Genomic DNA, 72,089 nt, shown 5'->3' on the forward strand with positions numbered 1-72,089 from the left:
TATGACCACTCATCCATCTCAACATCTTCATCTCTGCCACACTCAGCTTATGTTCGTGCTCCCCTTTAGCCGCCCAACACTCCGTACCATACAACATAGCCGGTCTTATAACGGTGCGATAGAATTTACCTTTAAGTTTTAAAGGCACTTTTTTGTCGCATATAAAACCAGATGCACTCCGCCATTTTGACCAACCTGCTTGGATCCTATGATTTACATCCTGTTCAATCTCTCCATTATCCTGTATGATGCATCCAAGATACTTAAAACTTTTAACTTTTCGTAGGATGTTTTCTCCAATCTTCACCTCTATATTGGGGTTTTCCCTTCTCAGACTGAACTTACATTCCATATATTCCGTCTTGCTACGGCTTATGCGCAGAACATACACTTCTAGAGCTTCTCTCCATAACTCCAACTTCTTATTTAGGTCTTCCCTTGACTCTTCCATAAGGACGATATCATCGGCAAAAAGCATGCACCATGGCACAGGCTCTTGGATGTGCTCTGTGAGTACTTCCAAGACTAATGTGAAAAGGTATGGACTTAAGGATGATCCCTGGTGTAATCCTATACCAATAGGAAATTCTTCTGTCACACCACCTTGAGTCTTCACACTAGTTGTGGCCCCATCATACATGTCTTTAATTGCTCGAATATATGCGACCCTTACTCTCCTTTTTTCTAAAACCTTCCATAAGACCTCCCTTGGTACCTTATCATACGCTTTTTCCAAATCAATAAACACCATATGTAGATCCCTTTTATTACTACGATACCTCTCCATCATCCTTCTTAATAGATATATCGCTTCAGTGGTAGATCTTCCTGGCATAAATCCAAATTGGTTCTCTGTTACTTGTGTCTCTTTTCTCAACCTCCGTTCTATCACCCTTTCCCATAACTTCATAGTATGACTCATAAGCTTAATCCCTCTATAGTTTCCGCAACTTTGTATATCCCCCTTATTCTTGTAGATAGGTACCAAGGTGCTCTTTCTCCACTCATTAGGCATCTTCTTTGACCTTAAAATCTCATTAAAAAGCTTGGTTAACCAGTTGATGCCTTTTTCTCTAAAACCCTTCCAAACCTCAATCGGGATATTATCAGGTCCTACTGCCCTGCCATTTTTCATCTGCTTTAGAGCCTCTTTTACCTCGAAATCTCGAATCCTTCGATAATAGTCAAAATTTTGATCTTCTTCCCTTGTGCATAATCGACCAAGGCTCGGAAGAGTCTTCTATCCCTCATTAAATAACTCGTAGAAGTAGCTCTTCCACCTTTCATTAATCTTCTCCTCTTGAGCCAACACCTCTCCATCCTTATCCTTTATGCACTTAACCTGATCCAAATCTCTCGTTCTTCTTTCCCGGCTCTTTGCGATTCTATAAATACCTTTTTCTCCTTCTTTCGTGCCCAAAGACTGGTAAAGACCCTCATATGCTCTTGTTCTTGCTTCACTTACAGCCACTTTTGTCTCTTTCTTAGCCGCCTTATATTTTTCCCAGTTATCTGCATTGCGACATAAAGACCACTCTTTAAAGCATTCCCTTTTTATCTTTATCTTTTCTTGTATACTCGCATTCCACCACCAGGACTCCTTGTCTCTTGGTCCTCTTCCTTTAGATTCACCAAAACTTTCTTTTACTGTTCTTCTAATAACTTCTACCATCTCCCTCCATATCTCTTCCGCGCTTCCATTCCCATCCCACTTTGCCTCTTCTCCTACCCGTCTTAGGAAGCTTCTTTGTTCCTCACCTTTCATCCGCCACCACCTCATCCTTGGATTCTTCGTATGATGTCTTTTCCTCAACTTTTGCTCAACACGAAAATCCATGACGAGCACCCTATGTTGTGTTGTCAAACTCTCTCCCGGGATAATTTTACAGTTAATGCAAAATTTCCGGTCGACTCTCCTCAACAAGAAGAAGTCGATTTGAGAGCTTGTCATGCCACTCTTATAGGTTATAAGATGTTCGTCTCTCTTTTTAAAATATATATTTGCGATGAGAAGATCAAAGGTTGAGGAAAAGTCCAAAATAGTTTTACCCTCGGCATTGATCACTCCAAAACTATGGCCTCCGTGAATACTCCCATATCCAGTCACTTCGCTCCCAACATGGCCATTTAAATCTCCTCCTAAGAAAATCTTAATCCTAAAGGTATGCCTTGAACCAAACTCTCTAGATCCTCCCAAAACCTTATCTTGTGTTGTTCGTCCGAACCCACTTGCGGTGCATAGGCGCTAATCACATGGAAAACACCTCCCTCCACCCTAAGTTTGATAGAGATGATCCAATCTCCCACCCTCTTGACATCCACTACGTCCTTCTTCCACTACTTATCCACAATTATTCCAACCCCATTCCTATTTTTCACCTTTCCTGTATACCAAAGTTTGAAACCAGAAGTATCCAACTCCCTAGCCTTTGCACCAACCCATTTCGTTTCCTGTAGGCACATAATGTTAATCTTCCTCCTTGTCATGGTGTCCACCACCTCCATGGACTTTTCTGTTAGAGTGCCTATGTTCCATGTCCCAAATCTCAACCTTCTGTAGCTTCGACATTCACCTTTTACTTTGTGAACTAGCTTATTTACCCTCGTCCGTTCACGAAAACGCGAGAACCCTTGCTCATTTCACACTACATCTGGGCACCGATGCAGCGGCTCTTACTTTGACACCGTACTCGAGCCATATGGCGCGTTGCTTCCGGGCAACGACATAGCTTTAGCGCAATAATGTCTTTGATTCATGTCATGGGGGTTCGGCTATATTTTTATGTTGGTTGCCGAAGACCTAACACAACCCTCCTCCTTTATCCGGGCTTGGGACCGCTATGTACCGCAAGTGTAACATAGGCGGAGTTACACTTAATATTACAAATTTAAATTATTTTATATCTGAAAAAATAAATTGATGGGTAAACGGCATTAGCGAAACTATTAATAAAATTTATATAATTATCCAAATATCAATAAAGTGTATTTCTTACTAAGAGTTGCATAGTCAACACAAAAAAAGTACATATTTAAAAAAAACTTCCATAATTATAAGATCTACTTTTCAATCTGTCCCTCCAATGAATTCATCCATGCGGTGGCGTCTGGTGGCAACTTCCGACCTTGCCCTTGAATTAGACATTTCAGGACACTCTCCACTGCCTGCATTTTTATCTTTCTGGCTGCTACTTCATCCTCCACGGCCTTCCTTTTCAATTTCTCGGCCGCCAACTCTGCTTGTAGTTCAAGTAGCACCCTTTGGGTGTCTTTCCTTTGAGCTCCATTACTTGGCTGATGGGAATTTATACTGAAGACTTGACTAGAAGTTGGTCCTAAACCCATGCCACGCACTCTACCCGAGTGCTCCTTTTCGAGAGCTTGAGCAAGCGAATCATTCTGAGACAACAGTCTAGAGGATTCATCATGTTGTTCAATACCCGTAATTGTTTCCTACACACATAGATAAGCAAATATAAACATTTATTAGCTGGTTGCTAACTGCATAGACTTCTAATACAATTTTAAAAAATAAAACCTATGAGAAAAAACTTAGCGATTATCAACACATTACTTATACCAATAACCCGAGCTGCATCATGGATATAGGAGCCATTAGGTTATTTGCGCATTAAGGTCCACAGCTTTTCTCTACCAACTCTCCTCCTTTGTCGTTCCGACTGTAACAATATAGTTTAAAAAGTGAATGTGTAGACGAAGAGATGGTTCAAAAACAGAGTCAAAAATAAATTACCTCTTCTTCTCCGAACCTTGCCAACTTTTTCGATCCGCCAGTGTGAGTGTATAGCTGCTTTGATCAATTCTAAGCATTTTTCCTACACTTCTCCTGTCATGCCATCAAAAGTAAGAGTTACTAGACACTATTTCTGACTAGCTTAATGTATGTAACATAAATAGAATTTTTCTGTTAAGAAATAAAAATATATTACCTTTGTCTCTTCACTGTTGCGATAATCAAGGTACCATCTCCAATGATCCACAGTAATTCCGATAGGTGGCCTTCAATATTTTGTTTAAGAGTCAGTTGTGAGTCATAATAACTATGGTACAACATGTTCCTCATTTCCTTGCAAGCCCTCCCTAGCATTTTTAAAATTGTACGCTTGATCTTTCCTCCACTATCTTCATCAAAATGGAAAATTTCCTACAACAGTAAAATTAAGTTGTTAGTATGTGTCAAATTAAGATTATCGAATTCTATACAAACATGAGTTTTTACCTTTACATATTTATTATAGATCTTATCCTTGGAGCGAACCTTTCTCCAGTCTTTCTCGCAGATTGAAAATTTGTTGTAGTTAGATCCTAGCAATCTGAGAACACCGCTCAGTATACCAGCTTCCGCTTCAACTGGTTGCAGGGTCTCATTGAACCTGAGTACGATCTTTCTACCGTTAGGTGGCTTCATATCTTCCTTCACACTCAATTTGACTTGTTTCATTATGCTATCGGATTTTGTAAATCATAGTCTGCGTGAGTAACCATTCTGGCCAAGCTGTGATAAAATCATAGAAAAATAGAGCATGGAAATAATTTATGAAATAAATTCTTGTATACCAATTGTTTTAACATCCCAAAATTCAATGGTCTTGCGTCGCTTGTGCTTTTGAGCCTCTGTTGCAGCAAACCGGTTGTCAACGTGTTGCTCAAAAGAATCTATCTCATCTGCCTCTGAGTCTAAGCCTTCGTCGTTCAGTTTTGAGTTTTGAACATCATTCGTGCAAGTCTGTGGAGCAAGCGGTGGTTTGCTACGGGGCAGACAAAAGGGGCGTAAAGATGAGGCTGCGAGGGCACCACCGCCACTGGATGGGGTAATTGGGCAATCCACTTGATGGGGAGTTGTAGCCGCAGCAGATCCCTCTTGAGGCTGATGACATGCTGTGTCTAACCGGGATTTCTTCTTGTAACGACCTATCCTAAGCATCTTTCTTGACTGTATTCGGATCAAAAGATACAAATAATAATTAATATATAGTTATTAATATAGATTATATACACTGAGTCGAAAGTAAAAACCAGTTAATATATATTAAACTCTTACATATATATTAAACTCTTACTTTTATGGCATATTGATAATAATTAATTTATAATATGAGAACAGAGATTGAAGTTAAGGGTGACAGCAGAAGAATAGAGAGCATGATGCGAGCAGAAATTGGTGAATTAAAAATTATTAAAATATATACATTGCAAGTATAGTTCTTAACTCACCAGAAATCCACTTATCAATTTAGAAAGGTGTCACAGGAATTTAAAATTAAAATATTGGGAGTATGAATCCCAGGTCGTCTCCCAACGAGTTGCAGAAAAGCGTGCTATTTTATTAATAAGATGTTTTCAAAAAGGTTTGAGTTGAGTAAATAGGAAATAAAATTGGAGAATTTGAATAATGTAAATAAAAGCCTTGACTGGGAGTTGATTAGTTGGAAGCCCCACTTTTGTTGGATTACTCTCTAGATTAATTGATAATTAAAGGTTATCCTGTTTAGTTATTTCTTACTAGGTAAGGGAAAGTCAAACAAGTTGGGATGCTATGCCCATTCACGAGTTGTAACCCACTTAATTAAAAGGGGTTGGTGTTAGTGACTAGAGGACAAGCCAACAATAACCCAATTATAATCTTTCTTTCAAGCCTTCCAACTCAAGGGTTCCTTTCAATCAACTCCCCATCAAGTTAGGGAACTACTCGCTCATTGTGAATGTAAAATTCATAACATATGAAAAGGAATTAAGGAAAGACATTGTAAATAAAAATAAAAAATAATTAATTAAAAATAAAAGTAATCCTTGTATTAAATAATCCTAAAAATATTCCAACGGTAAAATTAACAAAGCAAAGGACATGGAAGAGTAAAGCCAAGTAAAGAAAACGAACTAGAATGACGAAGTCTTGATGATGTAATAACTCTTCTCAGTATCCCAATGCAAAAAGTGGTAGAAAAAAAATAAAATCCTAAGAACTATGAATGTGTAGAGAGAAAAACCTAGAGGAGGAGTAAAAACTAGATCTAAAACTAAAACTGTGTAGAATGAATTGTTGTTCTGGTTTCTGCATGTTCTCTGGCTCTAGTCTGCTATTCTAGGCCGAAAACTGGGTCAAAATAAGGTCCAAAATGGCCCCCAGCAAAATCTACAGATTATGCAGATCGCGCTCGTCACGCGATCGCGTCATCCATGCGGACGCGTCATTTGCATTTTTCCTTGCTGCGCGTTCGCGTCGTCGACGCTTCCACGTCACTTGTGCTTTTCAATTCCGCGCAGTTGCGTGAGCCATGTGGCCGCGTCACTGCGATTTCTCCTTTTTCGTGCGAACGCGTTAGCCATGCAGCCGCGTCACTTCTCGCTGGTCATCTCCTCAATTTCTCGTGTTCCTTCCATTTTTGCTAGCTTCCTTTTCAATCCCTAACTCATTCATACCCTATAAAGCCTGAAGCACTTAACACACAGATTACGATATCGAATGGAATAACGGAGAATTAAAATGCATAATTAAAAGTCTCTAGGAAGCAGTTTTCAATCATGTAATAATTTCAGGAAGGAAATATAAATGCATGCTAAATTAATGAATAGGTGGGTAAGGATTATGATAAAACCACACAATTAAACACAATATAAACCATAAAATAGTGGTTTATCAACCTCCCCACACTTAAACATTAGCATGTCCTCATGCTTAATTGAAGGAGATAAGATAAGTAAGTATGAACATATAGAAACTCATGCAATGCAATGCAACCTATATATATGAATGCAACTATATTATTCTTGCCCACTTGATTAAAAGTAAATAAGCTCTTCAAAATAATTACAAATCAAATTCCACTAATTCTATCATTATACAGTAAAACAGATAAAAGTGCAAGAAGATAGCTCATGAAAGCAGGGAACATGGAAATTCAAGCATTGAACCCTCACTGATGATGTATGTATGCTCTAATCTTTCTAGTGTATAGGGTAATCACTCTATCATTCTCTAATCATGCTCTCTAACTTTTGTTTTTCTCCTAACCAATCAACAATAGTTAATATGCCAATGCAAACATCATGAGGTCTTTTCAAGGTTGTAATGGGGCCAAGGTAAGGATAGGGATACATATATGGTTAAGTGAGCTTATAAATTGAATATTTAATTAACCCAGCTTTAACCCAACCTATATATTTTATATAACTTTAGAATTCATACCTAGCTACCCAGAATTTCCTTTTACATTCCATACTCATGTATTAATTTTATCATATGTGCATTGATCTTTGAATTTTTAATTCAGCATTGGGGTAATTTTGTCCCCTTATTTATTTATTGACTTTTTTTTTTAAATAAACATAGCTTATCAATGCACATAGATTTTTAATTCTTATAGTTTCACATGAGTAGGTATCCAAATTCCCATTGTATTATCATGACACATTCCCTTAATAACTTTTGTTCCCACAAATTTCCATACTTAACTAGCATACACAATTCTATCTTAAGCTAACCAAAGATTCAATTTGGGATATACAATTGTTTTTCTGCTTAAGGTTAGTAATGTGGTAAAATATAGAACAAATGGGATTTAAAGGCTCAAAGTGGTTAACAAAGGTAATTAAAAAGGGTAGGCTTAATTTGGATAAGTGATTTTAAATAAATAATGGCCTCAATCACATGCAAGCATATAAACATAATAAATATTGGACATATAGGATGAAACAAAATATAGATTAAAATCATAGAGAAGTAAACACACAAGAATAAAATAATTATGGTTAAATAATGTAACCATGCATAAAGGCTCAAATCTTCACAGGTTGTGTGTTCTTTAGCTCAAACATCATGTTCCAAATACAACTTCAAGCAGATTTATCAAACAAAATTTTTAATTAAAATTAGTGAAATTTTGTTCCAAAGATAGAGTCTTAGAAGAAACTTATTGTCTTTTCAATCAAGTAGAACATGCATGCAACTAACCTATTACTATGCAATTTATCCTATTCTATAAAAAAAAGAAAATCTAACTAAAATATCCTAATTTATTGGTGCTAGGAAAGAGAAATTACCTCCGGAAGTCAGATACTGACCGACCTCCCCACACTTAAGGCTTTGCACCGTCCTCGGTGCCATCTGTCAGGAACAGGGGTGGGCTGGTAGCAGTATCTCCACAGTCGGGACCATCATGGCTCCCTGTGCTGGTAAAAGAAGTGGATTTCGGGGTGTCTGAGTCTCTGCAATCTCTGCTAAGTAGCTCCCTGAGGTGTTTAAATTGGCGGTTGTTACGGTGCTCTCTTAACTTCGCTTTCTGTTCTTGCTGATCCAACCTTTCGATTATCAACCTTTATGATCCTCTTAACTCTTTTTGTTGAGGGCTTGACTGCAGTTGAAGAAGGTTCTACCACTAATGTTCTTTTAGTTCCTCTTCTTGCTGGGGGTTTGGGAGTAGCTTTCTCCTTACCTTTCTTGGTGGCCATCCTAAAAAAGGGAAGAGAAAGTAATTTAAATTCAAACAGATATAGCGAGGAGGGGAACGGAAAAGGTGGTGATGGATTCACATTAGATGTAACTGACATTAACACATGCTCATGAGTACATGTGAAAAATCATCGATGGAAAATAGCTAGTGTATATAATGACAAGTGAATGCAAGGTGTTTATTGGCATGTCGGAAAAGAGCGTGAGTAGCATAGACCAAGCATTACTTGTAATGAATCACCATGTTGTATTGACAATTAAATTCAATTAATACAATAGTAAAGGAAGTTTATGAAAAGCAAGCATTGAATAGTAGAAAGTATGATAGAGAAGTGCATAATGCCATATGGACTTTTTCACAAACACATAGCATGCATGGAAAATAAGGTAGAGAAAGTATTAAAGTAAACATGCAAGCAACCCTGTAAAGAAAATAATATATAATTGCCAAACAATTTGCAACAATCCACAAGCATATAATGAGGAATAATGACTCAAATAAATTTCTAACACCATGTTAAAAGGAAAGAAGAAGAAAGAAAATATGGATAGTGAAAAGAAAAAGAAAATAACATATAAAATAAGAAAAATGATAGAAAAGGAAGGAGGGAAGAAGAAAATAAAACCTTGTTAATGGAGGTGAGAAAGAGAGACTGAAATGTGAGATAGAAGGAAGAAGGGAGAAGGAAGAAATAAGGAGGGAAAAGAAAAATTAGGATTTGGAGAAGAGAAAGATAAGATATTTTGGCAATTTAGGTTGAGTTGTACGGCGCAAGCGACGCGGCCGCGTGGAGCACGCGTTCGCGTGATTGTGCTTTAATTCAGTTGACGCGGTCGCGTCGGTCACGCGGTCGTGTGACCCATGTTATGCTTCTGGTGCGAGTGCAGCCTCGCGCCTGCACAACTCTCTGTTCGAATTTATATATTTGCCAAATTTGGGGTGACGCGATCGCGTGGGTCATGCGATCGCGTGAGTGGGCTTCAGAAAGGAATGACGCGGACGCATTGGCGACGCGGTCGCATGATAGGGATTGTGCGTCCAGCACCAATCCAGCACCACTCTTGCACAATAATTCGTTGTGCACCCTTTTTTACGTCAAAAACAGGGCACGCGGCCGCGTGGGGTGATGAGCGGATAATTTGTACGCTTTTTGGCATTATTTTTAGTATGTTTTTGATATGATATAGTTAGTTTTTAGTATATTTTTATTAGTTTTTAGTTAAAATTCACTTTTCTGGACTTTACTATGAGTTTATGTGTTTTTCTGTGATTTCAGGTATTTTCTGGCTGAAATTGAAGGTTCTGAGCAAAAATCTGATCCAGAGACTGAAAAGGACTGCAGATGCTGTTGGATTCTGACCTCCCTGCACTCGAAGTGGATTTTCTGGAGCTACAGAAGCCCAATTGGCGCGCTCTCAACGGCGTTGGAAAGTAGACATCCTGGGCTTTCCAGCAATATATGATAGTCCATACTTTGCCCAAGATTTGATGGCCCAAACCGGCGTTCAAAGTCACCTCAAGAAATCCCAGCGTTAAACGCTGGAACTGGCACCCAAATGGGAGTTAAACGCCCAAACTGGCATAAAAGCTGGCGTTTAACTCCAAGAAGAGTCTCTACACGAAATTGCTTCATTGCTCAGCCCAAGCACACACCAAGTGGGCCCGGAAGTGGATTTTTATGTCATTTACTCATTTCTGTAAACCTTAGGCTACTAGTTATCTATAAGTAGGACCTTTTACTATTGTATTAGAGGACTTTGGTAGCTATCTTCGTTTTATGCTATCTTAGATCATTGGGAGGCTGGCCATTCGGCCATGCCTAGACCTTATGCTTATGTATTTTCAACGGTGGAGTTTCTACACACCATAGATTAAGGTGTGGAGCTCTGCTGTACCTCGAGTATTAATGCAATTACTATTGTTCTTCCATTCAATTCCGCTTGTTCTTTGTCCAAGATATTCATTTGCACCCAAGAACATGATGAATGTGATGATTATGTGACGCTCATCATCATTCTCACTCATGAACAAAGTGACTGACAACCACTCTTGTTCTACAAGCAAACGAGGCTCTAATGTTTATCTCTTGGATTCTTTAACCGGAATCTTCGTGGTATAGGCGAGAACTGATGGCGGCATTCAAGAGAATCCGGAAGGTCTAACCTTGTCTGTGGTATTCTGAGTAGGATTCAATGATTGAATGACTGTGACGTGCTTCAAACTCCTAGCAGGCGGGGCGTTAGTGACAGACGCAAAAGTATCAATGGATATTATTCCGGCCTGACCGAGAACCGACAGCTGAATTCCGCTATGCCGTGACAGGGCATATGCCAATCGCTTTCACTGAGAGGATGGGAGGTAGCCACTGACAATGGTGAAACCCTACACGAGCTTGCCATGGAAAGGAGTAAGAAGGATTGGATGAAGACTGTAGGAAAGCAGAGAGACGGAAGGGAAGGCATCTTCATGCGCTTATCTGAAGTTCCTACCAATGAATTACATAAGTATCTCTATCTTTATCTTTGTGTTATTTTCGTTCATCACCATCATACATTTGAGTTTGCCTGACTAAGATTTACAAGATGACTATAGCTTGCTTCATAGAAACAATCTCCGTGGGATCGACCCTTACTCACGTAAGGTATTACTTGGACGACCCAGTGCACTTGCTGGTTAGTTGTGCGAAGTTGTGTAATGCCATGGAATTGAACCACCAAGTTCTTGGAGTTCATGACCGGGGATTATGAGAGTTGTGAAAAGTATTATTCACAATTTCGCGCGCACCATGGGGCACGCGGTCGCGTGGGAGGCCATTAATCCCATGTGACGCGGGCGCGTGGGACGATTTGTGCCACTGGCACACCTCCAGCCACGCACCAGCGTGACTCTCTGTTCGTTTTTTTCGCTCTCCTTGCGAAGCAGACGCGTCGCGTGGCTTTTTTTTTGTATGCAAATGCAGATGCACAAAATGTGCTGATAAAGAGAAGAGTTATTAGATAGAAAAACTAAAAAGAAAAGAACGATCATACCATGGTGGGTTGTCTCCCACTTAGCACTTTGCTTTAACGTCCGTAAGTTGGACGCTCCACTAGCTCAATCTTCTGCCATGTGGGGATCTTTCAAGAGGAAGATCTCAAGCTCCTTGTTTTTCTGCATCTTCTCGCCATGGTACAGCTTCAGACGTTGTCCATTAACTTTGATAAGTTCAGAGCTTGAAGGATGGCTTAGGTGATAAACTCCGTATGGTTCGGCCTTCTCTACTCTGTATGGACCTTCCCATCTTGATCTCAACTTGCCTGGCATGAGCCTCAGTCGAGATTTGTAAAGGAGGACTAAATCCCCAAGTTGGAACTCTTTTCTCTTGATGTGCTGATCATGTACAGCCTTCATCTTCTCCTTGTATATTCTTGAGTTCTCATAAGCTTCTAGGCGAAGGCTCTCCAGTTCTTGTAGTTGCAACTTCCTTTCAGCTCCAACTTTCTCAATTCCCATGTTGCACTCCTTGACTGCCCAAAAGGCTCTGTGCTCGACTTCAACTGGGAGATGACAAGCTTTTCCATAAACTAAGCGGAAAGGACTCATCCCAATGGGTGTTTTATATGCTGTCCTATATGCCCATAGTGCATCTTGTAGCCTGGTGCTCCAGTCTTTTCTATGAGGTTTGACTATCTTTTGCAAGATACGCTTTATCTCTCTGTTTGACACCTCGGCTTGCCAATTGGTCTGAGGATGGTATGCTGTTGCAACCTTATGAATTATCCCATGCTTCTTCATCAATCCTGTTAGTCTCCTGGTGCACGAATTTGTGATCCGCACAACTAACCAGCAAGTGCACTGGGTCGTCCAAGTAATACCTTACGTGAGTAAGGGTCGATCCCACGGAGATTATTGGTTTGAATCAAGCTATGTTTATCTTATTATTCTTAGTCAGGATATTAATTAAAATTATCAGTTGGAATTATTAGATTGGAAAAATAAAAGAGAATAAAAGTGTTACTTGTTGTGTAGTAATGAGAAATATGTTGGAGTTTTGGAGATGCTTTGTCCTATGAACTTCAACTCTTCCTTGAAATCCTTTTCCACACGCAAGGTCCCTTCCATGGCAAGCTCTATGTAGGGTCTCACCGTTGTCAATGGCTACTTCCCATCCTCTCAGTGAAAACGTTCCTATGCTCTGTCACAGCACGGCTAATCATCTGTCGGTTCTCAATCAGATTGGAATAGAATCCATTGATTCTTTTGCGTCTGTCACTAACGCCCAGCCTTCAGGAGTTTGAAGCTCGTCACAGTCATTCAATCCCAGAATCCTACTCAGAATACCACAGACAAGGTTTAGACTTTCCGGATTCTTATGAATGCCGCCATCAATCCAGCTTATACCACGAAGATTCTGAGTAATGAATCTAAGAGATACTCATTCAATCTGATGTAGAACGGAGGTGGTTGTCAGGCACACGTTCATGGATTGAGGAAGGTGATGAGTGTCACGGATCATCACCTTCTCCATAATTAAGCGCGAATGAACATCTTAGATAAGAACAAGCGTGTTTGAATGGAAAATAAAGGAATTGTATTAATTCATCGAGACGCTGCAGAGCTCCTCACCCCCAACAATGGAGTTTAGAGACTCATGCCGTCAAAAAGTATGTAATTCAGATCTGAAAATGTCATGAGGTACAAAATAATTCTCTAAAAGTTGTTTAAATAGTAAACTAGTAACCTAAGTTTGCAAAATATGAGTAAACTAAGATAATTGGTGCAGAAATCCACTTCTGGGGCCCACTTGGTGTGTGCTGGGGCTGGAACTAGAGCTATCCACGAATTAAGGCCTTTCTTGGAGTTGAACTCCAAGTTATAACGTGTTTTGGGCGTTCAACTCCGGATCATGACGTGTTTCTGGCGTTTAACTCCAGACAGCAGCATGTACTTGGCGTTCAACGCCAAGTTATGTCGTCTTTCTTCGCGCAAAGTATGGACTATTATATATTGCTGGAAAGCCCTGGATGTCTACTTTCCAACTCCGTTGAGAGCGCGCCAATTGGACTCCTTTAGCTCCAGAAAATCCATTTCGAGTGCAGGGAGGTCAGGATCCAACAGCATCAGCAGTCCTTTTTCAGCCTAACTCAGATTTTTGCTCAACTCCCTCAATTTCAGCCAGAAAATACCTGAAATCACAGAAAAACACACAAACTCATAGTAAAGTCCAGAAATATGATTTTTGCCTAAAAACTAATATTATTCTACTAAAAACCAATTAAAACATGCTAAAATCTACATGAAATTACCCCCAAAAAGTGTATAAAATATCCGCTCATCACAACACCAAACTTAAACTGTTACTTGTCCTCAAGCAACTAGATAAATAAAATAGGATGAAAAGAAATTAAGAAACAATAATATCTCAGAGTTTCAAGTAAAGCTTAGATTCTAATTAGATGAGCGGGACTAGTAGCTTTTTGCTTCTGAACAGTTTTGGCATCTCACTTTATCCTTTGAAATTCAGAATGGTTGGCATCCATAGGAACTCAGAATTCAGATAGTATTATTGATTCTCCTAGTTTAGTATGTTGATTCTTGAACACAGCTACTTTATGAGTCTTGGCCGTGGCCCTAAGCACTTTGTTTTCCAGTATTACCACTGGATACATAAATGCCACAGACACATAATTGGGTGAACCTTTTCAGATTGTGACTCAGCTTTGCTAGAGTCCCCAGTTAGAGGTGTCCAGAGTTCTTAAGCACACTCTTTTGCTTTAGATCACGACTTTAACCACTCAGTCTCAAGCTTTTCACTTGGACCTGCATGCCACAAGCACATGGTTAGGGACAGCTTGATTTAGCCGCTTAGGCCTGGATTTATTTCCTTGGGCCCTCCTATCCATTGATGCTCAAAGCCTTGGATCCTTTTTACCCTTGCCTTTTGGTTTTAAGGGCTATTGGCTTTTTCTTTCTCTCTTTTTTTTTCGCAAAATTTTTTTTTCACTGCTTTTTCTTGCTTCAAGAATCAATTTCATGATTTTTCAGATCATCAATAACATTTCTCTTGTTTATCATTCTTTCAGGAGCCAACAATTTTAACATTCATAAAATTCAATATCAAAAATATGCACTGTTCAAGCATTCATTCAGAAGACAAAAAGTATTGCCACCACATATAAATAATTAGAATTTTCCTTATTAAGAACTCGAAAAGATTAAATTGCCTCTTTATTAAAAAATCTACTATTTTATTCATATTTGATGATGATGAGAAAAATAAATTATAACTTAATTGAAAATAAAATTAAAATAGATATGCTAATTACTACTACTCCTATATAACTTCTAAGGTAGCATCCTATAATAATACTATCACAGAGTTAAAGCTAGAATTAGAACTTAACAACCTGTATTTTGGGAAGTGGATGTTCCTCTAGTCTGTGGGGTGCCTTCAAGAATTAATTTCTGACGCTTCAGCTCCCTTAAGTTCACATCCTTGCTCTTCCTGTTCCCTTAGGTGCCATGATCTTGATGAGTTTTAGCTCAGTGATCATGGCAAATCACACCAAACTTAGAGGTTTGCTTGTCCTCAAGCAAAATAAAGGATAGAAGAGGAATAGAGGGAGAGGCAATTTCGAAATCCAAAAGATATGATGAGTTGAAAAAGATTTGAAAAAGATTTGGATTGGAAAAAGATTTGTGTTTATGAATTAAGATACATTTGATATTTTTGAGAAAGGGATTTTAGAAATTAGGGTTTTTAGAAATTAGGATTAAAATTTTTGGAATTGAAGGATGATATTTTGAAACATGTTTATGCAAGAAATCATGAATTGAAACATAAAAAATTAGAAAAATTGTAAAGAAAAACGAATTTTACCTCCTCTCCACCATCCTGGCGTTAAACGCCCAACTGCTGCATGTTTTGGGCGTTTAACGCCCAGTTGATGCTTCTCCTGGGCGTTCAACGCCCAGCTGTTGCTTCTTTCTGGCGTTGAACGCCAGGAAGTCCTTTGTCACTGGGCGTTTTTCTAAACGCCCAGGATGCTGTCAATCTGGCGTTAAACGCCCAGAAGGTGCTTCCTTCTGGCGTTCAACGCCCAGAAGATGCTCCTTTCTGGCGTTTAACGCCCAGATGGCTACCCTTACTGGCGTTGAATGCCCAGTGGGTGCTTCTTTTGGGCGTTCAACGCCCAAAACATTTCTTACTGGCTTTTTCACGCCAGTGAGCTTCCAAATTCCCCTGTAACTCTGTGAATTCAATCAATTGCTTTTTTTACCTTGAAAATACTTTGACATATACCTGTAAAAATCAACAAAAACAAATAAAATTAAATTTTGTGATTTGCTGGGTTGCCTCCCAGCAAGCGCTTCTTTATTGTCCTTAGCTGGACAGTGAGCTCTCATGGAGTCTCACAGATAATCAGAGCAAGGTAGGGACCTCCCAACATCAAATTTAGAGTTTGAATGTGGGGGTTCAACGCCAAACTTAGAGTTTGGTTGTGTCCTCCTAACACCAAACTTAGAGTTGGACTGTGGGGGCTTTGGTTGACTCTGCAGTGAGAGAAGCTTTTCATGCTTCCTCTCCATTGTTACAAAAGGAGAACCTTGTGTCTTATAGTTTGCAATGTCTGCAAACCACAGAGCTTCCTAAACAGCAAATAATTGCTCATCCGGAAAGGTTTCAGAGATCTTAGTAGGAGGGAGGGATGCTCATGCTACTGGTTCTATCCGGGACACGTGATCAGCTACTTGATTCTCTATCCTTTTCTGTCTCTTATTTCTATATCAAACTCTTGCAGAAGCAACACCCATCTTGTGAGCCTGGGCTTTGAATCTTGCTTTGTGAGTAGATATTTAAGAGCAGCATGGTCAGTGTACACAATCACTTTTGATCCTATTAAGTAGGATCTAAACTTGTCAATGGCATAAACCACTGCAAGTAATTCTTTTTCTATGGTTGTGTAATTTTTCTGGGCATCATTTAAAACACTGCTAGCATAATAAATGACATGCAGAAGCTTGTTATGCCTCTGTCCTAATACTGCACCAATGGTATGGTCACTGGCATCACACATTAGTTCAAAGGGTAATGTCCAGTCTGGTGCAGAAATAACTGGTGCTGTGACCAGCTTAGCTTTCAGGGTCTTAAACGCCTGCAGACACTTTGTGTCAAACACAAATGGCGTGTTAGCAGCTAGCAGATTGCTCAGAGGTTTTGTAATTTTTGAAAAATCCTTTATAAACCTCCTATAGAATCCTGCATGCCCCAGAAAGCTTCTGATTGCCTTAACATTGGCAGGTGGTGGTAATTTTTCAATTACTTCAACTTTAGCTTGATCCACCTCTACTCCCTTGTTTGAAATTTTATGCCCAAGGACAATCCCTCAGTCACCATAAAGTGACATTTTTCCCAGTTTAAAACTAGGTTGGTCTCTTGGCATCTTTTCAGAACAAGTGCTAAATGGTTAAGGCAGAAGCTGAATGAGTCTCCAAATACTGAAAAGTCATCCATGAAGACTTCCAGAAACTTCTCTACCATATCAGAGAAGATAGAGAGCATGCACCTTTGAAAGGTTGCAGGTGCATTGCACAAGCCAAATGGCATCCTTCTGTATGCAAATACTCCAGATGGGCATGTGAATGCCGTTTTCTCTTGATCCTGGGAATCTACTGCAATTTGATTATAACCTGAATATCCATCCAGGAAGCAGTAGTATTCATGACCTGCTAGTCTTTCTAGCATCTGGTCTATGAATGGTAAAGGAAAATGATCCTTTCTGGTGGCTGTATTGAGCCTTCTATAATCAATACACATACGCCACCCTGTAACTGTTCTTATAGGAACCAGTTCATTTTTTTTATTATGAACCACTGTCACGCCTCCCTTCTTAGGGACGACTTGGGCAGGGCTTACCCAGGGGCTGTCAGAAATAGAATAAATAATCCCAGCCTCTAGTAATTTAGTGACCTCCTTCTGCACAACTTCCTTCATGGCTGGATTCAGCCGCCTTTGTGGTTGGACCACTGGCTTGGCGTCACCCTCTAATAGGATCTTGTGCATGTATCTGGCTGGGCTAATGCTCTTAAGATCACTGATGGACCACCCAAGAGCTGTCTTGTGTGTCCTTAGCACTTGAATTAGTGCTTCCTCTTCCTGTGGCTCTAAGGTAGAGCTTATGATTACAGGAAAGGTATCACCTTCTCCTAGAAATGCATATTTCAGGGATGGTAGTAATGGTTTGAGCTCAGGTTTGGGAGGTTTCTCCTCTTCTTAAGGGATTTTCAGAGGTTCTATTATTCTCTCTGATTCCTCCAAATCAGGCTGAACATCTTTAAAGATGTCTTTTAGCTCTGATTCGAGACTCTCAGCCATATTGACCTCTCTTACCAGAGAGTCAATGATATCAATACTCATGCAGTCATCTGGGGTGTCTGGATATTGCATGGCTTTGGCAACATTCAACTTGAACTCCTCCTCATTGACTCTCAGGGTTACTTCCCCTTTTTGGACGTCAATGAGGGTTCGGCCAGTTGCTAGGAAAGGTCTTCCTAGAATGAGAGTTGCACTCTTGTGCTCCTCCATTTCCAGCACCACAAAGTCAGTAGGAAAGGCAAATGGCCCAACGTTGACAATCATGTCCTCAATCACGCCTGATGGGTATTTAATGGAGCCATCAGCAAGTTGAAGACATATCCTGGTTGGTTTGATCTCTTCAGTTAAACCAAGCTTTCTGATAGTAGATGCAGGTATTAGGTTGATACTTGCACCAAGATCACATAAAGCTTGCTTGGTACAAGTACCCTCTAATGTGCATGGTATCATAAAGCTCCCAGGATCTTTAAGCTTCTCAGGTAGGCTTTTCAAAATGACTGCACTGCATTCTTTAGTGAGGTAAACTTTTTCAGTCTCCCTCCAATCCTTCTTATGACTTAAGATCTCTTTCATGAACTTAGCATAGGAGGGTATTTGCTCAAGTGCTTCTGCAAACGGAATCTTTATTTCAAGAGTCCTGAGATAGTCTACAAAGCGGGCAAATTGCTTATCCTGTTCCGCTTGGCGGAGTTTTTGAGGATAAGGCATTTTGGCTTTGTATTCCTCAACCTTAGTTGCTGCAGGTTTATTACCTACAGAAGTGGGTTGGGAAGCCTTTTTAGAAGGGTTATTATCAGCACTTGTATGTGATTGATCCCCCACTGGCATTTGAATGCCAGGGGTGGAAGCTGGAGTGGCGTTAGACGCCAACTCCTTATCTGTTACTGTCGTCTGAACGCCAGAACTGTGCTTCCTTTGGGCGTTCAACGCCGGATTCATGCTTGTTTCTGGCGTTGAACGCCAGGAATGAGCATGGTCTGGGCGTTCAGCGCCAGCATTATTCCTCTCTGGGCTCTGATTGTCCTCAGAGGGATTTTGAGCAGCCATTTGTTCATTTCTTGGCTTCCTGCTGCCTTGAAGTGAGGTATTTAATGTTTTCCCACTTCTTAATTGAACTGCTTGGCATTCTTCTGTTATTTGTTTTGATAGTTACTTTTCTGTTTGCTTTAAATGTACTTCCATATTCCTGTTAGCCATTCTTGTTTTCTGGAGTATTTCCTTGAATTCGGCTAGCTGCTGGGTTAGAAAGTCCAGCTGCTGATTGAATTCATTAGCTTGATCTACCGGATTGAGTTCAACAGTTACTGTTTTAGCTTCCTCTTTCATGGAAGATTCACTGTTTAGGTACAAATGCTGATTTCTGGCAACTGTATCAATAAGCTCTTGAGCTTCTTCAATTGTTTTTTTCATATGTATAGATCCACCAGCTGAGTGGTCTAGAGAAATCTGCGCTTTTTCTGTAAGCCCATAGTAGAAGATGTCTAATTGCACCCACTCTGAAAACATTTCAGAGGGGCATTTTCTTAACATCTCTCTGTATCTCTCCCAGGCATCATAAAGGGATTCATTATCTCCTTGTTTGAAGCCTTGGATGCTTAGCCGTAGCTGTGTCATCCATTTTGGAGGGAAATAGTGATTCAGAAATTTTTCTGACAGCTGTTTCCATGTTTTTATGCTGTTCTTAGGCTGGTTATTTAACCATCTCTTAGCTTGATCTTTTACAGCAAATGGAAATAGTAGTAATCTGTAGACATCCTGATCTACTTTCTTATCATGTACTGTGTCAGCAATTTGTAAAAATTGTGCCAGAAACTCTGTAGGTTCTTCCTGTGGAAGACTGGAATACTGGCAGTTTTGCTGCACCATGATAATGAGCTGAGGATTCAACTCAAAGCTACTAACTCCAATGGAGGGTATACAGATACTACTCCCATATGAAGTAGTAGTGGGGTTAGCATATGACCCCAGAGTCCTCCTGGACTGTTCATTTCCGCTTATGTCCATATTGGAGTAAAGGGGTAATGTGGATTTAAATTTTTAGTTTATAAATAAAAAAATTTGAAATAAAATAAAACCAAAATAAAAATAAGATAAAATAAGAAAATTAAAATAAAAAAAGTAATAAGAATTTGAAAATATTTTATGAAGATTTTTGAAAAAGTGAGGAGAGAGAAAGTGGTTAGGCTATTTTTGAAAAAGATAAAATTTTTTTTTTAAAAAAAACTTAAAAAGATAAGAATTGAAAAATTTTAAAATTGAAATCTGAATTTTTATAAAAAATTTTCGAAAAAATAGTTCAAAATTAGTTAGAAAAGATATTTTTTTGAATTTTGAATTTTATGATGAAAGAGAAAAACACATAAAAGACACAAGACTTAAAATTTTTAGATCTAATGCTCCTTATTTTCGAAAATTTTGGAGGAAAAACACCAAGGAACACCAAACTTAAAAATTTTAAGATCAATACACAAGAAAAACTCAAGAACACCTTGAAGATTCACAAGAACACCAAGAACAAAAGGAAGAACACCAAACTTAAAATTTTTAAAAAACTTTAATAAAATTTTCGAAAATTATGAAAAGATTAACAAGAAAACACCAAACTTAAAGGTTGGCACAAGATTAAATCAAGAAAAATTATTTTTGAAAAAGGATTTTAAAAAGAAGGTGCCCAATTGCTAGGAACATAAACCCACGCTATAATCAACTGAGCTAAAAATGTAACGTATTTTAAAGATGTATTATTTTTATGGATAAAAGTATAATTTTTGAAAGTTAATGTTTTGAAAAAGCACAAGAAAAACAAGAAAAGACACAAAACAAGAAAAACTCAAGATCAAACAAGAAAAGTAAACAAGAACAACTTGAAGATCAATGAAGAACAAAGAACACAAGTTCGAAAATTTTAAAGAAAAATATAAAATATGCAATTGACACCAAACTTAGAACAAGACACTAAACTCACGAAAAAAATTAAAATTTGATAAAGAAAAATAATATTTTTGAAATTTTTTTTTTAAAAAGAGATAATAAAAGATGCAATTCTAGTAAAAAAAAGGATAAATTCTTCCTAATCTAAGCAACAAAATAAACCTTTAGTTGTTCAAACTCGATTAATCCCCGGCAACGGCGCCAAAAACTTGGTGCACGAATTTGTAATCCGCACAACTAACCAGCAAGTGCACTGGGTCGTCCAAGTGATACCTTACGTGAGTAAGGGTCGATCCCACGGAGATTATTGGTTTGAATCAAGCTATGTTTATCTTATTATTCTTAGTCAGGATATTAATTAAAATTATCAGTTGGAATTATTAGATTGGAAAAATAAAAGAGAATAAAAGCGTTACTTGTTGTGCAGTAATGAGAAATATGTTGGAGTTTTGGAAATGCTTTGTCCTCTGAACTTCAACTCTTCCTTGAAATCCTTTTCCACACGCAAGGTCCCTTCCATGGCAAGCTCTATGTAGGGTGTCACCGTTGTCAATGGCTATTTCCCATCCTCTCAGTGAAAACGTTCCTATGCTCTGTCACAGCACGGCTAATCATCTGTCGGTTCTCAATCAGGTTGGAATAGAATCCATTGATTCTTTTGCGTCTATCACTAACGCCCAGCCTTCAGGAGTTTGAAGCTCGTCACAGTCATTCAATCCCAGAATCCTACTCAGAATACCACAGACAAGGTTTAGACTTTCCGGATTCTCATGAATGCCGCCATCAATCCAGCTTATACCACGAAGATTCTGAGTAATGAATCTAAGAGATACTCATTCAATCTGATGTAGAACGGAGGTGGTTGTCAGGCACACGTTCATGGATTGAGGAAGGTGATGAGTGTCACAGATCATCACCTTCTCCATAATTAAGCGCGAATGAACATCTTAGATAAGAACAAGCGTGTTTGAATGGAAAATAAAGGAATTGTATTAATTCATCGAGACGCTGCAGAGCTCCTCACCCCCAACAATGGAGTTTAGAGACTCATGCCGTCAAAAAGTATGTAATTCAGATCTGAAAATGTCATGAGATACAAAATAATTCTCTAAAAGTTGTTTAAATAGTAAACTAGTAACCTAGGTTTGCAAAATATGAGTAAACTAAGATAATTGGTGCAGAAATCCACTTCTGGGGCCCACTTGGTGTGTGCTGGGGCTGGGACTAGAGCTATCCACGAATTAAGGCCTTTCTTGGAGTTGAACTCCAAGTTATAACGTGTTTTGGGCGTTCAACTCCGGATCATGACGTGTTTCTGGCGTTTAACTCCAGACAGCAGCATGTACTTGGCGTTCAATGCCAAGTTACGTCATCTTTCTTCACGCAAAGTATGGACTATTATATATTGCTGGAAAGCCCTGGATGTCTACTTTCCAACGCCGTTGAGAGCACACCAATTGGACTCCTGTAGCTCCAAAAAATCCATTTCGAGTGCAGGGAGGTCAGGATCCAATAGCATCAGCAGTCCTTTTTCAGCCTAACTCAGATTTTTGCTCAGCTCCCTTAATTTCAGCCAGAAAATACCTGAAATCACAGAAAAACACACAAACTCATAGTAAAGTCCAGAAATATGATTTTTGCCTAAAAACTAATATTATTCTACTAAAAACCAATTAAAACATGCTAAAATCTACATGAAATTACCCCCAAAAAGCGTATAAAATATCCGCTCATCATCTCCTGTTACAAAAATGGGTGCCTTGATCGCTCACGATTGCTCGTGGTGATCTAAAGCGGCAAATAATATGGTTTCTCACAAAGGAAACAACAGTGTTAGCATCATCAGTGCGGGTAGGAATTGCTTCCACCCATTTGGAAACGTAATCCACAACTAACAATATATAAAAATAACCATTAGAATTTGGAAATGGACCCATGAAGTCAATGCCCCAAACATCAAAAATTTCACAGAAAAGCATACTTTGTTGAGACATCTCATCCCTCCTGGATATATTACCAAATTTTTGGCATGGGAGACAAGATTTACAAAACTCAGCAGCGTCTCTAAAAAGAGTAGGCCACCAGAATCCACAGTCTAAGATCTTTCTAGCTGTTCTTTGAGGGCCAAAATGTCCTCCACTCTCAGATGAGTGATAGACATCTAAAATGGATTGGAATTCTGATTGAGGCACACAACGTCTAATTACCTGATCAGCGCCACATCTCCATAAATACCCATATATAATATTTAGACTCGCTTTTCAGCTTGTCTCTTTGATGCTTAGAAAAGTGTGGAGGAAATGTGCGACTAACTAGATAATTAGCTACAGGTGCGTACCAAGGGACTACTTCAGATACTGCTTGCAGGTTATCAAATGAAAAATTATCATCTATAGGAGTAGAATCATCCTTAATGTGCTCAAGGCGACTCAAGTGGTCCGCCACTAGATTCTGGTTACCACTCCTATCCTTTATTTCTAAATCAAATTCTTGTAATAGCAGTATCCAACGTATGAGCCTTGGTTTGGACTCCTTTTTAGCTAATAAATACTTTAAAGCTGCATGGTCCGAGTACACTACTACTCTAGTACCAAGTAAATAAGCTCGGAATTTATCCAGAGCAAAAACAATAGCAAGAAACTCTTTTTCAGTAGTAGTATAATTGGACTGGGTAGCGTCTAAAGTCTTAGACGCATAAGCAATAACAAAAGGATCCTTACCTTCACGCTGAGCCAGCGCTGCTCCTACTGCATGGTTGAAAGCATCGCACATGATTTCAAACGGCTGGCTCCAGTCTGGTCCTCTCACAATTGGAGCTTGAGTCAGGTCGGTCTTCAGCTTATCAAACGCTTGTTTGCAATCCTCACTGAACTCGAACTCAATATCCTTCTGCAGTAATCTAGAAAAGGAAAGTGCTACCTTACTAAATTCCTTAATAAATCTCCTGTAAAAACCTGCATGGCCAAGGAACGAACGGACTTCCCTCATAAAGGAGGGGTAAGGTAAACTAGAAATAACATTCACCTTTGCTGGGTCTACAGAAATGCCAGTATTAGATACAATATGTCCTAGTACAATCCCTTGTTTTACCATAAAGTGACATTTTTCAAAATTTAATACAAGGTTTGTTTTGACACATCTATCTAATACTCTAGATAATCCATCTAAGCAAAGGCTAAATGAATCACCATAAAAGCTAAAATCATCCATAAAAATCTCCATACAGTCCTCAATAAGATCAGAGAAAAGACTCATCATGCACCTCTGGAAAGTAGCTGGTGCATTGCACAAGCCAAAGGGCATTCTCTTGTAAGCATAAGTCCCAAAAGGACATGTAAAGGTAGTCTTTTTCTGATCCTTAGGAGCTATATGAATCTGGAAATAGCCTGTGTAACCATCTAAAAAGCAATAATGTGATTTACCTGACAGGCGATCTAACATTTGATCAATGAATGAAAATGGGTAGTGATCCTTACGAGTAGCTTGGTTGAGACGCCTGTAATCAATGCAGACTCTCCAAGCACTCTGTACTCTGGTTGCTATGAGCTTTCCATGCTCATTCTTCACTGTAGTTACTCCAGATTTCTTGGGCACCACTTGTACTGGGCTAACCCATTCACTGTCTGAAATGGGATAGATAATACCTGCCTCTAATAGTCTGGTCACTTCCTTCTTGACAACCTCTAAAATGGTGGGGTTCAATCTTCTTTGGGGTTGACGAACAGGTCTTGCTCCTTCTTCTAAAAATATCCTGTGCTCACAAACTTAAGGATTGATGCCTAATATGTCTGCTAAACTCCACCCAATTGCTTTCTTATGTTTCCTCAGCACACTAAGTAACTGCTCTTCCTGTTCAGGAGTGAGGTCCTGTGCAATGATAATTGGAAACTTCCGCTGGTCCTTAAGGTAAGCATATTTGAGGTATGGAGGGAGTGGTTTCAATTCCAACTTCTGGTCATGGTCTGGCTCTGGATTATCTGGAACTGGTGGCAGTGGTAGAGTACCTGCATTGTCCTCGGAATTCCCCATACTTGGACCTTGTCCTATGTACTTATCCTCAAACTCTTCCTGGTAAACTTCAGCTACGGTTTCATATATGATGTCACACTGGAAGATAGAATGATCTTCTGGAGGGTTGTTTATGGCTCCATTCAGATTGAAGATTACCATTTGGCCATCTATTTCAAAAGAGTATGTTCTTGAAAAAGCATCCAATTTGAATTTTGATGTCTTCAGGAATGGTTGTCCAAGTAGGATTGATGATGGCTTATCTGAGTCATTATGGGGCATCTCCAAGATATAAAAATCAGTAGGGAATGTGAGCCCTTTAATGTTCACTAAAACGTCTTCAGCAACTCTAGCCACTGTAATAATGCTTTTATCTGCTAACACAAAACGAGCTGCCGACCTTTTTAAGGGAAGGAGCCTCAAAACATCATATACAGATAAACGCATTATACTAACACATGCTCCTAAATCACACATGCAATCATAAATTACTACACCACCAATAGTACAACTAACTATACAAGGACTTGGGTCACTACACTTTTCAGGTAAATTTCCCATTAAAGCAGATATAGAACTTCCTAAAGGAATAGTTTCTAATTCAATGATTTGTCTTTATGTATGCACAAATCTTTTAGAAACTTTGCATATTTAGGTACCTGTTGAATTACATCAAAAAGGGAAACAGTTACCTCAACATTTTTGAAGATTTCTACCATTTTGGGATCGAGTTCCAGCTGCTTCCTGGGCTTCCTTGCAAGTTGTGAAAATGGAATGGGAGTGGTGTTTTCTACAGTGTTTGTGCCTTTTGGTGCTTCCTCCTGTGGTTGAGCTTCTTCTTCTTCAGCTATGTCCTGTATGTCCTCTTCCTCTTCAACATCTTCTATTTCTACTACCTCTTCAGCTGAGGCGTGTTCTGGTGGGTTTGGCTCCTCCTGATTCCTCTTCTGCAGTGTGGTTCCAGACCTTAGGGTGATGGCATTAATACCCCCCTTTGGATTGGGTAATGGTTGAGAGGGGATTCCAGTGGAGCTTGAAGGTTGGTTACTGGAATTTTACATTGATCCAATCTGTGAAACAAGAGCTTGCAGAGTAGAGGTTAGACCATTCAGACTGGCATTAATGCTATTCATAATGTTATTTTCCATGGTCTGTTGTCTCCACTCAAAAGATTGTAGTAACTCTTCATTAGGAGATGAAGAAGGATGAGTAAATTGAGAGGTCTACTGTTGGGTATTCTGTAGTCCTTGGAATTGCCTCAGGTGAGGTACTGTGTAAGGTTGATTCTGCTGCCTGTTGTTATTATTATTCCACCTCTGATTTCCCTGATTATCTCTGCCTCTTCTATTATTGTCGTCCCTCCAATTCTGGTTAGAATTATCCTGCCATCCATGGTTATGATTTCCACCTTGATTGTGCCCTTGGTTGGGGCGGTCATAGAACTTATGAGTGAATGCCACCATGTTGTCTTCTTGTTGGAGCTGCGGGCATTCATCGGTATAATGGCTATAATCAGCACAGATTCCGCAAACTCTCTGTGGGACTAACTGTTGGCTTTGCTGTGGTGGAGGAGGTTGAGCTTGCTGAACTTGTTGATTCAATTACATCTGCTTCAGCAAGTTGGTCATTTCACAGATACTCTGAGCTAGAGCAACAGTCTCTCTGCTAGAGGATACTTCTGCAATGGCTTTTGAACGGCCTTGTTTCTGCCTGTGATTCCTAGTAGATTCAGCTAAGTCGCTAATCAATTGTCATGCCTCATCAGTGGTCTTGTACCTCTTCATAGACCCATTGCTAGCACTTTCCAATGTGGTCTTATATTGGGGACTCATGCCCTGTGTGATATAATTGAGTAACACTATCTTGTCAATCCTGTGGTGGGGGCATGCTTCCAAAAGATTATTGAAGCGCTCCCAGTATTCAAAGAGAGTCTCGTTATCATCCTGAACAATCGTGGAAATGTCTTTCCTCAGTTTATCAGTAACTTCAGATGGAAAGAATTTTTCCAAAAATTCTTTTCTGAGTGTATCCCAGTTGGATACATTTGCTAGGGGTTGAGTGTAGTACCACTCTCTTGCCTTTCCCTCCAGAAAAAATGGAAAGGCTTTCAACAGAATGGAGATTTTATCAGTTCCATTACGCTTAACAGTAGAACAAGCAGTCTGGAAATCCCTAAGATGCTTGATAGGCTCTTGAGCAAGTAAGCCATGAAACTTGGGCATCAAGTTGAGTAGTGAAGACTTTAATTCAAAATCTACAGCTACTGCTGGGTGGTGTGCCTGGAATGGTTGGAGCGTAAAATCAGGGGCTCTTTCCTCCTGGATAGTGACTCTTCTGTGCGCTGCCATGTCACCTGCACGTAAATGAACTGGATCAGTAGAGAGGGAGCTTGTTTCTTCCTTAGATGAGGTTCAGGTTCGTCCTCAAAGAGGAGTCGCTGACGCCTAGCTTGCCTTATATGTGAAAGAGTTCTTTCAATCTCAGGGTCAAATGCTGGCAAGCTTGGATCAGGATGTGAACGCGTCATTTAACGAAAGAAACGTACAGCTCATAGTGACAAAAATAAAATAAAATGCAAATAAATAAATTCTAATTAATAACTTTAGCACTCTATTGCAACTCCCCGGCAACGGCGCCAAAAATTGATGCGAGCAGAAATTGGTGAATTAAAAATTATTAAAATATATACGTTGCAAGTATAGTTCTTAACTCACCAGAAATCCACTTATCAATTTAGAAAGGTGTCACAAGAATTTAAAATTAAAATACTGGGAGTATTAATCCCAGGTCGTCTCCCAACGAGTTGCAGAAAAACGTGCTATTTTATTAATTAGATGTTTTCAAAAAGGTTTGAGTTGAGTAAACAGGAAATAAAATTGGAGAATTTGAATAATGTAAATAAAAGCCTTGACTGGGAGTTGATTAGTTGGAAGCCCCGCTGTTGTTGGATTACTCTCTAGATTAATTGATAATTAAAGGTTATCCTATTTAGTTATCTCTTACTAGGTAAGGGAAAGTCAAACAAGTTGGGATGCTATGCCCGTTCACGAGTTGTAACCCACTTAATTAAAAGGGGTTGGTGTTAGTGACTAGAGGACAAGCCAACAATAACCCAATTATAATCTTTCTTTCAAGCCTTCCAACTCAAGGGTTCCTTTCAATCAACTCCCCATCAAGTTAGGGAACTACTCGCTCATTGTGAATGTAAAATTCATAACATATGAAAAGGAATTAAGGAAAGACATTGTAAATAAAAATAAAAAATAACCAATTAAAAATAAAAGTAATCCTTATATTAAATAATCCTAAAAATATTCCAACGGTAAAATTAACAAAGCAAAGGATATGGAAGAGTAAAGCCAAGTAAAGAAAACGAACTAGAATGACGAAGTCTTGATGAGGTAATAACTCTACTCAGTATCCCAATACAAAAAGTGGTAGAAAAAAATAAAATCCTAAGAATTATGAATGTGTAGAGAGAAAAATCTAAAGGAGGAGTAAAAACTAGATCTAAAACTAAAACCGTGTAGAATGAATTGTTGTTCTGGTTTCTGCATGTTCTCTGGCTCTAGTATGCTATTCTGAGCCAAAAACTGGGTCAAAATAAGGTCCAAAATGGCCCCCCAGCGAAATCTGCAGATTATGCAGATCGCGCTCGTCACGCGATCACGTTATCCATGCGGACGCGTCATTTGCATTTTTCCTTGCCGCGCGTTCGCGTCGTTCACGCTTCCGCGTCACTTGTGCTTTTCCATTCCGCGCAATCGCGTGAGTTATGCGGCCGCATCACTGCGATTTCTCCTTTTTTGCGAACGCGTGAGTCATGCGGCCGCGTCACTTCTCGCTGGTCATCTCCTCAATTTCTCGTGTTCCTTCCATTTTTGCTAGCTTCCTTTTCAATCCCTAACTCATTCATGCCCTATAAAGCCTGAAGCACTTAACACACAGATTACGGCATCGAATGGAATAACGGAGAATTAAAATGCATAATTAAAAGTTTCTAGGAAGCAGTTTTCAATCATGTAATAATTTCAGGAAAGAAATATAAATGCATGCTAAATTAATGAATAAATGGGTAAGGATTATGATAAAACCACACAATTAAACACAATATAAACCATAAAATAGTGGTTTATCAGAGCACAATCAAGTAAAATGCCACATTCATTCTAATTATATGCATGTTATCATCTATGCTTTCTATCTTCTGTGAACAGCACTCCTAAATGCCTCATCTCCTCATGCATGATAATTAACGATGAGTATAAAGCATAACAGTAAATAAAGCAGATACAATATGATGAATATAGTATGATGAATAGAATGCATAACACACAAAGTTTAACTAAATTTAAGGAGAATGAACCAAATGAATTTGGATCAATTTGCTTGTGAACTTCTACAAGTAAAGATAAGAGATAATTTATGCAGAATTTTCTAATATATTAACAATTATTTATATTAATGAAGTGGCAAATGTTAAAATCATAAATTGCATTAATAGATCTATATACACTGAGTTGAAAATAGAAACCAGTTAATATTTATTAAACTTTTACTTTTATGACATATTGATAATAATTAATTTATAGTTTAAGACTAGAGACTAAAATTAAGGGTGATGGCAGAAGAATAGAATGCACAATTGGATAAAATACCATATTCATTCAAATGCAGAAAGAATAGAGAGCATAATTGAGTAAAATGGCATATTTATTCTAATTTTATGCATGTCATCATCTGTGCTCTCTATCTTCTGACAATAACACGCCCAAATGCCTCTTCTTCTCATGCATGACCATCAATGATGAGTATAATGAATAATAGTAAATAAAGCAGATACAATATGATGAATGCAATGTATAACAGACAAATTAAAACCAAATCTAAAAAGATTAAAGAAATTGAATTTAGATCCATTTGTTTCTGAACACCTAACAAGTGAAGATAAGGGAAAATGGTAATTAAGAGATATAAAGTCCTTTCCTTGTAAATAGGATAAACTTAAGAGTTATTGATAACGGAAGATGTCCCTGTACCCTTCTATTTATATGGAAAAAAATTAATTAACTATATGATCAATTATTTTTCAACTTTTTTCAGTTTTTTTTTGTTTGTTCTCTTTTCAAATATTTTAATAGATAACTTAATAGAAATTATTTCTACATAAATAGAGACATACATGCATGTCATTAACAGGCAACCATAATTGGCAACAAAATTTAGGATTAAGCAATTCTCACCAACAATGAATGGCAACAACATTTGCCCAGCAAACCTATCCTACTCCCCCATTAACTCAATTAAAAACGCCTTCAAATATACCATTAAACCGCAACTCAGAATTTCCCATTAATAAATCCTACTCCCCATTAACAAATTAACTCAGCTAACAAGATCAAAAAAGCTTGCATGTCAACTATAAGCTCATTAATGGCTTCACTTTCAATAAGCAAATCAGCAACACACAGGGGGAACCAGTGGTCCTTACCCGCTGCAAGACGATTGGTATTGACGGCGAGAAAGGAATGACTAGGCCTCGGGTAGAGAGAGAACGGGCTCCAGGACAAGGGCTCGCTGCGGGGACAGAGACTTCTTCTTCCTTCCAACGACGACTATAACAGATACCGGCGATGGGTACGACGATGGATATTAAACTCTTTCTAAAATCAAATCATTTCCAAAATTAAGCTAAATTCCAATATTAAATCTTTTTAAAAGTTAACTCATATTCAATAACAAAACATTTCCAAATCTCAAGAAAACTAATCCCGCAACCACCAATTTAACAAAACCAATAACTCAAAATATACAACCTTTTCAAACAGTCAATAATTTCACCAGACAAACAATTACAATAATTCAGAGCAACTCAATTCAGTCCATAAGATATAGCAAATCACAAAAATATACTTTTCATATAATTATCGACTTGTAACAACTCTTGAAAGTAAAATAAGTTTAAGAAAAGCACCCTTACCTCGATCACGACTTAACTACGCGATAAAACTCTTTTTCCTCCTAGCCCGCAGCAGCAGCGACTTCAATCGTGACTCGCAATAGCTAGAACTCGACTCTACGTTACCAAAACCTTAGAATCCCTAACCAAACTCAATAGAATACTGCTTTTCAAAGGTTCTGAAATGTAAACGCTTACCGTAACAAAGGAGTAATGACTGAACCAAACTGTAGAAGCTTTGGCAATGGTTCCAGTGGCTACAGAATTGTTTCTGGGGGCTAGAATCACGGTGATACAGCCTTCTCCTCCTCCTCCGGTAGTGACTCCCGCAACAGCAACCTCTGAAATTCAACCACTAAACCAATGTTCACTAAATTCTAAACCTTGATATCTATGAATCTTCATCATCAAACCTTAATGATACCATGCATCTCACCGGCGACCATAGCAGCGACGGAGACGAAGCACGACAACGAACTCAACAACGGCGGTGCGACGAAGCTGGCAGCGCAAGGCGCGATGGTGACCATGGGCTTCCTCTCAGCAAGCACACATGACAAGGATGGTGACCTCTCTTCCTCTCGGTGCTGCCCTCTGCCTCGGTTCTGGTAAGCGTGACGACGATGACGACGATGACGACCTTGACCAGACGCGATTCTTAATGGCGAGGGATCGCAGCTTCGATGGTGGCAGAAATGGTGAGGAATGGCGATGTGAACGCAGACGCTTTCCTTCTCTCACGAGCCTTCTCCTCTCAATGGAACAGTGGCAGACGCAACGGTGCGACGACGGCGAGCTGACAAGGCCTCCCTCTCCCCTCCGATCTCCCTCTTCTCCCTTTCTCCTCTCTTGCTCTCTGCTCCTAGCTTCCCCCTTTTTTTCCTTTCTTTTCCCTCTTCGCTTTTCCCTTTCTTTTTCCCTTTTCTTTCTTTCTTTATTTCTCTTTTTTTTTTCCTCGAACGGGCGAAAGGCGGCTAGGGTGAGTGGCGGTGAGGTGTGTGGGTGGGGGTAGTGAAGTTAAGGTTAGGTTAGGGTTAGTGAGTTCCAATTTGAGGATTTAAAGATTAATAGATTATAGTAATTTTAATAAAATTATGGTATATTATATAAATTTAAAATTTAATCTAATCTCTTAAAATTACTTTAAAAGTATTATTTAATTATCAATTCGCTAATTGATTTTTAATCAAGTATTCTAATTTAAAATTAGAAATAATATAATCAATATTTTTATTTATAAAATTTAAAGTATTAAATTTCAAAATTTCAATTATTTAAAATAAATTATATAAAATTTTTATTCTTTTATAACTACTAAATTTTATAATTTAAATATAGAAAATTATTCAATAGTTACAAAATTAATTAAAATTTTTATTTTAATTATTAAAATTTGATTTAATTATTTTTATTAAAATAATTTTAAAAATAAAATTTTTAATAAATAAATAAATTGAAACTAATTCATAATAAGATTTTTTCGAATTTTTCAGGTCTTAAAAAGGTTGCACTATCTGATGAATTTTTTCATCAGAAGAAAGCTATATCCAAATGTTAACTTCTACTCTAGACTAATTTATAGGTAAAGCTATTATCACACTAGGTTTTTCTTTCTAGGGAGCATAAGATAAGGTTATCCCTCCTAATATATGTTACTAGGCTTTACCTAATGCCTTTATGTGATCATGGCCATGGGGTTTCCACTTGAGTACTTCACTATTTTATTTGCTATCCCTCGAATGGCTGGTTACTTAGCGCATTGGCGAGAGCTTTTGGATGATCTTAATACGAAGATTATGAGGCCTCAACAGGTTGTTTACTTTCTTTATTAACTCATTTCTCTAGTTATGGTTTTCTTAGACATTGAGATATTTAAAATATAGCACAACCATGATTGAGGGTAAGAATCAAATTGGCCTAGTTGTTAGTATCCCATTAGTATATGAATTAGTTTCTTCTACATTTTTTATAATCTCTGATTACTAGTACTAACACTGATATTTGTTGTGGATGATTTTGGATTGCTCCTAATAGTCTCCTAATGTCACCTTAATCTATTTCATGTCCAGGTTTATGTTGGGGAATGGCTGAGGCATTATGCACCAATCAAAGAAAGAACAGAATCAAATAACACTGACAAGCTTGTTTAGTTGATGAGAACTATGATGATGATAGAGCAGCACCACCTACTTAACTAAATAAGAATTGATGAGGACTATGATGATGATAGGATGAAAATGATACTAGGACTATAGCTGATAAATTTAGTATAGTTGAACAATACAATGAGTTTATGTTTTGAATTATAGTTGATATATTAATACACTTTATTGATGTATGGTTGTTACTTATTATTATTAGTTGATGTATCAATATACTTTGTTTATATTTTGAATTATATTAACTTGCTTGTTTATAGTACTTTTTTTTAGTTTGATAATACGATAAATTTGTTTAAATTTATATTTATTTTGTATGACATCAAATTTATTTTACAATGAAAAAATTTAAAAAATTGTTGTTTTATCTTACTAACGGATTTACAGTATTCAGAGTTGAAAATGCTTTTCCAAACTCCAATTACCAACTAAAAATCTGTCGAAAAATCTAACGCTAATTATCGACGAAAAATCTATCAAAAACTCGGACGAGTTAAGTGAAATTGAAGTGACGATTACCGAAAAAAAATATGTCGGTAAATTAACGACAAAAAATCTGTCGAAAAATCTGACGGTTTTTTAGCGAAAGGGGGGATCATTATTGAGAAAAATTCTGTCGATAACGGAAAAAAATCTGTCGATAAATTATTGACGAAAAAAATTTGTCAGTAAGTAATTTTCGACAAAATTTTTATAGAAAGACAAAATTTGTCAGTAATTTTGTTGGTAACTAAAAATTTGTCTATAATAAAAATTAAATTTATCTATAATTCTATTTATAATAAGCAATTTCCTAGCCGTGGCTAACTGGAGATAAGCCATCAATCCAGTCAACCTAATTAGGAGCGCGAGGGTCCTTACACTTGAGTCATCAAGTTGCGATTATAGTTTAAAGCAATTCGAACATAATTATATTACATTGCAAAAAGTAGGGGAGAACAGATATTTGAGAGTGGAAAAGATGAGGTGAAATTAAATTCTAACACCTGCTTAAATTATTTTGATACATTGTTTCTTTTGTTTAAAGTCGTTGATTTTAGACATTTTGTTACTTTCCAATAATTAATCTAAGTAGCATAAATAGTGATAGACTTTTTGAAGTGCTACTTGAATTAGTGTTTGAGGGAACGACAATCTTTTTCCTACTTTCTTAGTGCTTGTGATCTGGTACACTTGTAAAAACTGAGTTGTATAAATTCAGCAACATGTATGCATGTATCATGTATGTATATTATTATTATTATTATTATTATTATTATTATTATTATTATTATTATTATTTTGAAAACATACATAGATAATATTATGGATAAAATAAACTTTATGAAACAATGCAAGTAAGAATTTAAAAGAAAAGTGTATATAAATTAAATTTGGAACCTGGCGCATGATCTTTGTATATTGCACACAGTATTATCGTATAAAAAGTAGAGGTATGATTAAGTACTTAAGTAGTATTAAAAATTTATAGTTGTTCTTGTCATCACTCTGAATTATTGGAAATGTTTATGTGTGTGGTTTGCACTGTGCAAATTCTATTTTTGTCAATGAATTCCACGAGTTATTAAAAAATAAAATATGTAAATTAAAGGATAAATTTATTAGTCTTATATTGTCTAAAATTAAAAGTCTGATATAATAGTTTTTATAAGTGTGAAACAATTTTTATTTCATGAGTAACTTTTAGAGTAATACTATAAAATTAATATTTATTTAAAGGAGTAATTTGGTAAAAAATTTTAAAAACTTTCGCAATACATTTTATTTATGACAATTTAAAAAACCTCCACTCATAATTAATTATAATTCAAAATTTTAGAACAAAATATTATTTTCTTTTTTTCTGAAATAAGAGACTGAGTTAGCTGAGAGAGAATGGCTATGAAACCCTGAGTTTTCTACCACTATTTTTGCTGCCATTCTCACTACTGTTTTCGCCGCTGATGCTGTTACCACTGCGGTATTCGTTGCAGTAGAGAGCTTTTGGATCGAGTCACCTATTCTATCAACGCGTTTTTAGATCTGTTTTCTTTATACTGTCGTTGCTACCACTGTTGCCATTGCAGTTTTTGCCGCCTTTGTCACCACAGTTTCTGCTGTCAATGCCACTGTAGTTGCTGTGGTACAATACATTTTTAGATCTGTTAGCTCCCAAACTTCTTCATCAACGCTGCTTTTTCTCACTCCAATTTCTCTTTTGAATTGCCGCTGGTACTTCTTTTTCTTCTTCTTTCCTATTAATTTGCTGATATTTCTTCTTCGTTAATAATAAATTTTTTCTTTGTATCGCCTTCTCAGTTCTGTTGAAACTTTTTTACTGATATCCCTCTTGTTCTGTATTTTTTTTATTGTTTTTCATTTGCGTTGATAAGGAGTCTTGAAAATGAGATAGAGAAGACATGATAATTAATCATTGAAGCTGTTTTGTTTTATGCCAGTAGTTAGTAGATTTTTTGTGTGTTAAGAGTGATTATTATTTACTTTGTTTTGGTTGGTTGAACTGCATTTTGTATTTTTATTCTCTGTTCTAATTTTTTAAGTTTGACTTATAGAATATGCTTAAAATTAATGAGTGTTTTATACTATGTATGTAACTTAGGCTTTTTAGATGAATGTTTATTTTCACAAAAAAATATTAAAATTATGCTATATTAGTTTATTTTCGAATAGAATATATTTCATTGAAAAACAAAAAGGTCATAATTTCAGCCTCTGTATTATAACTTTAATTTTTTGGATATATTTTTCAATGATTCTCAATCAAAAAGAACCGCAACAACTACCAAATAAAAATTAAATCTTTAAAAGTGAGTCTTTATTCTTTAGATAGATGAAAACACTTATCACTTTTTTTTATTAACGTGGATTTAGATTCTGAATGAGTCTTCTATAAATTAATAGTAATGTTATGCAATCTTTTAAATTATACAAATTCAATATCGTTACTAGTTGAGACTAGATTATTTTTTACAGTGACTTTTAAATTAATGATAAATTGAGGAAGTGTTAAAAACAAAAATTTATTTAACACATTCAAATATTATCACTTGAAAAATTTATAATTAAAAGTTTTTTTCATAGTTCTATCCACTGTCAGAATTAAATTCCTCCTTACCCTCCAATTTTTTTTTTTGTAGAAGTCATCAATTCCTTTTTATGGTTTTATTAATTTTGATAAAAATAGAAGAGTTATTCCCTCTTTATCAATTATTTTCTTTTATTTTTTTATTTTTATTTTACAATTAAACTCACTCATGGTTTTAATTTTAGGTTTTATTAGGCATTTGCTTGGGTTTATTCTGTTTTTGGAATTGCCTCTCGCCAATTTGATGAAGCCTAGTGTTGTCGATCGCCAATTTTCAAGTAATTCCCTTCAATTTCTTTTCCTATTTCAAAAAATTACAAGATGATCATCCATGATCAAAACGGAGGACAAGTAAATGCTATTTTGTTTTTTTTACAATTGTACCATTTATATTTATGAATCATATAATGACCGACAAAGTTAACCGATCCATGCAGGCTCGTGCTATGTATATTTGGTGTAGATCTCTATAGATGTTTGCATTGGTTATTCAATATGATAACTCACCATGGCATCTATCTTATAATCTAAATTTCCAAATCTCACTTAAAATGGTGACTTTTAATCTTAATTACATTTTTTTAAAATTCAAACCTTTAAGTAATAATAGTTGTGTATATACATCATTGTATTATTGCAGAATTGCATTATGTCATTGTATTATTGGCTAATAATAATAATAATAATAATTGATTATATTATAGCTTTGTAGTTTATCATATTAAAAGTCTCATATATATATTTTTTAGTAGGACACATGTCTAGTAATTTTTTTCTCTATTTAAAGTTTAACCAGCAACAATGAATAAATCTTAGATTGCTAAGCCACAAAACTCAGATGAATATATAGTTGGTCTAGAAATCTTTTTGGATTTTGTATTTTAACATAGAGCAATTGAGAATAGTAAGATAATATGTCCATGTCCAAGTTATGGATTTCGCAAATAGCATGTTCGAAAAGATGTTAGAGATCATTTACTTTATAAACCAATCCCCAAGAATTATGTTGTATGGAACTTTCATAGTGAGAAAGAAGTAATCGAATTCTCAACAAGTGCACATGTCATGCGCGAGACATTAGCAACTGAACATCCTCTAAATAACATGGTAAATGATGCTTTCGGGATACATATCGATCAGGAGAGGGTGAGGATTCAGGCACAAAAGATTTTGTAAACGATGAGCCAAGAGAAAATCGTAGAAATATTGATGAGTTTCTCAAGGAAGGCAATCAAAAGCAACAGGAAGGAAGAGACTTAACAAAGCTAGAATTCATAGTCAAATTGTATCATATTAAATTCTTGTGTGAATTAAGTGACAAGGTCATTACCGTGATACTTGAATTGGTGAGGAATGCTTTTAGTTATGTGCATTTGCCTACGACTTTTGATCAGGTAAAGAAACTAATTCAAAAACTAAGTCTTGACTATGTTAAGATAAATGATTGCCCCAATGATTATATGTTATTTAAGGATGAAGACCCAAACAACATCCAATAAACATGTAGTCATTGTGGTACTTCTAGGTGGAATTCTGCCAAGGTGAAATTATTGAGAAGGTTGGTTATTCTGATTTGTTGATTTAGTTTGTTGAGTTGGTCATTGTTTTCTTGAAATTAGTTTCTAGATTATGATAGAATGATTATCGAGTGTTTGAACGTATTTTGATAATTACGGCTAAATTATTGTGATAATGGTTTATTAAAGTGGATTGATATTGGAAATGATTTGAATGGTTGAGAGATGTTTAGTTTGGTTTGGTTGGAACCCTTAAAGGGTGATAAAGTTCGAGTTTTAAGAGAGGTGCTGCTGATATTTTTATAAGCTTGCACGAAAGTGAATAATAAAAATTAACTTATTTTGCTTTGATTTTGATTAAAGAATTATGTTTTGAGTTTGATTTATATTATGAAAAGAATTACGTTTTGAGTTCGTTTTATTACAAAAAGAATTATGTTTTGGATTTGATTAAAGAGCCACATCTTGAGAAGTTTTAGTGAATTTAAAGTATTTAAATTTGATTAGTAAAGGGAGATAATTTTTGAGTCTTTGAAAAGTTAGTAAACTCGAGAATGAGTTTCATTTTATTACTTTTAATCAAGGTTGCGAAAATCGAACCGATCAATGAACCAGTGGAGTAACTGGTTCAATGGTTTAGAAGTTCAACCGGAATTCAACCGGAGTTCAACCAGTTTAACTAAATATAAAATAAAATTATTAAAAATTTAATATATACTTTTAAATATTTAAATTTAATACTTTTTAAATTGATAAAATTCAAACTTTTATAATTTTATATAATAAATTATCCATTAAAAATTCAAAAACAATTTTAAAAATCAACATTTATAACTAACAAAAATCAAAATGCATATAATACCACACCAGTTATTCCAATTTCATACTAATAATAATAAAACTATAACAACAGCATAAACAATGATTGAAACATTGCTCCATAACCCAGAATCAACAACTCAGAAAAAAAATCAATCTTACAATTTCAAGAAATTATTGAAAAAAATTAAATAAACAAAGACCAAATTGCTAAGTAGTCAAAAGATTCAAAACTCAAAAGGGGCTAAAAAATCCAATTAACCAACTTGAAACAATAAAGACATGAGAAGAGAATTTGAAATTCCAATATCCATAAAATTGATTCAAAATCCAATGTCCATACAATTAACTCAATCCATTTAATTAACTCAGAAATTATAATATATACAACAACAATCTAAAAAATTAACAAGAAAAAAATGCAACTCAAGGAGGAGTAATTGAGTGCTTATCGGAGATGATGACCAAGCAGTGAAACGGAGGTGACTTGCGAAGAGAAGACAACCAAGTAGACACGCTCGTGACGGCGAGGAAAGCAGGGCTGCCAGTAGAGACAGGAGAGGAGAATAGGGCGAGGAAAACAGGGCGACGCGAGGAGAATATGGCGACACGAGGAGAACAAGGCGACGCGAGGAGAAGAATAGACCTTTGAGAGGAGAAGAGGAGGATGGCAAAAACCGCGCTGACGCCAGGGGCTGATGGTGGGGGCGTGGCTAGGTGCTCCTCTAAATCTCTAATAGGGTCAGGTTACTCAAATGAGGTATTAGGGATTTTGCTTGAATAGGGAAGGGGAACATTGTCTCTCCCGTTTTCCTTTCTTATATATAAAAGGGACTAAAACGACGCTGCATTTGTCTTGAGGAGAGAACCGGCCCTTTAAAAAATTGGTCTGGTTTACCGGTTAACTACTGGTTTGGCCGATTTTTTAACCGATTTTTTGTAAAGTGGTTTTGTAGCTCAATCGGATCGGTCAAATGACCGGTTTCCGGTTAATCCGGTCAAACTGGCCGGTCTGGTCCGATTTTTAGAATACTACATTTAATTAAAGGATTATATTTTGAAAAGTATTTAGTGAATTTAAAATATATTTTTTAGTCTTTTGAAAGAGATTTAAACTAGAAATGGATTTGAAGTTGGTTTGGAGGATTTTGATTGAGTAAATATGAGTTTTATGAAAGAAAACAAGTTTAGAGTGACGTTGTTTTGAAGATTTCGGAAAATGTTATAAAAAGTAGTTTTGGTTTTAAAGGAAAATTATTTGAAGAAAAGTGATTATTGGCATGCTGTGAACTGAATGTATATTGCTATTAAAGTAACTGGGCAATTTGAGATTGAGAATTCTCTCTCTTGCTGTGATAGATAAGTTGAGGTTGAAGATTCTCTCATTTGTTACGGTGGACAAGCTTGAGGTTGAGGATTCCCTCTCTTGTCGCATCGAGAAGTTAGATAGAAGGTTGAGGATTCCCTTTGCTTCAATTCTGTATTATTAATTCGATTTTCTTGGTTATGATTAAATTTATATTTGATTGAAATAAAATTTAGATTGAAGTGGTGAGGATGGTGGCTTTGTCCCGCTCATGAATAGGTAAGTTGAGATTGAGAATTCTCTCTCTTGTTACGATAGGCAAGTGATAAATCCCAATTTTGTGGTTTATCTTGTGCTTAATTTGGAAAATTATATCACATTTCCCCACATTTATTCAATGAAATAGCATGATTTTGTAATTCTCCCATAATTTGTGCTTAAGTATAAAAACATGCTTTTTAGGCCCTTAATTTGCTAGTTTTAATTCACCTTTGATTCCACTAGATGCCTTGATGTGTTTGTTAGTGAATTCAGATTGAAAAGGCCAGGAATGGATCAAAGGAGTGAAGAGAAAAGCATGAAAAGTGGAAAACTCATGGAAAAACAAAGATTTGAGTGCAATCATCGACACGCACACGTGACAGACGTGCACGTGTGGATGTGAAGTTGCATGGCGACGCGTACGCGTGGATAGTAAAATGCCAAGCGACGCGTATGCGTGACCCAGGTATAATACCCCGAATTTTAAAAAAAATAAATAATGATATATTACTTTATTTAAAGAATATTATTTTTTTAAAAAGATTAAATTAAATTTTATGGTTATTTGAATTAAAATCAATTAAAAATTTTAAATTATTTTATTATTATAATAAGATATTTCAAAAAAAATATATATATATATATATATATAAGAATTTTCATTATTATTATTATTATTACTATTATTATTATTATATAATCACTTAATTTCACTCTAATATTATCATTATTATATTATATTATTTATTTTCCTTTTGGCCGAAGCCTTAAAGGAACTAAAAAGAAAGAAAACTAAAGCATAACTTATATATACATTTACATATATATATGAAATTGAAACTGAAACGTGGCATGTATGCATGTATATGTATATAATACAAATGACACCTAATGAAGCTTTGATAACCACAAAGCTTCGGTTAATATTATCAATCCGTACTCATCTTCCTTTTTCCTTCATTAATCACCAATTGAACTAAAAAGAAAAAGAGAGAGTAAGCCGTGAGTGAGAAGAACGAAAACCTTGGAACCTCAACTCTTTTGAGCCCGATTTTTTGTGATTTGTAACTTCAGTCAAAAATTTAACCCGGTAAAAGTGTTTGTATCCTCCTCTTCTATGTATTGGCGTCACTTTTGATTGGTGGAAGTTGACGGTGACATAACTCCTTTTTCTCTTGAGTTCGGTCAATTGGAGTTTTAGGAGGCACAGACGATTCTTAACGTTTTCTTTTTCAGCAGTTCGGTCAGAAAATTTCTCCAGAGGTCCCGTTAGTTTGATTTCGTATGGAGGTAGAGGATTTTATTTTGAAATTAACTGTTTTAAATTATGAATGCCACGAAAGTCTAGTGGGTATTTGTAAATAATTTATGATTGTTTGAAATGAATGAATGATGAGTTTGAGTTGTGTTTGTGACTGAATTTGATGAATATGAATTTGATTTGTTTGAGTTATCAAAAATGTTTTTCGAGAATTAGAAATGGTTTGGTTGGAACCCTGAAAGGGTGGCATAGTCCGAATTTTAGAGGAAATACTGCCGAACTTTTTATAAAACTCCAAGACCTTGTTTAAGGCGTTATTTAAAAGCCAATCTGATTTATGAATATTGTTTGATTTTGAATTATTACGGAAAGAGTTATTTTCAATCCGATTTATTAAGAAAAGTATAATCTTTTAAATTCACTCCTTTGAGAAGAGATTTTGTTTTAAGTTATGATATGAATTCAATCTGTTAAGAAAGAAAGAATGAGAAAAGAACATGGTACGTGTGATGATGAAATGATTAAAAGGTCACGAGAAGGTGACGGAGAGTAAATGGTTATGGTGCCGATGGGAAAATGTTAAGTTGTGGGCTTTATATGTGAATGATTGTGAGGGGACGCCCGTGTGTATGGAATGGCTTCCAGGAGAAAGTGGCACATGCTTCAGCTGGAGAATCAGCGCCTGCAAGTACTTGCAGAGGTCATGTTCGGCATACTTCAGCTAGAGAATCAGCGCCTGCAAGAAGTAGAAACTTGCAGAGGTTATGCCGCTGGAATGCCTTATCTGACTTGCGAGTTGGATTGCGTCGGGTGCGGGTCGAAACCGACAAATGAGCTCATTACCTGCGATAGGAATAGACATGCATCATGCTTGTTTGCGCATATCTCTGTGCTGTGTAACTCTGTGATTGTGTGTGTGTGCTGCGTGACTGATTGACCTCTGAGTTCTTTTATTATTCATGCTTATAAGTGTTTTGTTGTTAGTTGCGGTTAGTTAATAATGGCAAAATGAACTTAACTTCTAACCCCGACCCTTCTAAGAACTTCCCGGTTCTTACCCCTTATCTCCACCCCTTTTCAGCTATAGGTGCAAAGGCTCATTGTCAAGTTTTGGGAGCACAGAGGAATATGTTTATAAGTTGAGTTGTTAGATTTGTTTTCCCCTCGCCTTGCTAGTTAGAGTTTTTAGAGGGGTAGGATTTGTTTTTGGGAATCTTGAAATAAGTTTATATATTTAATACTATGTGAATATATATACTTTTGTGATTTATTGGCGTAAAATAAAGTCTCTTTTCGTTTTCTTAATTAAAGTTTCGGTTCGTATTCGCGAAGGCTCAATATTAAATAAAGATAGTATATAATAAAAAGGTTTAGAGGTAAGTAGCACTCAGACTTTTAGTACGATCATGAGGTGCTAAAAGTTAGGGTGTTACATTATGGTATCAGAGCAGTTCGTCCCTATTAGAGCCTTGGGAATGGACTGACTATGCTTTACTGCATACTCTGAGTGTTTGTCATGCAGTAGAACTTGTCCCACTGACAAGAGTTTGAGTTTCAGATGAATGATTGTCTATTGATTAATGCTGTTAGTCAACCGTTGCATCTCTCATGGTATTAGGTCTGGCCAACTTAATACTAATGATTCATGTATATGGAAACACTAATGGATTATCATAGACGAGATAGAAGTAATAGGTAACGTGAATCGTGGGTTTTGGGAACGTTAAGAGTTAATTTCTTGATTCTACTCGGTTACAAATCTGTTCTTTCATGGTTTGCCTTGAGGTTCTAGTTCGAGGTTTCTTCCCTGATGAGAGTTAACTGATTATTCTCCAACCCTATTTCCTTGTTCATATGCTTTCTCATTTGATCCTGACTGCATATGTCTTCTTAAATTTCTTAGATATCTACCTTGTGTTATTTAAACTCCTCTTCTTAACTCGTATATTCTTTGATGTAATTTTGAACTTGTTTGATGCATCAAAGTGAATCGCTGAAATCTTTGTGAACCTGGTAATTCAGCTTGAATTTGCTTCGACTTATTCTACTACCTTTTCTTTCATTGTTCCTGTCCAAGTTCTTTTCTCAGATTTCTCCTTAGGGTACAATTTAACTCTCTTCCGGACAGATTTTTTATTTTGTGCACTCATGTTTGATTTTGATTCTACTCATTCTTTCAAATTCTTGTAACCATCATCTGTGATATTCAACCATTTTCTTTCTGGATTTTGAATTTTTTTGTTAAAATTGCAAGTCTTCGGATTCTAAGTTTAACTTGCATTAAACCTCTCATACAACTTCTGTACCACACTACACATTTTCAATCATTTTTTATGCGAAATTATTTTCCTTATGTTTGAAAACTGAACATATTAAATCTTTCTGTTTTCTTTGACAAGTTTAAAAAGAAAGATAGTATGAATCTCTTCTATCTTATATCAATTTTCGAGGACGAAAATTTTTATAAGGTGGGTGGAATATAATACCCCGAATTTTAAAAAAAATAAATAATGATATATTACTTTATTTAAAGAATATTATTTTTTTAAAAAGATTAAATTAAATTTTATGGTTATTTAAGTTAAAATCAATTAAAAATTTTAAATTATTTTATTATTATAATAAGATATTTCAATATATATATATATATATATATAAGAATTTTTATTATTATTATTATTATTATTACTATTATTATTATTATATAATCACTTAATTTCACTCTAATATTATCATTATTATATTATATTATTTATTTTCCTTTTGGCCGAAGCCTTAAAGGAACTAAAAAGAAAAAAAACTAAAGCATAACTTATATATACATTTACATATATATATGAAATTGAAACTGAAACGTGGCATGTATGCATGTATATGTATATAATACAAATGACACCTAATGAAGCTTTGATAACCACAAAGCTTCGGTTAATATTATCAATCCATACTCATCTTCCTTTTTCCTTCATTAATCACCAATTCAACTAAAAAGAAAAAGAGAGAGTAAGCCGTGAGTGAGAAGAACGAAAACCTTAGAACCTCGACTCTTTTGAGCCCGATTTTTTGTGATTTGTAACTTCAGTCAAAAATTTAATCCGGTAAAAGTGTTCGTATCATCCTCTTCTATGTATTGGCGTCACTTTTGATTGGTGGAAGTTGACAGTGACATAACTCCTCTTTCCTTTGAGTTCGGTCAATTGGAGCTTTAGGAGGCACAGACGATTCTTAACGTTTTCTTTTTTAGCAGTTCGGTCAGAAAATTTCTCCGGAAGTCCCGTTAGTTTGATTTCGTATGGAGGTAGGGGATTTTATTTTGAAATTAACTGTTTTAAATTATGAATGCCACGAAAGTCTAGTGGGTATTTGTAAATAATTTATGATTGTTTGAAATGACTGAATGATGAGTTTGAGTTGTGTTTGTGACTGAATTTGATGAATATGAATTTGATTTGTTTGAGTTATCAAAAATGTTTTTCAAGAATTAGAAATGGTTTGGTTGGAACCCTGAAAGGGTGGCATAGTCCGAATTTTAGAGGAAATGCTGCCAAACTTTTTATAAAACTCCAAGACCTTGTTTAAGGCGTTATTTAAAAGCCAATCTGATTTATGAATATTGTTTGATTTTGAATTATTACGGAAAGAGTTATTTTCAATCCGATTTATTAAGAAAAGTATAATCTTTTAAATTCACTCCTTTGAGAAGAGATTTTGTTTTAAGTTATGATATGAATTCAGTTTGTTAAGAAAGAAAGAATGAGAAAAGAACATGGTACGTGTGATGATGAAATGATTAAAAGGTCACGAGAAGGTGACGGAGAGTAAATGGTTATGGTGCCGATGGGAAAATGTTAAGTTGTGGGCTTTATATGTGAATGATTGTGCGGGGACGCCCGTGTATATGGAATGGCTTCCAGGAGAAAGTGGCACATGCTTCAGCTGGAGAATCAGCGCCTGCAAGTACTTGCAGAGGTCATGTTTGGCATACTTCAGCTGGAGAATCAGCGCCTGCAAGAAGTAGAAACTTGCAGAGGTTATGCCGCTGGAATGCCTTATCTGACTTGCGAGTCGGATTGCGTCGGGTGCGGGTCGAAACCGACAAATGAGCTCATTACCTGCGATAGGAATAGACATGCATCATGCTTGTTTGCGCATATCTCTGTGCTGTGTAACTCTGTGATTGTGTGTGTGTGCTGCGTGACTGATTGACCTCTGAGTTCTTTTATTATTCATGCTTATAAGTGTTTTGTTGTTAGTTGCGGTTAGTTAATAATGGCAAAATGAACTTAACTTCTAACCCCGACCCTACTAAGAACTTCCCGGTTCTTACCCCCTATCTCCACCCCTTTTCAGCTACAGGTGCAAAGGCTCATTGTCAAGTTACGAGAGCACAGAGGAATATGTTTATAAGTTGAGTTATTAGGATTTGTTTTCCCCTCGCCTTGCTAGTTAGAGTTTTTAGAGGGGTAGCATTTGTTTTTGGGAATCTTGAAATAAGTTTATGTATTTAATACTATGTGAATATATATACTTTTGTGATTTATTGGCGTAAAATAAAGTCTCTTTTCGTTTTCTTAATTAAAGTTTCGGTTCGTATTCGCGAAGGCTCAATATTAAATAAAGATAGTATATAATAAAAAGGTTTAGAGGTAAGTAGCACTCAGACTTTTAGTACGATCATGAGGTGCTAAAAGTTAGGGTGTTACACCAGGCGTACGCGTCACTGCTCGCATGTGACCTCATTAAAGTGAAAATACTGGGGGCGATTTCCGAGCTGCCCAGGCCCAAATCTAACTTATTCATGAGGCTATTTCATGCAGAATTCAAGCTTGGACAAAGGGGGGAGCACTTAGTCATAGGATTGGCATCATATAGGTTAGTTTCTAGAGAGAGAAGCTCCCTCTTCTCTCTAGAATTAGGGTTCTTAGGCTATTTTGCATCCTAGATCTAGGGTTTGATTCTTGTTCTCATCTAGTTTTCTTTATGATTTCTTGTTCTTATGCCTTTGTTCTCATAGTTTGTAGTGTTCATTTCTCTTTTATGCCTCTTTTATGTTCATGAATGCTCATGTTGGATTTAGATCTATTTTAATGCAAATTGATGATTGATGTTCTTTTATTGTTAATTTGAATTATTATTCTTAATTCATTGCAATTGGGTAGTTGTAGATTTTACTATTTCTTGTCATTTACCATGTTTTCCTTTTATGCCTTCCAAGTGTTTGATGAAATGCTTGGTTGGATGTTAGAGTAGATCTTTGTGCATTCTTGGCTTGGAAAGAGAAGTTGGACAATCTTGAGTCATTAATACCCAATTTAGATTGCTGATCTAGATTTGTTAGTTAATATGATTTCCATTGACTCTAATCTCTTGCTAATTCAATTAGTGAGTTAATTAGGACTTTTGGATTGAGATTAGCTAGTCTTTATTAGACTTTCTTCGAGTGTGAAGATAACATTATACATTCTTCCATCGTTGGGGATGACGTAATAAGATAAATTCTCATTAATTATTGTTATTAGTGACTAGGATAGAAAGCTTATATTCTCAATCTTTGCCATAAATGTCTCTCTTTATTAATTGCTTTCTTTAGTTGTTTGATTTACTTTTCTTGCTTGCCCCTTTATAAACCAAACCCCCTTATTCCTTCATAGCCAATAATCATTCACTTCATTGCAATTCTTTGTGAGATGACCTGAGGTTTAAATACTTCGGTAAATTTTCATTGGGGTTTGTACTTGTGACAACCAAATTTTGATTGAGAGGATTGTTTGTTGGTTTAGAACTATATTTGCAACGAGATTTTATTGAGAAATTCTTTACCAGTACAACACTTTCCTCTTCCATCAAATGGCGTCGTTGTCGGAGAGTTGCAATGGTGCTATGTTATTGGCTATTGTACATATTGTGAATGGCTTGATATTTGGTTTGTTTGTTAGCTTTTGCTAGTGCAGGATTTTTCTCTCTTTGTTTCTTATTAGTGTTTGTTTTTATTTTCTCTTGTCACTATGAATTCTCATCCTTTTGGCTATGAGTGTGGTTACAACTATGTTGTAAGAGATGAAAATTACAATGACAACATGCATCAAGGATGGAACAATCAAAGATGGGAGGAACCTTAAAGGGTTGATCAACCTTCTTGGCAACAACCTCTTTTAGTCCCTTATAGGTATAATTCCACTCCTAATGCATACTAATCTAATGTGTGTGGTGACCCTCATTGTGGTTGTCAACCACAATCATCATATGCATATGAACCCCCTCCTCAATATAGCCCTTCACCATACTCACAAGTCTCATACCACCATTCACCTCCATATGATCCTAACTCATATCCACCATACCAACCACCATATGAACCATATCTAGAGCCACCACCATTCCAACACCAATACTTCCATGAACCATGATTTTCTCATACACCACCTCAAGACTTTCACCAATATGAACCACCTTCCAACTACAATACATTTTCCTTATACAATGAACCCTCTCTTCCACCACCGCCCCCAGTAAAGCCCTCATGCTAGAACTAAGAGATCTTGAATCTCGTATCCTAATGCAACAAGAGGGGACAGAAAAGGAGTTTAAGGAGCTAGAAGCCAAGATGGCTATCATGATAGAAGCCGTTAGCAACATAGTCTCATCCTGCCTAAGCTTGCGCAATCAAGGCACTCCCACTTGTTGAATGTGGAGAAGTAATCAATGAGCTTAGCGAGGGAGTAAATTTGGAGCTTCAAAGTGAAGAAGATGGGTTAAAGCAAGAAGTGCAACAAGAGGAGGAGGTAGAGATTATTGAACCAAAGGAAGTGGTTGAAGATTTAGGAGATGTTGAATGCAAAGAGGAATCACAAGATGAAGAGCCTTCTTCCATGAAGTGTGAAATTGGTGTTGAGGAGGAGAGTGCACAACCTCCAAGACACAATGTGATTGAAGATTTGAAAAAGTGGGACAAACACCAAGTCCCCCTATTTATGATGGCTCCGCATCAACATGTGATCTTTTTGAGTTTGAAGAATTCTTCCCCCATTGAACTTGGAATTGATGATGAGGTAGACTTTGCTAAACCTCCTTTCTATGATTTGAGTGATGGGAAAAAGCTAGAAGAAATTGGTGAAGAAGAATGTGAACTTGAGGAAGCTTGGCAAGAGGTAGAGCTTGAAGAACCTTGTCAAGTGGTGGAAGCCTCTAGAAAAGGATGGATGGGAGTGGAACATGCTTTATCAAGACTGTTGGGAACTCCCCCACCTATGTTACCATCCAATCCTTCATTTGAGTGGGTAAAACTCATTACTCTTGTCTTTGTTATCCCACTTGAATTTGGTTTTCTTGAGACGGATGGCCAACTTAAGGCGCTTTGTGGAATAAAGCATAAGAGAAGAATGTTTAGTGGTTGGCATTGTAAATCTAGGCTCATTATGGTTGGAAGCTCAAAATTTAAGAGCATGAATTGGTGTAGTGCTCAATTGAATGGGTCTAGGAGGATAATTTGGTGCCCTCATGAGAATTCAGCTTGCTTACCACCCGGAGAAAATCACCATGATCGGATTGAAGACGGGTATGAAAATAAAGTGTGGGATCCCAGATTACAATGAGAGAATCAATTTTGGGAGCTCATGGTTCGTGAAGAACTCCATCAAAGTTTGGAGCTATTAACTTTAAATGATGGAGCTTACTGGAAGTCCAAGCATTGGTGGATGTTTAAGGATGGATTCAAGCACAAGCCACCTTGATGGAGAGCTCCCCATAAGTCCAACTTAAGGACGATAAACAAAAGTGCTAGGTGGGAGATACCCTACCATGGTAACATCTTTTCATTTTTCTCTTTTTGTACATATTGGTGAAATAAGTTTAACTTCATGTTTTGTTTGTTTAGTTGAGTTTAATTGGGAGTTAATTAGGTTAAATTAGGTTTAATGGTGTTCTGGTAGTTATTTGGAGGTTTGGAATGCTTGGTTTGGTGCAAAAATATTAAAAAAAAATTTTGAAAAATAGAGCACCGAGTCGCGTGTACGCGTCACCCACACATATGCCTGACACCCAGCTTTTCGACCATCCAAGCGTATGCCTCGCCCACGCGTACGCGTGGATCCAAAATTTTTCACCATCCATACTAAAACCCGAGAGTTATGCGAGTTGTGTGCTGGAATTTTGCCTTTAGCACAAAACCAACCCACGCGTACGCGTCATCCCACGTGTACGCGCCACCTTTCTAAATAACACATCATGTGTACACGTGACCCACGCATACGCGTCGATCCCCTTTCAGCCAACCACGCTTACGCATTATTCCACGCGTACGCGTGGAGTGCCCTGTCTCATCCACCTTCTTTTCTTCTCTTCTTTCCATTTCTCACCTTCTTCTTTCTTCTCCTCTTTTCTTTCACTTCTTAAACCATCATCCAATACTACCAAACATTATTTATCACCATTTCTTTTAGTTAGTTAATTGGTTAGTTATTTAGTTAGTTTAATTTTTGTTTTTCATTACAAGTGTTGGATTATTAATCTTGTTTACTGTTTATTGCTGTTGATTAATGATAGGATGTTATCTTAACATCAATTTTGTTTATATTCCTTGTTGGACTTCTTTTATTGAGGTTATATTTTGTCACTTGGTTTTAAGTTCTTAATACTTAACATTTGTCAAGTGTATGACATTGCCTTCAAGCATCTTAACTCTTGTGAATTGCATGTTTTGGCCACCATGCATTCATCATCCATTGTTAGGTAATTATACATTATCAATGCATTTTTTAGGTGATGCTTGTTTATGATTTACCCTTATCACCTATTTCATGCATTGAGATTTGTAGAATTGTGAATTGGATTGAAAGCTTACCTAGTGATATGTTTTTGAGTTTTCTGAGCTTTGTGGACCATGTTTGCTATGTGATTGGTTCCTACTTCTATACTCTTTTTCCTAAGTTCTATAGCATCCATGTGTTTCACCTCTATGTCACTTAGGTGTTACAACAACTTCAATATGTGTCATTGTTTGATGTGTAAGCTCTATATTTCATTTGGTTTACTAAGTTTACTTATACATCAATCAATGTCCATTCATTATCCAATTCACAATTACGTGGTTTTTGCTTGAGTGTTTTCATGCTTCATCCCTACTTGTTTGTATCTTAACTTACAAGTTCTCTTTTAAAGTATCTCAATCGCACTAGAATGAAGTGCATACTTTCATTGTGTAATCGTGACATATCTCTCTATGACTAGTGTGTGTGTTCTAAACCACATGCAATTTAGGATTCGCACACCTATTTTTCATCAATGTCACACTAATTCACTCACTCCATTCTAGTGGATTTTACCTCATCCCAACAATGTATGCTTCCTTGCTTTTGCATCTACTTTTCTTACTATCCTCCTTTCTATTTTTCAAGGATAAGTCATCATAAGCAAAAATGAAAGCGGGAGAAAAGAACATGCAGCAGCTGGTTGATCCACCGGTTGAAGGTGGCAATCCGAAAAGTCGCCGTACCCCCTTGCTCATCTTTGAGTGCACCGAGGATAGTGTAAACTTTTAAGTGTGGGGAGGTCATCCGACCAATCGGCGTTTTTGGGTGACAAATTTCTAATCCCAACACTTTTGCATTTTATTTTTTAGGTCTTTTAGGATTTTTAGTTGCATATATATATATATATATGCTTAGTCAAAATAATGAAATTTTCTAAAGATTTTATCTATAAGGCACCCCCAATTGATTTGAAAATTTTTTTTAGAACTTGTTTGAATTACAGATATTGTGGATTATGTTTTTGAGCTAATAACACAAGCATGTGAGATTTGAGGCTAATTGTATGGTTACATCTTATAACCACTTATTTTCATTCTTGTGTGCATTATTCTCTTTCTATGATTGTAATCTTTGATTTGTTTGATTCTATATGTCCATTATTTTGTGTATATATGCATTTATATGATTGAGGCTATTATTTCAAATAGCTCACTTGCCCAAATAGCCTACCTTTTATCTTCTATTGTAAGCCAATTTTAAGCCTATGCTTAACCCATTTTTTTTCTTAATTTTAGCACATTACAAGCCTAAAGCGAAAAACAAGAAATGTCCCTTGTTTGGATCTTTGATTAGCTTAGACTAGTGAGAGTGTTTATCATTTAATTTTAGGAGAGTTGGGAACATTGGGTAGAGATAAAAGGGTGTTTTTGTACTTTTATTAAAAATTTTGGAAATTGGGTACATATTTATGTGTTAATTAAATGTAAAACCATGTGCATTGATAATTTTGTATATACTTTGTTGCAAAAAGAAAAATATATATATACAAAATAAAGAAAAATATATAAAACAAAAGAAAAAAATATAGAAAAATAAAGAAAAAAAGCAATAAAAATGGGACAAAATGCCCCAAAGTAAAGTTCAATAATAATCAATGCATATGAGTTGTGATAAAAAAGAGAATGCATGAGTGTGTGAAAAGTGAAGAATGGGTAGTTAGGTTAGCTTTGAAATTGTATAGGTTAGGTGGGAAGTTTAAGCTTATCAAAGATTCAAATTCTAGTCCACTTAACCATATACAATCCTACCTTGACCCTAGCCCCATTACAACCTATGGAAAGTCCTCATGATATTTGCATGCATGCATGAACTAATTGTTGATTGTTACATGAAAAACAAATATTGGAAAGTATGATTAGGCGAGAATTGAGTGAATTAACCCTATACACTTGAGTGACTAGAGCGGATACACATCCGGTGAGGGTTCGATCGCTCAATAACATGTTTTCACCCACGATCATCTTTTCTTGCAAGTTTGCAAAATCCTTTTTAATAACTAAATTCAATTGTGGGTTGATTTGATTGCTATTGCTTTAGCCCTTGTACTTATATATGTATTCTTGGAAGTTGATTTATTTTGACTAAGCAATTGCATCCATGTAGATAGTTGCATTTAGATAGGTTGCATATAGTTAGTTTGCATTGAATAAATGTTGATATCCTTTATTTCTTTATTGAGTTTAGCATGAGGACATGCTTGGTTTAAGTGTGGAGAGGTTTGATAAACCCCAATTTTGTGGTCTATCTTGTGCTTAATTTGGGAAATTTTATCACCTTTTCCCACATTTATTCAATAAAATAGCATGATTTTGTAATTCTCCCTTAATTTGTGCTTAAGTGTAAAAACATGCTTTTTTAGGCCCTTAATTTGCTAGTTTTAATTCACCTTTGATTCCACTAGATGTCTTGATGTGTTTGTTAGTGAATTCAGGTTGAAAAGGCTCGGAATGGATCAAAGGAGTGAAGAGAATTTTCATGCAAAGTGGAGAACTCATAAAAAAATAAGGGTATGAGTGCATTCACGGACGCGCACGCGTGACAGACGCGCACGTGTGAATGTGAAGTTGCATGGCGACGCGTACGCGTGATATGACATGTATGCGTGGATAGTAAAATGCCAAGCGACACGTATGCGTGACCTAGGCGTACGCGTCACAGCTCGCAAGTGACCTCATTAAAGTGAAAACGTTAAGGGCGATTTCTTAGCTGCCCAGGCCCAAATCCAACTCATTCCTGAGGCTATTTCATGCAGAATTCAAGCTTAGACAAAGGGGGAGCACTTAGTCATAGGATTGGCATCATGTAGGTTAGTTTCTAGAGAGAGAAGCTCCCTCTTCTCTCTAGAATTAGGGTTCTTAGGCTATTTTGCATCCTAGATCTAGGGTTTGATTCTTGTTCTCATCTAGTTTTCTTTATGATTTCTTGTTCTTATGCCTTTGTTCTCATAGTTTGTAGTGTTAATTTCTCTTTTATGCCTCTTTATATTCATGAATGCTCATGTTGGATTTGGATCTCTTTTAATGCAAATTGATGATTGATGTTCTTTTATTGTTGATTTGAGTTATTATTGTTAATTCATTGCAATTGGGTAGTTGTAGATTTTACTATTTCTTGTCATTTACCATGCTTTCCTTTTATGCCTTCCAAGTATTTGACAAAATGCTTGGTTGGATGTTTGAGTAGATCTTTGAGCATTCTTGGCTTGGAAAGAGAAGTTGGGCAATCTTGAGTCATGAATACCCATTTTAGATTGGTGATCTAGAGTTGTTAGTTAATATGATTTCCATTGACTCTAATCTCTTGCTAATTCAATTAATGAGTTGATTAGGACTTTTGGATTGAGATTAGCTAGTCTTATTAGACTTTCTTCGAGTGTGAATATAACATTTTACCTTCTTCCATCGTTGGGGATGACGTAATAAGATAAATTCTCGTTAATTATTATTATTAGTGACTAGGATAGAAAGCATATATTCTCAATCTTTGCCATGAATGTCTCTCTTTATTAATTTCTTTCTTTAGTTGCTTGATTTACTTTTCTTGTCATTTATTTTCTTGCCCCTTTATAAACCAAACCCCCTTATTCTTTCATAGCCAATAATCATTCACTTTATTGCAATTCCTTGTGAGAAGACCCGAGGTTTAAATACTTCGGTAAATTTTCATTGGGGTTTGTACTTGTGACAACCAAATTTTGATTGGGAGGACTGTTTGTTGGTTTAGAACTATACTTACAATGAGATTTTATTGAGAAATTCTTTACCAACACAACACTTTCCTCTTCCATCAGCAAGTTAAGATTAAGGATTCTCTCTCTTGCTGTGAAAGATAAGCTGAGGTTGAGGATTTTCTCTCTTACTACATTGGGGAATTGAATGGAGAAGGTTGAGGGTTCCATTCGATTCAATTTCTGACGGTGGTAAGAATGAGTTAGGTTGAGGATTCTTATCGTTACATCATAGTCTCTCTTTGATTGGGGAGGTTGAGGATTTCCTCTTGGAAGGTTGAGGATTCCCTTCGTGTTGAGAGACGATATCTAGGTTAGATACCGGATGTGTCAGGTTCTGACAGTTTAACCGACATGTGAGCTCATGGCCAGTAGGACAAGCATGTATCGTATGCATTTGTGTGTATTGATTGAGTGTGCATTTTGTATTTGGCTTACCTTGTTGTGTAATTGTATCTATATGCTATTTGATCTAATTGCTTTATCTGTTCTTTCTATTTGTGTATTCCTTGTATTATTTTGTATGTGTTTGAACAACTGAGAGATCCTTTATGTTGGCGATGGTAGCGCTGAGGGTTGTTCTTGATGTGATGATTGGAGGTTTGTGAAAAATTGAATTTTGATATTGTTTTGGGCCAGAGGCCGAGTTTTGATATGTTTTGGGCCGGAGGCCGAGATTTGATTATTTTGGGCCGGAGTCCATGACTGGTTGGGTCGGAGGCTATGACTTGGTAAGTTGGTAAAGTTTAATACGTGCTTTGACTTGTGGTGGTTTATGTGTTGATTGTTTTTGCTTAGGCCAAAAGCCGTGATTGGTTAGGTGATGGACCGGAGGGCGTGAGTGAATCACGTTTAAGGTAGGAAAAAGTATGAAAGATCAAACTGGTTCAGCATATACTTAATGAATCTATGTTTAGAACAGGTTGGCTATTCATACAGTTTAAGTAACTTTTAAGATTTTATAATGGAAGCATGAATCTGGGTTTTGAGTAAGTAACTGTTGGTTTTTGAAAAGATTCATAAGATGAACGATAATCACTGCATTTGAAATCCATTCTTTTATTTATACGTATCCTCTTATGACAATTCTTAAACACTCTATTGAGAACCTGCGAGAAAGATATTATCACCCTCTACAGACTTCTATTTTAGGACACTTGTTGGCAATACAGTTTAGTTGTCATCAATAATCATTATCAACCAAACCCATTATCATCATCAGATTCATAATTAATCATAATCTCTAGTATATATATCTCATTCATAATTTTTATCATAAGCCTTATACAAATCCTCACTTTTTGACATAAACCTCTTATTAAATTTTACCTATTTCCAAAGAATGTTAATGCGAAAGTCAGCAGGTATTAGTAGAATATGATTAATTTTACACACACACACACACACACACACACACACACACACACACACACACACACACACACACACACACACACACACACACACACACACACACACATATATATATATATATATATATATATATAGATGAGCTAGAAATAGTTAACTGATTTAAAGATTACCCTAATAATTTCTGTGTGGCGGTCATTTTAAGATAGATTTGTTCGCATAATAGAAAGATGAATCCTGCATGGTGCATGGTGCACGGAATTGTGATCCTCAAAGTTGGTCTCTTTGTATTCGTGTGAAATCAAAAATACCCCAAAGAGATCATGGTGTGGTAAATTGGGATCTTGATAATCCCTGGTGTGATCATAACTCCATTCAACTTAACCAGCAAGTGTACTGGGTCATCCAAGTAATACCTTACGTGAGTAAGGGTCGATCCCACAGAGATTGTTGGTATGAAGCAAGCTATGGTCACCTTGCAAATCTCAGTCAGGCGGATTCAAGGATAATTGGATTATTAGTTTAAATTTGATTAATGGAATAAGTAGAAAATAAAAAGGGATAGAAATACTTATGTAAATCAATAGTGGAGATTTCAGATAGGCGTATGGAGATGCTGTGCTCCTCTCGTATCTCTACTTTCTTATTACATTCATCCAATCCTTCTTACTCCTTTCCATGGCAAGCTGCATATAGGGCATCACTGTTGTCAATGGCTACATCCCATCCTCTCAGTGAAAACGTTCCTATGCTCTGTCACAGCACGGCTAATCATCTGTCGGTTCTCAATCAGGTTGGAATAGAATCCCTTGATTCTTTTGCGTTTGTCATCACGCCCAGCCTTCAGGAGTTTGAAGCTCGTCACAGTCATTCAATCCCAGAATCCTACTCGGAATACCATAGACAAGGTTTAGACTTTCCGGAACCTCATGAATGCCGCCATCTATCTAGCTTATACCACGAAGATTCTGTTGGGGAATCTAAGAGATATGCGCCCGGCCTAAGGTAGAACGGAAGTGGTTGTCAGTCACGCGCGTTCATAGGTGAGAATGATGATGAGTGTCACGGATCATCACATTCATCAAAGTGTTGTGCAACGTATATCTTGGAATAAGAATAAAAGAGAATTGAATAAAAAGTAATAGTAATTGTATTGAAACTTGAGGTACAGCAGAGCTCCACACCCTTAATCTATGGTGTGTAGAAACTCCACTGTTGAAAATACATAAGTGAAAGGTTCAGGCATGGCCGAATGGCCAGCCCCCATGAAGGTCTAAGGACTAGGCGTCCAGAGATGATCAAATACACTAGTAAAAAGTCCTATTTATAATAAACTAGCTACTAGGGTTTACATGAGTAAGTAATTGATGCATAAATCCACTTCCGGGGCCCACTTGGTGTATGTTTGGGCTGAGCTTGATCTATCCACGAGCTGAGGCGTTTATTGGAGTTGAACTCCAAGTTATAACGTGTTTTGGGCGTTCAACTCCGGATCATGACGTGTTTCTGGCGTTTAACTCCAGACAGCAGCATGTACTTGGCGTTCAACGCCAAGTTACGTCATCAATTTCCGAATAAAGTATGGACTATTATATATTGCTGGAAAGATCTGAATGTGTACTTTCCAACGCCGTTAAGAGCGCGCCAATTGGAGTTCTGTAGCTCCAGAAAATCCATTTCGAGTGCAGGGAGGTCAGGTTCCAACAACATCAGCAGTCCTTTTGTCAGCCTTTTTCAGAGTTTTGCTCAAGTCCCTCAATTTCAGCCAGAAATTACCTGAAATCACAGAAAAACACACAAACTCATAGTAAAGTCCAGAAATGTGAATTTAACATAAAAACTAATGAAAACATCCCTAAAAGTAGCTTGAACTTTACTAAAAACTACCTAAAAACAATGCCAAAAAGCGTATAAATTATCCGCTCATCACAACACCAAACTTAAATTGTTGCTTGTCCCCAAGCAACTGAAAATCAAATAGGATAAAAAAGAAGAGAATATACTATAAATTTCAAAATATCAATGAATATTAATTATAATTAGATGAGCGAGACTTGTAGCTTTTTGCTTCTGAACAGTTTTGGCATCTCACTTTTTCCTTTGGAGTTCAGAGTGATTGGCGTCTCTGGGAATTCAGAGTTCAGATAGTGTTATTGACTTTCCTAGTTAAGCATGTTGATTCTTGAACACAGCTACTTATGAGTCTTGGTCGTGGCCCTAAGCATTTTGTTTTCCAGTATTACCACCGGATACACAAATGCCACAGACACATGACTGGGTGAACCTTTTCTGATTGTGACTCAGCTTTGCTAGAGTCCCCAGTAAGAGGTGTCCAGAGCTCTTAAGCACACTCTTTTTGCTTTGAATCACAACTTTAACCACTCAGTCTCAAGATTTTCACTTGGACCTTCATGACACAAGCACATGGTTAGGGACAGCTTGATTTAGCCGCTTAGGCCTGGATTTTATTTCTTTGGGCCCTCCTATCCATTGATGCTCAAAGCCTTGGATCCTTTTTACCCTTGCCTTTTGGTTTTAAGGGCTATTGGCTTTTTCTGCTTGCTTTTTCTTTTTCTTTCTATTATTTTTTTTCGCCATTTCTCTCTTTTTTTTTCGCAAGCTTTCTTTTTCACTGCTTTTTCTTGCTTCAAGAATCAATTTCATGATTTTTCAGATCATCAATAACATTTCTCTTTGTTCATCATTCTTTCAAGAGCCAACATTCATAAACAACAAGATCAAAAAAAATATGCACTGTTTAAGCATTCATTCAGAAGACAAAAAGTATTGTCACCACATCAATATAATTAAACTAAATTCAAGGATAAATTCGAAATTCATGTACTTCTTGTTCTTTTGAATTAAAACATTTTTCATTTAAGAGGGGTGAAGGATTAATGGATTTATTCATAACTTTAAGACATAGTTACTAACTACTAATGATCATGTAATAAAGACACAAGTATAGATAAACATATAACATAAAAAAAACGAAAAGCAGAAGAAAAATTTAAGAACAAGGAATGAGTCCACCTTAGTGAGGGTGGCGCCTTCTTGAAGGACCATTGATGTCCTTGAGCTCTACTATGTCTCTGAATTGTTGTAATTTAGTTTCTCTTAGTTTCCTCTTCAGAGTCCTTTCAGGTTCTGGGTCAGCTTTCAACAAGAATGCCTTTTTTCTTGTTCCTGCTCATATAAAAGAGAAGAGGAAAAGAAAAGGAAGAGGAATCCTCTATGTCATAGTAAAGAGGATCCTTATTATTAGTAGAAGAAGAAAGGGGATAATGGAAGGAGAGGGATGAATAGTCTGTATAAAGAGTAAGGATAGGGGAGGTGATAAGAGATGAAGAGAAGTGTTAGTAAATAAATAAATAAATAGAAGAAGATGAGAGAGGGATTTTCGAAAATATTTTTGAAAAGGAGTTAGTAATTTCGAAAATTAAAGATGAATTAAAATTAAAATTAAAACTTGAAACAATTAGTTAATTAAAAAGAATTTTTGAAAAAGAGGGAGGTATTTTCGAAAATTAGAGAGGGAAAGGTAGTTAGGTGGTTTTGAAAAAGATAAGAAACAACCAAAAAGTCAAATTTGAAAAAGATAAGAAAATAAGTTAGATAAGATATTTTGAAATCAAATTTTGAAAAAGATAAAATTTTGAAAAAGATAAGATAAAAAGATAAGATAAATAGATAAGATAAAAAGATATGATTTTTGAAAAGATAAGATTAAAAAGATATATTTTTTTTTTGAAAAGATATGATTTTAAAAGATATGGTTTTAAAAAGATATGATTGAAATTAGTTTTGAAAAAGATTTAATTTTTAAAATTAAAATTAATTACTTAACTAACAAGAAACTAAAAGATAAGATTCTAGAATTTAAAGATTGAACCTTTCTTAACAAGAAAGTAACAAATTTCAAAATTTTGAATCAATCACATTTACTTGTTAGTTAATTTTCGAAAATATGATGTAAAAGATAAGAAAAAGATTTTGAAAAAGATTTTAAAAAATTTCGAAAATTAATGAGAAAAAAGGAAAAGGTTTAATTTTTGAAAAAGTTTTTGAAAAGATAAGATTTTTAAAATTGAAAATTTGATTTGACTTGTAAGAAACAACTAATTTTGAAAATTTTTGATTAAGTCAACTTCAAATTTTCGAAATTTTGGAGAAAAATAAGGAAAAGATATTTTTTTGATTTTTGAAATATTTTAATTATGAGAGAGAAAAACATAAAAATAACCCAAAACATGAAAATTTTGGATCAAAACACAAGATGCATGCAAGAATACTATGAATGTCAAGATGAACACCAAGAACACTTTGAAGATCATGATGAACATCAAGAACATATTTTTGAAAAATTTTTTATGCAAAGAAAACATGCAAGACACCAAACTTAGAAATCTTTAATGCATGGACTCTAACAAACGAAAAATGCATATGAAAAACAACAAACAACACAAAATAAGAAAACATCAAGATCAAACAAGAAGACTTATCAAGAACAACTTGAAGATCATGAAGAACACTATGAATGCATGGAATTTTCGAAAAATGCAAGAAAAATTTTTAAAGCATGCAATTGACACCAAACTTAAAAATTGACTCAAGACTCAAACAAGAAACACAAAATTTTTGGATTTTTATGATTTTATTAATTTTTTTGGATTTTTATTATTTTTTTTTCGAAAATATAGTTTGGAAAAACGAAAAATAAAAGAAAAATTTTGAAAAAGTTTTTGAAAAGAAAATTACCTAATCTGAGCAACAAGATGAACCGTCAGTTGTCCATACTCGAACAATCCCCGGCAACGGCGCCAAAAACTTGGTGCACGGAATTGTGATCCTCAAAGTTGGTCTCTTTGTATTCGTGTGAAATCAAAAATACCCCAAAGAGATCATGGTGTGGTAAATTGGGATCTTGATAATCCCTGGTGTGATCATAACTCCATTCAACTTAACCAGCAAGTGTATTGGGTCATCCAAGTAATACCTTACGTGAGTAAGGGTCGATCCCACAGAGATTGTTGGTATGAAGCAAGCTATGGTCACCTTGCAAATCTCAGTCAGGCGGATTCAAGGATAATTGGATTATTAGTTTAAATTTGATTAACGGAATAAGTAGAAAATAAAAAGGGATAGAAATACTTATGTAAATCAATAGTGGAGATTTCAGATAGGCGTATGGAGATGCTGTGCTCCTCTCGTATCTCTACTTTCTTATTACATTCATCCAATCCTTCTTACTCCTTTCCATGGCAAGCTTCATATAGGGCATCACTGTTGTCAATGGCTACATCCCATCCTCTCAGTGAAAACGTTCCTATGCTCTGTCACAGCACGGCTAATCATCTGTCGGTTCTCAATCAGGTTGGAATAGAATCCCTTGATTCTTTTGCGTTTGTCATCACGCCCAGCCTTCAGGAGTTTGAAGCTCGTCATAGTCATTCAATCCCAGAATCCTACTCGGAATACCATAGACAAGGTTTAGACTTTCCGGAACCTCATGAATGCCGCCATCTATCTAGCTTATACCACGAAGATTCTGTTGGGGAATCTAAGAGATATGCGCCCGGCCTAAGGTAGAACGGAAGTGGTTGTCAGTCACGCGCGTTCATAGGTGAGAATGATGATGAGTGTCACAGATCATCACATTCATCAAAGTGTTGTGCAACGTATATCTTGGAATAAGAATAAAAGAGAATTGAATAAAAAGTAATAGTAATTGTATTGAAACTTGAGGTACAGCAGAGCTCCACACCCTTAATCTATGGTGTGTAGAAACTCCACTGTTGAAAATACATAAGTGAAAGGTTCAGGCATGGCCGAATGGCCAGCCCCCATGAAGGTCTAAGGACTAGGCGTCCAGAGATGATCAAATACACTAGTAAAAAGTCCTATTTATAATAAACTAGCTACTAGGGTTTACATGAGTAAGTAATTGATGCATAAATCCACTTCCGGGGCCCACTTGGTGTATGTTTGGGCTGAGCTTGATCTATCCACGAGCTGAGGCGTTTATTGGAGTTGAACTCCAAGTTATAACGTGTTTTGGGCGTTCAACTCCGGATCATGACGTGTTTCTGGCGTTTAACTCCAGACAGCAGCATGTACTTGGCGTTCAACGCCAAGTTACGTCGTCAATTTCCGAATAAAGTATGGACTATTATATATTGCTGGAAAGATCTGGAGGTCTACTTTCCAACGCCGTTGAGAGCGCGCCAATTGGAGTTCTGTAGCTCCAGAAAATCCATTTCGAGTGCAGGGAGGTCAGGTTTCAACAGCATCAGCAGTCCTTTTGTCAGCCTTTTTCAGAGTTTTGCTCAAGTCCCTCAATTTCAGCCAGAAATTACCTGAAATCACAGAAAAATACACAAACTCATAGTAAAGTCCAGAAATGTGAATTTAACATAAAAACTAATGAAAACATCCCTAAAAGTAGCTTGAACTTTACTAAAAACTACCTAAAAACAATGCCAAAAAGCGTATAAATTATCCGCTCATCACAACACCAAACTTAAATTGTTGCTTGTCCCCAAGCAACTGAAAATCAAATAGGATAAAAAAGAAGAGAATATACTATAAATTTCAAAATATCAATGAATATTAATTATAATTAGATGAGCGAGACTTGTAGCTTTTTGCTTCTGAACAGTTTTGGCATCTCACTTTTTCCTTTGGAGTTCAGAGTGATTGGCGTCTCTGGGAATTCAGAGTTCAGATAGTGTTATTGACTTTCCTAGTTAAGCATGTTGATTCTTGAACACAGCTACTTATGAGTCTTGGTCGTGGCCCTAAGCATTTTGTTTTCCAGTATTACCACCGGATACACAAATGCCACAGACACATGACTGGGTGAACCTTTTCTGATTGTGACTCAGCTTTGCTAGAGTCCCCAGTAAGAGGTGTCCAGAGCTCTTAAGCACACTCTTTTTGCTTTGAATCACAACTTTAACCACTCAGTCTCAAGATTTTCACTTGGACCTTCATGACACAAGCACATGGTTAGGGACAGCTTGATTTAGCCGCTTAGGCCTGGATTTTATTTCTTTGGGCCCTCCTATCCATTGATGCTCAAAGCCTTGGATCCTTTTTACCCTTGCCTTTTGGTTTTAAGGGCTATTGGCTTTTTCTGCTTGCTTTTTCTTTTTCTTTCTATTATTTTTTTTCGCCATTTCTCTCTTTTTTTTTCGCAAGCTTTCTTTTTCACTGCTTTTTCTTGCTTCAAGAATCAATTTCATGATTTTTCAGATCATCAATAACATTTCTCTTTGTTCATCATTCTTTCAAGAGCCAACATTCATAAACAACAAGATCAAAAAAAATATGCACTGTTTAAGCATTCATTCAGAAGACAAAAAGTATTGTCACCACATCAATATAATTAAACTAAATTCAAGGATAAATTCGAAATTCATGTACTTCTTGTTCTTTTGAATTAAAACATTTTTCATTTAAGAGGGGTGAAGGATTAATGGATTTATTCATAACTTTAAGACATAGTTACTAACTACTAATGATCATGTAATAAAGACACAAGTATAGATAAACATATAACATAAAAAAAACGAAAAGCAGAAGAAAAATTTAAGAACAAGGAATGAGTCCACCTTAGTGAGGGTGGCGCCTTCTTGAAGGACCATTGATGTCCTTGAGCTCTACTATGTCTCTGAATTGTTGTAATTTAGTTTCTCTTAGTTTCCTCTTCAGAGTCCTTTCAGGTTCTGGGTCAGCTTTCAACAAGAATGCCTTTTTTCTTGTTCCTGCTCATATAAAAGAGAAGAGGAAAAGAAAAGGAAGAGGAATCCTCTATGTCATAGTAAAGAGGATCCTTATTATTAGTAGAAGAAGAAAGGGGATAATGGAAGGAGAGGGATGAATAGTCTGTATAAAGAGTAAGGATAGGGGAGGTGATAAGAGATGAAGAGAAGTGTTAGTAAATAAATAAATAAATAGAAGAAGATGAGAGAGGGATTTTCGAAAATATTTTTGAAAAGGAGTTAGTAATTTCGAAAATTAAAGATGAATTAAAATTAAAATTAAAACTTGAAACAATTAGTTAATTAAAAAGAATTTTTGAAAAAGAGGGAGGTATTTTCGAAAATTAGAGAGGGAAAGGTAGTTAGGTGGTTTTGAAAAAGATAAGAAACAACCAAAAAGTCAAATTTGAAAAAGATAAGAAAATAAGTTAGATAAGATATTTTGAAATCAAATTTTGAAAAAGATAAAATTTTGAAAAAGATAAGATAAAAAGATAAGATAAATAGATAAGATAAAAAGATATGATTTTTGAAAAGATAAGATTAAAAAGATATATTTTTTTTTGAAAAGATATGATTTTAAAAGATATGGTTTTAAAAAGATATGATTGAAATTAGTTTTGAAAAAGATTTAATTTTTAAAATTAAAATTAATTACTTAACTAACAAGAAACTAAAAGATAAGATTCTAGAATTTAAAGATTGAACCTTTCTTAACAAGAAAGTAACAAATTTCAAAATTTTGAATCAATCACATTTACTTGTTAGTTAATTTTCGAAAATATGATGTAAAAGATAAGAAAAAGATTTTGAAAAAGATTTTAAAAAATTTCGAAAATTAATGAGAAAAAAGGAAAAGGTTTAATTTTTGAAAAAGTTTTTGAAAAGATAAGATTTTTAAAATTGAAAATTTGATTTGACTTGTAAGAAACAACTAATTTTGAAAATTTTTGATTAAGTCAACTTCAAATTTTCGAAATTTTGGAGAAAAATAAGGAAAAGATATTTTTTTGATTTTTGAAATATTTTAATTATGAGAGAGAAAAACATAAAAATAACCCAAAACATGAAAATTTTGGATCAAAACACAAGATGCATGCAAGAATACTATGAATGTCAAGATGAACACCAAGAACACTTTGAAGATCATGATGAACATCAAGAACATATTTTTGAAAAATTTTTTATGCAAAGAAAACATGCAAGACACCAAACTTAGAAATCTTTAATGCATGGACTCTAACAAACGAAAAATGCATATGAAAAACAACAAACAACACAAAATAAGAAAACATCAAGATCAAACAAGAAGACTTATCAAGAACAACTTGAAGATCATGAAGAACACTATGAATGCATGGAATTTTCGAAAAATGCAAGAAAAATTTTTAAAGCATGCAATTGACACCAAACTTAAAAATTGACTCAAGACTCAAACAAGAAACACAAAATTTTTGGATTTTTATGATTTTATTAATTTTTTTGGATTTTTATTATTTTTTTTTCGAAAATATAGTTTGGAAAAACGAAAAATAAAAGAAAAATTTTGAAAAAGTTTTTGAAAAGAAAATTACCTAATCTGAGCAACAAGATGAACCGTCAGTTGTCCATACTCGAACAATCCCCGGCAACGGCGCCAAAAACTTGGTGCACGGAATTGTGATCCTCAAAGTTGGTCTCTTTGTATTCGTGTGAAATCAAAAATACCCCAAAGAGATCATGGTGTGGTAAATTGGGATCTTGATAATCCCTGGTGTGATCATAACTCCATTCAACTTAACCAGCAAGTGTATTGGGTCATCCAAGTAATACCTTACGTGAGTAAGGGTCGATCCCACAGAGATTGTTGGTATGAAGCAAGCTATGGTCACCTTGCAAATCTCAGTCAGGCGGATTCAAGGATAATTGGATTATTAGTTTAAATTTGATTAACGGAATAAGTAGAAAATAAAAAGGGATAGAAATACTTATGTAAATCAATAGTGGAGATTTCAGATAGGCGTATGGAGATGCTGTGCTCCTCTCGTATCTCTACTTTCTTATTACATTCATCCAATCCTTCTTACTCCTTTCCATGGCAAGCTTCATATAGGGCATCACTGTTGTCAATGGCTACATCCCATCCTCTCAGTGAAAACGTTCCTATGCTCTGTCACAGCACGGCTAATCATCTGTCGGTTCTCAATCAGGTTGGAATAGAATCCCTTGATTCTTTTGCGTTTGTCATCACGCCCAGCCTTCAGGAGTTTGAAGCTCGTCATAGTCATTCAATCCCAGAATCCTACTCGGAATACCATAGACAAGGTTTAGACTTTCCGGAACCTCATGAATGCCGCCATCTATCTAGCTTATACCACGAAGATTCTGTTGGGGAATCTAAGAGATATGCGCCCGGCCTAAGGTAGAACGGAAGTGGTTGTCAGTCACGCGCGTTCATAGGTGAGAATGATGATGAGTGTCACAGATCATCACATTCATCAAAGTGTTGTGCAACGTATATCTTGGAATAAGAATAAAAGAGAATTGAATAAAAAGTAATAGTAATTGTATTGAAACTTGAGGTACAGCAGAGCTCCACACCCTTAATCTATGGTGTGTAGAAACTCCACTGTTGAAAATACATAAGTGAAAGGTTCAGGCATGGCCGAATGGCCAGCCCCCATGAAGGTCTAAGGACTAGGCGTCCAGAGATGATCAAATACACTAGTAAAAAGTCCTATTTATAATAAACTAGCTACTAGGGTTTACATAAGTAAGTAATTGATGCATAAATCCACTTCTGGGACCCACTTGGTGTATGTTTGGGCTGAGCTTGATCTATCCACGAGCTGAGGCGTTTATTGGAGTTGAACTCCAAGTTATAACGTGTTTTGGGCGTTCAACTTCGGATCATGACGTGTTTCTGGCGTTTAACTCCAGACAGCAGCATGTACTTGGCGTTCAACGCCAAGTTACGTCGTCAATTTCCGAATAAAGTATGGACTATTATATATTGCTGGAAAGATCTGGAGGTCTACTTTCCAACGCCGTTGAGAGCGCGCCAATTGGAGTTCTGTAGCTCCAGAAAATCCATTTCGAGTGCAGGGAGGTCAGGTTTCAACAGCATCAGCAGTCCTTTTGTCAGCCTTTTTCAGAGTTTTGCTCAAGTCCCTCAATTTCAGCCAGAAATTACCTGAAATCATAGAAAAATACACAAACTCATAGTAAAGTCCAGAAATGTGAATTTAACATAAAAACTAATGAAAACATCCCTAAAAGTAGCTTGAACTTTACTAAAAACTATCTAAAAACAATGCCCAAAAGTGTATAAATTATCCGCTCATCAGTGCACAGGATCCTTTCTAATGTAGGGAGCTGCCAACATGCTCCTCGAGTTGGGTTGGTTATTAGATTCAAAATATCCAAGACAAGATCCATTTTAGATGATGTGGTCCAATCTTGCTCTTGAGCTAAATCAAATTTTCATGAATTTGGCATAGACCAAATAGTGAAACCCTTTAGTGTTAGGTGTGTGAATGTGTAGTGTGTTTATCAATCGTTGTTTAAAGCCAAAATTTATGAAGATATTTTGCTTGGTCTCAAATCATGATTTATGTAACACCCTAACTATCAAAATGCCATGCTTTTGGCTGCGCCACTCTGATAGCTCGAGTATTATAACGACTGTTAAAATATAATTCTAAAATATGAGCCTATTTAAAACTTAAACTGAATTTTTCAAAAACATACATCCATACTTAAAATTTAAACAATACTCATAAAGAATATATATATATATATATATATATATATATATATATATATATATATATATATATATATATATATATACAAACATACATATTATTAATTTACAAGCATTACATAATCAAAATCCTATCCCTCTTATAACAACTTGTAAAGATAAAGGCGAAGAAAAAGTAACTAATATAACACAGCACACCATTTAAATAGAAACAAAAATAATTAAGCTCTTCCGAACTTCATCGTCCATAACCTAAAAAGAAAAGGCCTGTAGGGGAATGAGAACATCGTCCTCGAAAGGGTTCTTAGTAGAGGGTTTAAGAATTACTATAATAGGATACATGAAAATAAAAATCTTTTAAAGCATAGTGATTAATAACCGTCTTATGCATCCCTTTAAAACCCAAAGATTTAATATCAAAAATCCAAATCATATCTAAAAGAGAAAATTGTTAATTCTTCAAAAATTCAAAAGCCTTTCAAAAGGTTTTTCCTAAATAGCATGAATGACTAACCTGTTCCAAGCATAGGTTCATTAAGTCTATGCTGAACCAGTTTAGTTTTTCATACTTTTCTAAACCAAAACACAAACCAAACACGGCTTCTGGCTCATCTTATAACCAATAATAGCCCTAGGCCAAAACAATTCAACCCACAACCAACCCATCACAATCCACCCAATTTTTAATCACAAACACAAGGTTCAAGCACAATCAAGCAGGTACTTCAAGTAGAGCAATTAGCAATTAGCAATTAAACATAATTAATCACATAAGCAAACCAAGTACAATATGCACACCCAAACAATATCACATAGATACATATGATGAATGTCTGTCCTAGTGGCTGATGAGGCTCATCTGTTGGTTATCAAGCCAACCCGACAAGTCTAAAATCCTTGGACTATCCCCCGTCGTGCATCCCCATGAGTCTATGCATAGCATTTTTCTTATTTCATTCATAACTCATACATTCATATATAACTTTACTCAATGGAGGTTTTTCATTCCCAGAAATTTATACGTGCCCGGTCACCCTTGCGACGTAGGATCAACAGAGTATCGAGTCTCAACCTGGAACACGTGGTAGCAAGCCACGGTTTTGTACCCAAGGAAACTCGTATCTCAGATAACATTAAATTCATAAGCCACATATTCATTCATAATCATTCATTCATTCACAATCCAAACCAAGTCAAGTCATCACTCATTCCATATTTCACCTTTTTCTTCAAAATCAATTCTCTTTCAAAACTTAGCCATCTTATGTCACATTATCCAAAACTTCCAAAAGACTTTCAAAAATATCATATCAAAAAGGAATTTTCGTTGAAAAGACTCAATCCTTCACTTTTAAATCATTCGTTTGACTATTTCAAATCAAAGTTATTAATTAACAACCTTGGCAACGACTCAAGACTCTAGGGGAAATAACCTGCCTCATTCCGTCAATTCTTTATAAATCCTCGGAATCATAGTTACTTAAATTGAAATCAATTAAAACAAAGATTAAAAATCAACACCAAGACATGTAAGCCAAAAGTTTCGAACCACTTTCAAAACCAAAGTTATTTAAGCCCAAAAACTAATTTCATTTCATTCTTAAATCGGAAACCTTTCCAAGGCTCGAAATTGTTTAATCTTGCTAAGTCAAAATTTAAAAAATACATACCTCAAAAGCAAAATGAATTTAATTAATCAAAGTTCAAGTTCTTTTAAAATCCACTAAAACTTCTCCAAAGGTACTTCCTCAATCAATCTTCAAAACATAGGCCCTTTGATATTTAAATGAGTTGGAGAACATAAACTCTTCTTAAACAGCTTAAACTCGAAACACCAATTTCTTAATAAATCAAGAACTAAATAATAGGACCTCAAATCCAAATCCTTTTCTAAATCACATTTTAAAATAGAATCTTAATTTCATAAAAATTTGACAGCATCTCTCCTAAAACTTGGACTTTGCCACCTTTTTCGAGTCCCAACCAAACCCTTACGCAACCCCTTCCATGGGTTCAAAACCAAATCAGTTTAAAATCATATTAATTCCAAAAATTTCATATCATTCTCATATCTCAAGAAGAAACTTCATTCTCAACGGAATTAAACTCAGTTTCAAAACTTTTGAAGAAATAACTTTAAAGAGATATTTCAAAAGCAATCCGTTTCACAATCCAAACACTAATCCAATCAAAAAAGCATTCATATCCATCCAATACAATCAAACAATACATAAAAGACTTATACAATTACTAAAATACATTTCTCACATAAATATCCATATACGGCAACTCCGAAATATAGAATTTAGTTTTCTAAAAAAGACCTATTTCTCGATAAGCGAACCCATAAACCAAATACGTTAACAAATTTCTTTTCTCTCATCTCGAAACCAACGGCAGCTTTAATTCATAGCCCGCACACTTTTACAACAGCATAAACATATTTAAGTCACAACATACAACCCCAGTTATTAACTCTTAAAACATCAATATCTTGAAAACCTCAAAACACATAACAGAAAACCAAAGGCGAGGATTCCGAGATAGAGACACTTACTGGAATAAAAGAACGATACACCAACCACCCCAAACTTAACCAGCAGTAGCTCAGGAGCTTCAGTGGCTCAGCAACAACCTTAATTTTTGACATGCAAACCCATAAAATTAACCCTACAACATCTATACATCAAAATTCTTAACCACAGATAGCTAGAATGATTACAAAAAGAGCTTCAAGGTGCGGGCAACTCACTGTAAAAAGAACAATGACAGAAGTTGAGCGGCGGCTCCGATGGCGACCTCCAGCAACAGTGACGGAGACAGCTTCACGGACGGCGACGTGGTTTGTCGACGGGTCGGCTGGGTAGACCGGAGGTGATAGATCCGACGCGCATCTCCTCTCTCCATGGATGAGCTTTATCGCGGTTCTGTTTCCTCCCTCGCGCGTCCTTCTCTCGTGATGGAATAGTGACGGCGACGGCGTGGAACACGGCGCGGCGGTGGTGACAGAATCGGCCTTTCTTCTTCCGAGCATCTCTTCTTTGCGACAGCACTGCTGGCGGTGGCAAGGAAGAACGGCGGTGACGGGTTGACGGTGGCGCGAGCTTCTCCTGTAACACCCTACCATACAGAGTCTTATGCTTAAGTTATAATTCAGAGATGACAAGGTATTACGACCTCTAAAATAAAAATTTAGTACGTATAGTAGTATGAATGATTGATTATAACTAGGAGCCTTTGTAGAAAAAGGGGTAAACAAAAAAATCGCAACTCGAAAGCGCAACACTCCGATCGATAACGTAACGAACAAGGATAACCAACGCGAGATTATATTATTACAAAGGAGTATCAAAAACAGGAATATCAAGACTCAAGATCCGGCTGCGAAGATAACCGGTCCGAGCATAGCAATATATACATATGATAAAAATAAGGAAAACCCCAAAGGAAACCCAAAGGGACACAAATACATAAAACCTATTCTCCAAAATCTCCCATAAGAGGAATCATCACAGTTTGTATTATTTAGTGGAGATAAAAGTATCTAAGCAAAATATATAAACCAAAACATAGTCCCGAGAACAAAGGATCTTCGCAAATCTAGAAGACTCCAGCATGCCTCAACGGGAAACCTCACGTCCTGCATCTGAAAACCACAAAATCCGTATGGGTGAGAACCAGAGGTCCCCAGCATGGTAACAGCTTCCACATATATAATACATAATAATGGAGGAAAGCCAAAGGCAATCCTAGTACTTCCTCCAAATAATATCAGAGCTTATAAACAAGCTAAACCATATAAGGGCATCTGACTAAAGATTCTTCAGTCTAACTAATACTTCCCTTTCTAATTCCTTCAAACCTCCCAACCACCAGCAGGAGTATAATGTAGCAAACACAGTTATATCAGACAAGAAATATACAATTAGGAACAAGTAAGACATTTAGACAATTAGCAAGTAATATACAGTCAAATAGGCAATCTCAAACAATTCATATAGTATGCATATGATGAATGCTTGTTCCTAGTGGCTGATGATATCATCTGTCGGTTATAGAGCCAACCCGACAAGTCCTGGTAGCTAACCATTGGACTGTCCCTCTGTCACGCATCCCCAACTCGAGTTATACTCGTTATAAACTTGATCATAATCATGATCTATATCCATCACCCTCACTGGTGAATATTTACGGGGGCGAGCTCATCCGGGTCTTTCACAGTGCCCGGCCACACTTATGACATAGGGTCAAAAGAGCTTTGAGTCTCAACCTGGAGCACGTGGTGGCTAGCCACTGCTTCCTCCCAGGGAAACTCTCATCTCCAACAGTGGAAGTGCAACATTCACAATTCATTCAACAGCATATATGCATTTGTACATGGCCACAATCATGGTTCTGCCGTAACACGGCCATAATCTAGCCTTCCGGCTCATGGTTAAATCCATAAACAGCCATCTCATTAACAAATACGGCCTTTCGGCTCATGGCATAACAAGCACTTCCACCACCATCCTCCGCATCTCACATAATCATGCTTGATCCTCAATGATCATTCATTTTTCCCTTACTTCACTCGCAAGTTACCACATTCACTAGCCTTTCTTCTCATAGCTAGACATATCATAATGATTTAAGATATAAGTGGTGAGATCGGAGGCTTAGAAGTATGAGATTTGGCTTTTAAAACTCAAAAATCAACTTTGGGATGAAAACAAGGCCACGCGTACGCGCACTCCACGCGCACGCGTGGATGGTCTCAAAAACTCATCGACGCGCAAGCGTCATGCACGCTAACGCGTGGATTAAAAATTTGCCAATCGACGCGCACGCGTCAACCACGCGTACGCGTGGGTGTTCTCGTGCCCCAGGCACAACACTGGCACAGTTCTGGCATAACTCTCTGGAAAATGGCTGGGCATTGGGTGCATCACAATCGGCGCGCCCGCGCACATCATGCGCACGCGTGGATGGCGCTTTCTGGAAGATCGGCGCGTACGCGCCAGGTGCGCCCACGCGCTAGGGGTCATTCTGCTAAAATTTTTCCTAAGTTAAAAGCTGCAGAATTCACAGATTCAACCCCCAATCTTCTGACGGACATAACTTCCTCGTTTTAAATCGTTTTTCACCCGTTCTTCGAACGGCATGGACATCCCGGATCCAATTTCATTTCTAAACAGATTTGGCACAAAACAGAGATCCGTAGTCCAAGGTATGTCCCATCAAAGTATGCCCAAAAACCATATTTTTCATACAAAACTACAAAGTGCCATTTTCAAAACAAGCCATTTCCAACTCTTTTCAAAATCTATCAAAACATGCCAATTTCATCCCTTTTCTTTGAAATCAATCAAAATATATCAAATTCAACATCAAGCCTCCTCAACTCACGCATTGACACTTTACCACAATTTATAAAATCACTACCTCATCTTTTTTTACCCACTTCACCCAAGTGGCTCAAACTCAAACATATTGACATATCATATACTATTCCTCATGCCAATTCTCAACAACACCAATTCCAATAGATCATTATTGTACACA

At 36.3% G+C, this 72,089-nt stretch overlaps 1 protein-coding gene, 1 long non-coding RNA gene and 1 other non-coding gene across 4 annotated transcripts; 1 reads left to right on the top strand and 2 right to left on the bottom strand.

Moving 5' to 3' along the window:
- Positions 1-3,060: 3,060 nt before the first annotated feature.
- On the bottom strand, positions 3,061-4,462 carry LOC130976470 (uncharacterized). The gene is made up of 5 exons (XM_057901346.1): positions 4,280-4,462; positions 3,951-4,165; positions 3,755-3,847; positions 3,656-3,680; positions 3,061-3,453 (listed from the first exon to the last, which is right to left on the bottom strand). Exons 1-5 carry the CDS (start codon positions 4,460-4,462, stop codon positions 3,061-3,063), a joined length of 909 nt encoding a protein of 302 aa, XP_057757329.1.
- A 22,172-nt stretch (positions 4,463-26,634) lies between these two features.
- LOC130955324 (small nucleolar RNA R71) lies at positions 26,635-26,741 on the top strand. The gene has a single exon (XR_009076729.1). It is a non-coding gene; the product is annotated as a small nucleolar RNA R71 (small nucleolar RNA).
- Positions 26,742-28,036: 1,295 nt separating this feature from the next.
- On the bottom strand, positions 28,037-31,715 carry LOC130937176 (uncharacterized). 2 transcript variants are annotated; one of them, XR_009068416.1, is made up of 4 exons: positions 31,149-31,715; positions 30,923-31,065; positions 30,746-30,841; positions 28,037-30,428 (listed from the first exon to the last, which is right to left on the bottom strand). It is a non-coding gene; the product is annotated as an uncharacterized LOC130937176 (long non-coding RNA). The 2 variants fall into 2 exon arrangements; XR_009068410.1 differs by having other exon boundaries at positions 31,161-31,712.
- Between the last annotated feature and the right edge of the window lie 40,374 nt (positions 31,716-72,089).

Source organism: Arachis stenosperma, chromosome 1 (genome assembly GCF_014773155.1).
Source record: "Arachis stenosperma cultivar V10309 chromosome 1, arast.V10309.gnm1.PFL2, whole genome shotgun sequence".
NCBI classification, from domain to species: Eukaryota; Viridiplantae; Streptophyta; class Magnoliopsida; order Fabales; family Fabaceae; genus Arachis; species Arachis stenosperma.

Bases quoted from the DNA above. Each gene is read 5' to 3' on its own strand.
- LOC130976470 (XM_057901346.1), bottom strand. From the start codon at position 4,462: ATGAAACAAGTCAAATTGAGTGTGAAGGAAGATATGAAGCCACCTAAC. The intron at 3,681-3,754 runs GTAATTTATTTT...ATATTGTTACAG, and splicing joins CAAGGTTCGGAGAAGAAGAG to TCGGAACGACAAAGGAGGAG. The intron at 3,454-3,655 runs GTAGAGAAAAGC...CTATGTGTGTAG, and splicing joins ACGACAAAGGAGGAGAGTTG to GAAACAATTACGGGTATTGA.